This window comes from Psammomys obesus, unplaced genomic scaffold, assembly GCF_907164565.1.
Source record: "Psammomys obesus unplaced genomic scaffold, mPsaObe1.curated_primary_1811, whole genome shotgun sequence".
Taxonomy (NCBI): Eukaryota; Metazoa; Chordata; class Mammalia; order Rodentia; family Muridae; genus Psammomys; species Psammomys obesus.
Genome location: NW_026596091.1, coordinates 5,889,997 through 5,949,003, shown reverse-complemented (window position 1 = coordinate 5,949,003; position 59,007 = coordinate 5,889,997). Strand labels below are relative to the sequence as shown.

At 40.5% G+C, this 59,007-nt stretch overlaps 1 protein-coding gene across 1 annotated transcript; it reads right to left on the bottom strand.

The window, feature by feature from the left end:
• Nucleotides 1–6,897: 6,897 nt before the first annotated feature.
• Nucleotides 6,898–53,504, bottom strand: Slc5a8 (solute carrier family 5 member 8). The gene is made up of 15 exons (XM_055627936.1): nucleotides 53,154–53,504; nucleotides 47,903–47,968; nucleotides 45,702–45,753; nucleotides 34,476–34,543; nucleotides 33,381–33,535; nucleotides 30,747–30,887; nucleotides 29,395–29,524; nucleotides 27,782–27,870; nucleotides 25,560–25,672; nucleotides 23,804–23,871; nucleotides 14,481–14,567; nucleotides 13,413–13,618; nucleotides 10,664–10,767; nucleotides 7,425–7,504; nucleotides 6,898–7,023 (listed from the first exon to the last, which is right to left on the bottom strand). The coding sequence occupies exons 1-15, from the start codon at nucleotides 53,502–53,504 to the stop codon at nucleotides 6,898–6,900; spliced, it is 1,836 nt and encodes a 611-aa protein (XP_055483911.1).
• Nucleotides 53,505–59,007: the final 5,503 nt, after the last annotated feature.

Genomic DNA, 59,007 nt, shown 5'->3' with positions numbered 1-59,007 from the left:
GGAGGGAGGGAGGGAGGGAGGAAGGAAGGAAGGAAGGAAGGAAGGAAGGAAGGAAGGAAGGAAGGAAGGAAGGAAGGGAAAAGCAAATGGATCCAATCAATAAAAAGTGGACTACTTTTTATTGGCAGAGCAAGATGCCAGCTCAGATCCACTAGTGATTATCTCCCCATGGGAGTGCCTGGTGGACCAGATTCCTTGCATAACAGTTGCCTTCACAGGAGTTCATGGAATCAGGTGTGTGCAACCCTCGAAGGAAAACAGTGAAGATACTAGTACTGAATTCAGAAATAGGCAGTCTGATTTTCAGGGGGTTAACAATGTAGCTGAATGAGGCCCAGTGTTCACCTGCTTCTCTTCAACCAAAGCAACAAGTCCAATTGCATACCGAAATGTATGACCATAGGATAACACTGGAATTCAGCAGTAGGATAATGAAAATGTCCCTTTAAAAAAAGGCACAGAATCCTGAGATAGCACAGAAAACAAAAAAGAAAGAAAAAGCTGGTATCAGTACAGATACAGGCAATGCTGGGTGTTAGAAAGCACAGAAAGATTTCCAGTTTTATGATCTAAGTAGAGAAGAAGCATGGGACCCAGTGAATCAAAGAGTGGGAAATGCTTGCCCAGTCTGGGATCTGATGGACATTCTTCTTCCCTGGCTCGGCAGGTTGCTGCAAATCAAGCTAGAGTAGAGTGGTAGAGTGACTGGTAGAGTGACTCTGCCACAAACCCACAGAGAACACCGCAGTGTGGCCAATGAGTGCTGTGCCTGAGGGAGAGCAGAGGCAAGGTCTAAGGAGCCTGGGAAGGCACATGAATCACACGTGGCTTTGCATGGGTGACAGGACTGCAGTAGTTTGCCTCATGACATCTGTCCCAGAACAGTGGGTCCTATTAGGCAATATGCTCTTGAAGAGAATTGTTGGAAATCAGCTCACGCTCAAACACACACACACACACACACACACACACACACACACATTTCTCTCACCATGAAATGGACAGCTTGCTTGACCATGGACTTCCTTCTATATCTTGCTTTGACATGGGCTTAAAACTTGGATTAAAAACCATACACCAACGTATACCTCTTATTTAACTAGAGTATTTGTCATAGAAACAGGAAGCTGACTAATACAGTAACTAAAGAGAGCTAACGTGGGGAAGTGGCTAGGAAGTGTTGGAAAGGAACTTGTGATTTTACATAGACACCAGAGAATACCCGGAGAGTGACATTTGAACAAAAACCTCTATTAATTCAGAGGACTGAGCTAAGTGACTATTACAGAGTCTCCCAAACAGTTCAATAACCCTGAGGCAGGGTGTGCTATTCCAGTTTTGGTGGATAAGGGCCATTGAGGCTACAGTGAAGTAACTGAGGTCAGAAAGGTAATGAGTACAAGGTGGTAGGATCTACATCTTTCAAGCAGCTATTCCCGAATGGAGACAGTCTGTGCCTGTCCCCAGTCCTATCTAATCCTCTCCTCAAACTGACTGATCTCTAAAGTACTTCTTTGTCATGAGAAGTTAAGGAGTCAAGGGTCAGAGAGAAGTCAGGAAGGTAAGTGGAGTGGATGGGCCCTTCATAGAAAGAAAACATCAGAAATGGAGAGTGTGTATCACTGAAGAGGTAGCTGAGTGTATTCTACATGTGGGAAGCATATTGCGATTGCTAAGGTGGCAGAAAGTACAAGACAAAACGATCAGAGAAACAGAAGAGAAGGAAATGAGACACAGGCTGCGAGCTTTAACAGCTGAGCAGGTATTTGTTTCAAAGATCTGAGATAGTGCAAAGGCACTCCTTAAGAGAAGAGCATTAAAGTAACAAGAAATAAGAGTGGGCTGTGTGTGTAGCACATCATGGGATGCTCAGTGTATCAGGAAGGTGATGGCACTCTAATCTGACGGGCAGTGTGGATTTTATTAGGCAATGCAGCCATAGAAACTCCTGAATCAAGAGAGACAGCAGTCTGAGTTTTCAAAGCGGCCACTGTGAATTAGAGCCATAATTGTCAGTATGTTCTTCACAGACCAGAAGCATCACCATCCACAGGAAATCAAGAGACCTAAAACTCCCAGCTCTAGGCCAGTGCCCCCTAGTCAGAAACTGGGAGTACAGCCCAGCTCCAGCTCCCCACCCCTAACCCCAGGTGATTCTGACAACAGGCCAAGACTCCAGGGCAGAATGTCACTGTGGGTTATCCAGAGAACTAAAAGGAAGCAGAGGAAAGCAAAAGAGAATTCTAAATCTACTGAAGCAGAGGTGGATGGGAACATCGCGAGTAAATGCTAGCAACTGATACTCTGTCCCTTTGTGGATGAGTTCACCTAAACAAAGATAAAAGTTAAAATGGGTCAATTTTAAGATGAGGAAATAAATGCTTGCAAAATAGGAATAAATGATAAAACTGTCACTTTTCAAAATGCTATATTGCAAAGATCTGATCGAACCTTCATAGTAAGAGGTCACGTGGAATTCTCCTCTCTGGAAACTGGAATTTTGTTCAACCAGTAATTGAACAGGGAGTAAACGGGTACTTCAGTTAAATGACCAGAAGTGGCCAAAGAAGATGGAAGTTCTTGCCAAACCAGAAACTTGGCATCTGCTTTCAGGACACTTTTCCACATTAGGCAGGTGGTTATAACCACAGATATCTTTTGTACCTAAATCTTTCTTCAGCTTGACTGACCACTTCATTTTATACCCCACAAATTATAGCTTTGAGGTAAGTTTTTTAACTTTAAAACTTTGAGTGGTAATTTTTTTCCAAGAAGATGAAAATGTTCAGATTTGGTGTTTCTGAGTCTAGTCTGAAGTCCTTCTATTACTAACAATTATTTGCCCTGGTTTTTAAATTTTTGTATCAACTAAAAATTTGATGTTGATACATAAAAGTTGGTCCTGTTTTGTACTCTATGTTTTTTGTATGTAGGAACAAACTTTTGTGTGCTAGACAAGCGTTCTTCCATTGCACTGTACCCCTGGTCCTACTTTGTTTTATAGCCTTTTGTATTAGAGAGCTTCACATTACTACAATGAAATGCCTGAGTCAATTAAATCTTTAAAAGGAAAAGGTTGGTTGGGCTCACAGTTCTCAAAGTTCAAGGCATAGCTGAAACGACCATGTGCTTCAGCCTCTGTTGAAGGTAGCACATCATGACGGGACACGAGGAAAAGCAAGTGGTCAGAGCTTGACTGCATCAGAGACTGAAGAAAGAGGATGAGGGGCATTCAACAATCACTTTTGAGGCCATCGGTGCTTATGAACTAAAGACCCCACTTCCCATGGACACCCCCCAGGGACGCAATCCTAGACCAAGCTTTCAGTCATGGCTGTTTGAGGTACAATCAGTCAACATGTGAGCCATGGCACTTCTGCCCCCAAGTACAATGCTAACTAATTAAAACAGAAAATGGTCCTCAATGACAAAACCATGCAAGTTTATTTGCTTTCTGTTTCATGATGTATATACAACATTTAGTTCTAGAGAGTCCTTTGTGGAGTAAATAGGGTAGAAATATCTTTGCATAAAGGCAGGTAACAGTCACTATATTCAGTCAGACACTTACTCCAGGAACAGACAGCTACAAGATTTTTTTATGGAAATTTTAATCAGTAAATTGAAAACGTATACTTGTAGACATATTTTATATGGAAATATCCAACTTTGCCAAAATTTTCACAAGCAATGGTACACAAGTTAACTCCAAATGCATTAGAGACATTTTGAAGAACTAAGTGGTCATGTTGACTCGGTTTTCAGTGGTGCTGGGAAGGAAGCCTAGGGTCCCACACACAGTCAGTAAGAGCTTTTCTACTGAACCACAAACCCTACTCCTCAGCCAGTTTCTTATCAACAGTCTTTATGGGCAGACTGGGAATGTCCTATAAGAATCAATTCAAAGGACTGCTCACTCTGCCTCAAGCTCAACCCTGCCCTGTGTACCTACATCGTACGCTCAGCTATTTCATGAAACAAACTTCATGTCCTGTGCTTGTCATAAATAAAATGAAATTAAGAGATCTTAGCAGTCACGTATGTCCTTTCATCCTAATATGTGGCCATATTTGAAACCATGTAGAGATGCTGAGCTGGCCGAAGACTGGTCTAAATAGTTCCCCACTAGTTCTGAAAATGTCTTAACATTTTCAGACTCCTCTGAAAATATGTGGTCACTACCCCGTGCTAACGGTATTCAGATGGAAACAGCGGGTCTTGGCCTCTAACAAGGCACCAGCATTGGTCTCCACGGTTTCCCAAGCTACCAACACAATTGATTAATTCTATCCAGTGGGACTCTAAGCAGTTTTCCCAAACTTTACTCCCTACATGGCACTGGCGCCCTATTGTGGCCACTTAAATGTCCCAGAGGAGCACAACAGCCCACACTGGTAACTACTAGTCTCAAAAGGAAAAAAAAAGAAAAACAAAACATGCAAGCAATCCATCTGTTGATAAACATGACTCTGTGCTGTTCCACATCTTGCCTATAAAGTTTTCACCTCTCTACAGAATGAACAGGACTGAGCTAAGTCTTTCTTTAAGGTTTACACGATTTCTGTTGGAATGATCCCACGCATCATCAGATGTGTTTTATTCCTGTGGCACACATTTTTAGAGAGGGTTTTCTCTCTACATTATGATAATACAGATTTTTCTTAGTTCAAAAAAACAACTAGCAAATTACTTTTGCCCCAAATTATTTGAGTTAATAAAGTCATAGTCCGTCAAGGCTCTTGCCTTCAGCACTCACACTATTTCTGTAAGGTAGGCAGTCTAACTCTTACACCATCATTAAATGGAATTTATGGGTAAATTCAAAGATGTCCTTGTTAGCAGCAAAAGATACTGACAGACGACTTGTAGCATTTTTTTCTTCCACTAAAGATTATACGATTCAATAAAACTAAGAAAATATTATTTGATTAATATTATAATATGCTGATATATCACCCATCTTTATATTAGCCCTAAATTTTAAAAGTTAAAACAAATACTTTTAAAGTAATAACAAAATCTTTTTATACTTCTGCGTGTCTAGAAATAAAACACAGATAGTTCCAAATGTCACAAAGATATGCTTTGTCTAACAGAAAATCCATGAAATTAACATTTAAAGGATCATTTCTCATGAAGAACATATTCTATGACCTCTGTGTAACCAGATCAAAGAAAAAGTTATTCAAGTAACCTGATTCTCATTGCCAGAACTGAAGCACTCCACCTATTCATTCAGAATCATTTAATAAATAGCAATACTTCAAATCATAGTTACATAAGACTACATATAAGAGTATTTGACATTGCTCATTAGAGTACTTCAAGGAAGGGTCACAAAACTTGATTTTTGTTTACAAATACAGTAATCAATAAATAGATCTATATACATAAGAAATACATGAATATATGATCGATTTAAATGGCACAGAAATCTCTTTGCTTCAGATAAATGCTAATATTTTTGGTATTTAAGTTTTTAATGTCAGTTAACAGCCTTTAAAAAGCAAAAAGTATAGCCTTCCAAATATGACAGACCAAAAATATATATAAAATTATAAATTATTTTTAAAATATCAATATTTCTCTTTTAAAAATATTGAAAACTTTTAAATCTTTTAAACAATATCTAATGTGGGTATTATAGAAAAATAAGTTATTGATGAAATCCTGTAATACAAGTTGTAGCTATGAGCATAGCCAGATAAATGGCTAAGAACTTCAAAACTACTGCTTGAAATCTTAGATGATAGAACAAAGCCTGTACTTAGTAACCTGAACAGGTGGGAAAGTAAAGTAGTATTTCCCAATTGAAACTTAGCTCTTTAAATATGTCAATTAGTAGTTCAACTTAACAACACTAAAGCAATTGTGTGACTCCATGGGATTTTACCATTTTCAAATATAGAATGTTCTTGGGTTACCAAATATAGATGAAGCATGCATTAATCAATACCAGGTGCATTAGCATCTGTAATGTATAGGCTGAAACATGGTGAAGGAAGGACAGAGGTGGCATGATGCATACTGAGTGTCTTGAGACATATCCCAACACAAGGCAACAAAAAGGAAGCTGGAACATTTCAGCCCAGGCAACAAAAGCAAGTGAGATGGGACAGAAACTGGGAATGAAGGTAAGAACTATGGTGTGTAGTCTGTGGTCTACAGTTCATAGGCAAAACTCTATAGTCTATACTCTATAATCTATAGTCAATAGTCTATAGTCAATAGTCTACAGTCAATGACCAGCAATAAACCTAGCCAAAAGCCGAAAATCTCAGGGAAGAAAAAAAAATGTATTAAAAATAGTTTTGATCCTTGGGTCCCTATTGTCCCTAGGAAGGATGCTTTTGTTGACTGCATTCCAGAAGCAGGGTTAATGGCAAGGTTACACTGTGGCCTAATCCAGGAGAACTAATGGAGCTATGCTCCATTCCTCCTCCGATTTCACTGCTACCTAGAAATATAATATGTAGAGGGAGGAAAGAAATTTCTTTCTAAGATTTATGATTCTAGTAAATATCCCAGAACATAGATACTAGCACCAAAGGCATGAAAAATATTTTCAGTAATGCCCAAATGTAAGAATATGCCTTTGATCATCAATTATCATGTGGGTATGTCTGTATCTGCCTTTCAGACGTGTGTGTGGCCATCATTACATTCACAACTGTAGCTCCGCTGAAACATACTGATGTTGAAACTCCTCACTCTGCGGTAGCATCAGTAAATCAGTGTAGAAAGCAAACCAGGTCAAAACTTAGCTTTAGCAAAATACATCTTCCAAACAGTCATGGCACAAGAAAACTGATCTGATCCAATTATCCTAAAACTTTATACTTTTACATATATATATGTAAAAGATGTCTAACAATAGCATCTCTCCCTGGAGATGCTTCACAAGCGAGTCCCATTGGTCTTGCTGCTGTGATCTGTGAAGTTCAGCTCCACGTGGTTGAAGGCAGGGTTATCAGTTCCACCATCTTCCACAGGATGCAATTTATAGCTTAAAACCTGATTCTTCTGAGGAAAAAAAAAGAGAGAGAGAGAAAGAAAGGTAACATGGAAATTTTTTTCAAAAAAGAAACTTTACTTTTGTTCAGTGACAGGTAATTTTTATTTCTCAAAAACAGCTTGGAAATCTACTGAGGGAGAGTAATATCCAAGCAATATAAGCCAGCAGACGATAGGACGGTGTACAAGAGACACTTGAGCTGTAAATGTTTATGTATGTGAAGAACTTATGAACTATCTATAGATACTCATAAGTAGTTTGTATCTATTAATTGTATATTTGTAGATACAGATATAGAAATAACCCTTCTGTGTCTGTTAAAGAAAAACGCTGGGGACTAATTGGTATTCTATTCAGATGATTAAATAAAAAGAAATCTCTAATTTAAGATAAACAAAACCCAACTTACTTTCTTAAAAGCATCAAAATTTGATAAAAAGTCCTGCTTGGTTAATAAGAATTGGGGGTCTAAGTTCTGTTTTCTTCCCCCTGAAAAACAAATACATTATTTACATTGCCATACAGACACCTATAATGACAAATTGATCTCCATCACACAGGCATTCAGCTTATGAACACTCAGAAAATGCAAAGAGACCCTTTAAGGTAGTGCTGAGAATCTAGCCACCTCCCCCTTTCCTAGATCTCAGATTCTACAAGCTGCTAACTGATGAATGTGAAGCTTGTGATAATTACACAGATAAATAGGTACGGGAAGATAACAGCTCTCAGTCCTAACCCAACTGCCTCAGCTGGTGCCACCTGGATAAAAGAGCTGTCTGTGCCAGTGATGACAGGAAGAGAGTTACCTACACGAGCTGACTTCAATTAGCAAACTCCTGCCTCTGTCTCTGCACTTTGGCCACCGTGAATAGTAACAGTAATGGAGAAATTAGGAACTGCTGACTTAGTTAAGCAAGAGGAATGCCACTTGCTCAGAGGTGTTTTGTACAAATCCTCTAAGATTTTGTTTTAAAAACAAAAATTCTTTACCTTTTTTTTTTCTTGGTGGACCTACTAAGACAGTTTTGAGAAGCAAGTGTATGGGCTTGAAACCACCACTATCTACATCTTTGAGGAGATGTGCTTAAAACTCAGATCCCTGCACTGAAGCTGTGACTGACCAGCTGGGAACTGAGGCCACTGAACTCTTGATTTTGCCATATATATATATAATTAGGGTTTCTCTGTCTGACAGAGCCCTGGCTGTCCTGGAGCTCAGTTTGTAGATCAGGCTGGCCTCGAGCTCATGGAGATCCACCTGCCTCTGCCTCCTAAGTCCTGGGATTAAAGGCATGCACCACCACACCCAGCTTCCAAGATGATTTTGATACCCACTAAAGTTTGAGAATTGCCACAGCACCTGCTCCTGTTTCACTAACATAGGAACAAGCACTCAGTGCAAAGAGTCAATGGAGCTGAAATGCCAGTGTCCAACTGGATTCTTATAGGTTTCTAGCACCCTACAGTTCATTGTAAGGAACATCAGAAGTGTATGTTTCTAGATCTTTTTCAAGGTTCTCACAGTTGCTGTGGTGGAAAAATGGCTTGTTGGTATAATTAATGAAGTGTTTTTATGACTAGATGTCTGCTCTCCTGGACATAACTTCATGCAGTTAACAAAATCAAGGAAGTTAAGGAAAAGAAAAGGCAATGCCAACAAGATACTCTGATATCCCAGTTTCTTTAAAAGACAGAAAGAGTGGAGAGGAGTCAAAAGAGCCAAAGATAAAAATACAAGGATAGGTGTATTTCAGATATGAACAACTGGGTAATTTGTGAAAATAAATTTATCTCTCAAAATAGATTAAGCAACAAGGCTACTACATTAATTCTTTATGACAAAAAACAATCGCTTTGGAAAGTGAATGCAAACGTTATTGTTACTGATACAAAGGCAACAAGATAGGAAGCAGTGTCACCTGCCTCCAACAGCTGTAGGAAAAATCAGCAGTTGTAACCAGATTGCACAAAGAAGCTGCTGCTAGCTTTACGTAACTTGAAAAGTGGCAACACCATGTGTTTGGACAAAGTGTGGCTAGCTGACAACAGTTAAAGAAGGCAAGGCAGTGCTCCCTGATCTGGCTGCTATGGCTATATATGTGAGAGGGAGTTTGGGGGGATTCAGAGCCCAGCACATCCACCAAACCCCAATCCCAGGCACTATGCTCTCTCACCTGGATATTGCAAGAGTTTCCCTGCCCTCCTTCCCTACAGTCCATTCTCAAACTGGATCAAATGCTCCTTTAAGAATTACTGGGAAATTAACTGGGAAAGATATTCATGGATTAGACCTAAGAGACAGTAGGAAAGAAAAAACGGCAAGAAAATGAAAGGAAACTTTCTAGACACAACATTTGACTAATAGAAGTTTTCAGAAAGGTAAAACAGAAAACTGCAAGAAATCATGAAAGGATAGCCTAAAAAAAAAAAATGCCTGGAATAGAGAGACATGAGACTCCAGAGTTAAAGAGCCATAGGGCAAGCTAGTCGTTGAAAGATGTGCCATCGCGATGGTTAGCAGGCAGCTTGGCATCAATGCTCAATAGCAGCACTGGGCGAGGAGAAAAGTAGGGATAAGATAGTTTAGCATAGCACTTATGCTCAAACAAATTTAGCAGTTAAGCTTAAGTAATATTTTTAGACATGGAAAATTTTCAAAACCTCTTCTGCTCTCTGTCCTTTTCAAGAAGATACATATAGTATTCAAAGGAATAAATGTAGGGGGAGGTGGAATGGCTCAGCAGTTAAGAGCACTTACTGCTGTTCCAAAGGACCTGACTTTGTTTCCCACTACCCACATGGTGCCTCTGAATTGCAGGTAAGGAGGGATTTGGCACCTCTTCTGGTCTGCAGACAAACTCTGCAGACTCCAGGCAAACATGCAGTGCAATTACACAACATACAACTAAAACACTCATATGTATGAAAATATTAACCAATTTAAAAAAATAAACTAGAAGTATCAACATAAATGAGAAATTACAGAACAGAGCCAGTGGGAACCCCAGCGCAGGAAGGGGTCCAAGAGAGCGCCCACAGTAAGAACAAAATAAAATCCCAGGATGAAACCTTCTTTCCCAGGTAACAAGTTACAGCTATGCATTATCAACTGATGACTAAAACTGTATTTACTCTTTATGAACATCTTCAAAGGCTTTCTGCTGTGTTCACACATAAATATTATAGTTATTATTCTTTACATGTGTGTACATTTTTGAAATTTACAGAGTTCATATTGGACAATGGAAAGATCCTTGCATAAAAGTGTTGTCAAGATACTTCTACCTTTGTAACAAGTGACTGTGTAAGTAAGTGTTCTCATACATCGGAGCTTTATCTCATAGCAACCTGCCTATGTCGTCCTCACTACACACGTAACAACGCTAGCACTTTGAGTAGAGTAGTTGCCTTGCCTGTGGTACCTTGCCTGAATCCAGGTAGCTACCAAGTGGCAGAATCAAGATTACCATGGTGATGGGTCTTCTGACTTATGTTTAGGTTCTCAAATAACTCCCTGAGTAAATTCTAAAAATTAATTTAAATCATCAATGGGATCAAGGTAAAGTACCATAGATAGCTATAAATCATACATAGGAAGCTCTTATATTTCTAGAAGGGAAGAGAAAAAAATATTAGGATATTTACCTGTTGATAAACTAATAAGTATCCCCACAAACAATGTTGCCACTGTTCCAACAGTACTGAAGTACAGATATGATAATGAATACAAATTGTCCATCAATGCAGTCCTGAAAGATATCAAAAATATAACTACAATAATTTACCATATTCCTAGCAAACAAAAAGTATGTGTCAATGATCCTGAAACTTACAATGCAATATTTAAGCATTTTTAATGTCATAATTGATGGTTCTGATCTCTAACTATTGAATCAAGAAATTAAAGTATGGGGCTGGAGAGATGGCTCTGTGGTTAAGAGCAATGGCTGTTCTTCCAGAGGACCCAGGTTCAATTCCCAGCACCCACATGTCAGCTCACAACTGTCTATAACCCCTGTTCCAGAGTATTTGACATCCTCACACAAACATACATACAGCAAAAACACCCATGTATATTAAAAATAAACAAATAGATAGATAAATAAATGACTAAATAAATAAAAAGAATTTAAAATATGATCGTAGAAATGAGAAAGGACTTTAAATATCAAAAGAATAAGGTGTCATAATTCTGTGGCTCAGGAGAAACAAGGCATGAGGCCACAGTCGCACAGGGCTCTGCAGCCTAGCGTAGGCAGGTTACTATGGACTCCCTGACAACACAAAAATAATACATAATCCCAGTAAAACCCTTTTTAATTTTTTTTATAATTCTTAGCTAGAATGCATAAATAACTAGTGTGTAATCAAATCAATATCCTAAGCTATCCTTGTCCCTGTGCAACAATTTTCAATTCACATCTTTTTTCTTTTTGTACTCTATTAAATTCCAGATCCCCCAAATGCCATTTTATGAGGACATATTCTAAATGAGTAGGTTTGTTACTTTTCTGAGGGGTTATCTTCACTTTGTCACAAATAAACTGTTCTTATACATGCCTCTTAAGATGGCAAACTGATGTCATTTGAATAACTTAGCTCATGTGTTGAGATCTTGGTCTTCATCCTACACTATTGGATATGGCAAACTTTTAGGAGATAAAGCCTAGTAGAAAGAAGGTAGGTCATTACAGGCATCCCTCAAAGGAGATGCTTGGGTACCCAGCCCCTCCTCCTTCTCTCTACCTTTCAGCTCCTTGAGCTGAAACCATCTCCTCCAGCACAGGCTGTCACCATTGTCTACTGTGCCACCAAAACTCAAAAGTATCAATGACAAGCCATCATGGCCTGAAATTCCTAAAGCCATGAGCCAGAATATCATTTTTTTATCAAGGGTATTTCATAACACAAAACTGAATATACATATTCATAATAAACTAGTAAGTGTCTGTAACTCTCCAATATTGTTCTTATCATTGAAGTCAGCCATAAGAAAGGTAGATAAAATTGCTGTCCACATAAAGCTTATATCCAGCAAAACAGAAAATACAATAAGCAATAAATAAGTGACAGGAAGTCCTATAAGAAAAAAATGGAGCAATGCTATATGACATGAACAGAGCAGAGAGGGGAGTCTACACTGCAATGAGTGATTAGAGAAGACCCTTGGGAAGATGAGACATCACTCACGGATGTCATCTTCAGCTTCAGCAGCTTCGTTGCTGGGCATAGTGGTGCACTGCTGCAATCCCAGAACTCTGGGAGGTAGAGGCAGGCAGATCTCTGTAAGTTCAAGGTCAGCCTGGTCTATAACTTGAGTCCAGAACAGACAAGGCTACACAGAGAAACCCTGTCTTGAAAAAATAAAAACCAAAAATAGATAGATAGATAGATAGATAGATAGATAGATAGATAGAGAAAATAAATCACCTTAGTTAAGATCTACCTCCGTGCTAAGAACAATGTGTAAAAACATGATTTTAAGGCACCAGCCAGATCAAAGTAATGAGAATTTCAGAAGCCAAAATCCCAGGAATAAGAGAAACATGCTGAGATGAATTAATGAAGTTGAGATGGTGTGGTATTGAGCAAAGAAAGAAAAGAAAAAAATAGCATAGAATAGTGAATTAAGAAGCAAATCCCCAGGAAACTCATTTGATTTACATTAGTTTGGTCAACAGCAAATCTTGACAATGGGGGAATCTTTTCAATAAGAGGAGCTTGGTTTACTGAAATTTCATGGCCTGCCTAGTCTACATACTAAGTTCCAGGACAGCCAGAGCTACACAAAGAAATCCTGTCATGATAAACCAAAAACAAACAAACAAATAAATAAATAAATAAGAGGAATAGCTTCATGACATTTTGAGCAAAAACAAAACCCACCAATTGAGAAAAAAAATCTTTAAAATGTATTTTGAGTAAAGAAATATCACAAATTCCTAAATAAACAAGAAAGAAAGAGATAGAAAGTCTGTTAAAAGTTGGGACAGTGTTTTTAGAAGGCAGGTAACAAAAGTAGATATCTGAATATCCAATAAGCAGATCAAAGGGTAGCCAACTTAATTAATCATAAAAGAATTAAAATTGAAATTACCAAGATTTCACTCATCAACTACTAAGAAGTTAAAAGAATCCAAACTCAATCTGGACAGCTCGAAACTCTGTCCAGTCAGCTACAGGATGTCTTGTTCCATCTCAGCTGCTCACTTGCTGTTTTGTACTGTAGGACTACTATAAAATAGTCCATCAGAAAGCCATAGAGGGTCTATCCATTTCAGGGTTAAGAAAAAGCAGCTTCAAAAACAAGACAAAACAAACAAACAAAAACAAAACAACTAGGATCCCCTACTAGTCACACACGTTTTAATGATGTAACATGAAATTGAATTACCTTTCCACATTGTGTATTTGGAAAGCACTGGTAGAAAACGGCATTTCTGTGGTTGACATCCAGTCTGACCCATTGTGTGTGCTGTTACAGCCATGGGTATCAAGGGACAATGGTAAGGTTCTCTCAGGAAGTGGAGGATAAAGCTGAGCTCCAATTCCTACCCATAAAGAAAAGACAAATCCAGCCAAAAGACCAGCGAATGCTCCCTGAAAAAAACAAGAGTGCTTTTAAAAGAAACATAATAGCATTCTCTTTGAAATAGATCTAATGTGATGAGAAAGTCGAGTTCAAAATGATCCAAACTGGCCAGCACTCTATCTGACTCTCCTCCCTACAGTGTGTCTGCCTCTTGTTAAGGTTACTATAGATCCCTGATGTCTCTGACTCATGAACTTCATTTCCACGTTACCTAATGGTTATGCTAGAAATGTCTGACATCATTACATATATTCTAGGTCTTTCCAGAACTTCATCCTATAATGGAAATGGACTTCTTGTTGATTTTCAAAAAGATCATTTGGATTTCATTTACTGCACACAATTAGTATTTCAAGACACACACATGTTTAGGCATAATACCAGACATATCAGCTCTTTCCAAATACTATTACAAATTATATTCACCTCCTTGGAGCTAGAATGATGTACAGGAACTACAGCTTGAAGCACTACAAGAACAAACTTTGTTGTCACAGTGAGTGGTAAAGATCCAATTACCTCTCTTTGCTGTGCTATGACTGAATACAGTTTTTAAATCTGTCTGAGCTTATTGATCTCCTTCCTTAAAGCTTAGAGACTCAAATTTAAGAGGATCAAGAATTTAAATGTACAAAAGATGTTGGTCTATTACATCATGATTATTTAAATTAGATTGCATTCTCCTAACAGTTTCCATTTACCTTCCTACACGCATAGTTCTTCACTGTACACTCTATCAAAGTTAAAATAAATAATTTTAGCCAAGACAAGTAACTAGTGACTGATCTCAAAGCAACCATGTCTTTATGGCTGAGAAGAAAAATGTAGTTGGAAAGGTAACCTTTAGCCATACCCATTAGCTATACTTACAACAGAGTTGGCAAAGGGTACCAAGATGCCCAAAGAAAACAAGCCCAGAAGTGGTCCACCAACCATGCCAAATATGCTGAGTGCTGCCTAAAAAAATAACACAAAGTCAACAGTTAGAAATCTCAAACACAGCATAATGTTTCAAGAAATTTCAGCAGGGTATTCAGTCTTCTTTAGAAAAAAAAATCATAATTTTATTCATGGCAGTCTTGTCATTAGCAGAGATCATTAACACCTGGAAACTTCCACTTCTTGATTTCAAGTGGCTTCCGTTCGGTTGGTTGGTTGGTTCTGAGACAGTATTATTACCTGGCTTTCGAAGACCCCTGTTGAAGTTTATTAATAAAGATACACACACATAGTTTAAGGCTATTGGCCTTTTGCTGAAGCAGTCTCTCAGCTAGCTCCTAACTTAACCCAAATTCTCAGGCATTCCATCTCTCCACTGGTTCTCACTGGCTACCTCTCTACTCTGTCTCCCCCTTCTGTCTTCTCTGAGTCTGTCCTTGTTTGCCTACTGGCAAGCCAGCTCTTTATTATGCAAAAAGCCACCTTTTTTTTTTACTCAGCTACTGGCTGGGGGAAAGCACCCTCCCCACAGCAGCTTGCCTTCCTTTTAAAGGCAGGTGAGGAAGCTATATCTACATATCCTGCTAGCTGGACATTGCTGGCTTTAAATAACAAGACTACACTTTTTCATAGTTAGAAGACACAATATGTGTGGGTCACCCCAACACGGGGTCATCTCACTATGTGGAACTGGCTGTCCTGGAACTCACTAGACAAGGCTGACTTTAATTTCATAGGGAAATAATGTGATTCTTGGGTTTACAGATGTAAAAGATGTCCTGGAAGGCTGAAGGACCTGTATCTGCTGTCTCTGTGAGCTACATTTACACCACCCCAGAAATTTTGGTACTGGCATGGTAACATGGGAGTACAGAGGCCAAATTCAAAGGGGTGAGCCACAGTTACCCAAAAGGGTCAGCTTGCAGAAAGGTCAGAATCGGAAAGGCTACTGGGACAGTAACTCAACAGTGTATTTATTCTCTATGAAGTAATCACACATGGGTTGAATTTCTAAGAACAGATGATAAGATCGACCTTGGGTCAAATCCTTGCACCTTAGAACTTAGAGGCAGAGCTGGCCTCATATGGCGCTGTCTCCACAGGCTGGTGGGACTGTCGCCAGAAGCCATGTTCTCTGGAAAAGCAACTTCCTCTTGTTGACTGTAAAGTACAGTTAGATAAAGAAAGCCCATATATATTTAAAAATTAATTTTATTGCAGAAGTTTGGAGGTCATAAATATAACTTTTAATTTAAGTTTGAATTGGTGTTGAACAAATAAGCTCTCTGCTTTTCAAATGATTTGAAAGTCACATTCATTTGCCTCTTTGTTGTGATGGTGGTTTGATTCTTTTTTCTTTTTTAAGTAAAATTACTGAACTTGTGCAATAGCATCAAGGAAATTACCTGAGGTGTCTTATATGAGTGTGCTCTAGCCAGGGTGGACACAGCTTAAATTATGAAAACTAAAGATTAAAATACAAAGAAGTAAAAGTTCCTGCTGCCTCCTCCTAAGAGAACTTTTGTTCTTCTAACCATGGAGCATAATGCCACTGAATGATGGACTTTAAATGAATCCTGTGGGGTGAAGCACCAGGGTTACTAACGTCCATTTCATCCAAGATCCTTATTCGCTAACCTTCTCAGTCCTATTGAAACATTTCAGTATCTGAAAATACTGCAATGTTCCTACCCAAGAGAAAAGCTGTTATGTGTATGCTGGTCACGATGATTGCGGTGTGGTACCGTTTCATTTTCCTGATGTTGTTTTCATTTTTTAAATAAACTATCATGCCCTTCAGGGGGGATTTCATAGGGAACCCCTTACCTTTACCTCCCACATGCCAAGATTGCCAAGATTAAAGGTGTGCGTCTATCCCTCAGGACCCTCAAAGAGGCTGCCAAGGGCTGGAGAGATGGCACAGTGGTTAAGAGCACACCCACCGCTCACTTGTTTACAAGGTTAAAACTTGGTCATTATGCTCTATCTTCATTCTCAAAAAGGTTAAAAATCACTGTCTTGGAAATATGTTTAGTCTTGTTTTCTAAATTTGGTAATGTTATTAATCCATTAATATAGCTTATAAAAGTCTAATGTGTTAGACTATTTATAAACTAAATCATACAAAAAAACCGTTATGCTCTCTCTTTATGGACTATGTTTGTTTTTAAGGCCCCAACTTAACAGGTATAAAACCTGAAGTCTTAGTCTTTAATTATTAAGATAAACTATAGGCCTTTTATTGACTGCAAGATTTTTATTTAGTATTTAGATCTACTTAAGATAGACATGGTCCTCAAACACGTAACCTATAGAATACGATAAATCACAGATCATAGCATTCTGTTTTCTCTTTACAACGTGTAGTTTAGAGCAGATAGCTAAATACTGATGCAGATAGTTTAACTCAAATATGCTAGCCTTCAAACCTGTCAGAGACCTACTGAATATGACATTTTAACACGTTTAAGCTTATTATCACAGGCAGAGACTACCAAATCCTAGCTGTAGCTCCACAAGGTCTCCAAGAAGATTTGAGCATGATAGATGACTTCAACCCTGGATTGTGGCATAACCAGTGGGCAAGACCGCCCCAAATGGCCCACCGCTGAGGTCCAGACTGAACTGTGGACAAGCTGGACACCCAGAGAGCTATTGTCTCATGCTGAAGAAAATGAGGTGAGGTCAATCTCTCACACGTTGTCCTTCCACAGAAAATCACAGGTCTCCTACTGTTGATGTCCAGACTGTCCATGTTGCAATAGAGACCTGAGACAGCTGTCTAGGCAATGGATTATGACAGACTCGTCATCTTTGTCATTTTAGTAGATACATACACTCATGTAGACTATACTTTACCCTTTTCAGGTCTCTAGTCATATTGACAGCTAAGCTGATGGTAGCTTGATAGCTAGAGAACAGGCAATTAGCTGCTTTACTCCAAGGTAATCCACTGTGTTAGTCTATTAGTCGATTCATTAGCTACTTAAAACTACTACATACTAGATCTCTTACTTGAAAAGGCAAACAGGTTCACCTTACCCACAGACCTCATGTTAAAGACAAACAGGCTTCAGAAGTCTTCTCAGTCCTCTTCATATGTGGGGGACCGGGCCTTAAGCCTCACTCCAGAGCTGCTACTGCCAGGTCTAGGACAGTCTACCTTGTTACCAGACTCAAAAAGCAGGTCTCAGCTGTAACCTTTTTTCATTCCTTTAGCTAAAAGACAGTGATTCTCCCAGCAGTCTCTTCTGTGTCTCATAGTAACTAGAAAAAAAGGCCTAAGAACACAAAAGGTATGAGGACCTAAGAAAGTAATTTTAGGGAAAGGTGACTTAAGGTAACAAAAAATTAAAAAATGCTTCAGATTTCTTCCTGTTGCCATGCTATTGTTGTATTAACTGTTTAGAGCTTTGATATTAATCACTAGAGCTCTAGTTTATTAATCTGACTCTGATAAAACATCCTACCATATGATGCACTATCATGGGTCCAAGCTCAGGATTATAAATTTCCGTTGATCTGTCTTTTAAGTGTAGACTTAAGAGTTGTTTCTCATTGTGCTAGACTTAGATACAGCCAGTCTTCTGGCTAGAGAGAAGAAGCCCTTCTTTTGCGGTATGTAATCATACTGAAAATCAAGTTCAAGTGAGCTTTTGCCCCTTCTATTTCATGGAAGGCTTCTGCCTTTCCAGAGCTCACCTTAAAGAGTGTTTATGCTGTTAACACAGAGCAGACTGTCTACTGCCTTTTCTACAATGTATATTCACTGTTGGCACAGGTGTGTGCCAGATGTGCTTCAGCTGTGCACCAGATACAAAGAACCAAACAGTCACTGCACACTCTCTCTGTCTTGGTTTCTCTCCTCTTGACTGTGCCTTGGGTGCCCCCCTTTCCACCTCTCCATCTCTCTGTCTGTCTATCTCTCTGTCTCTCCTCACCTTTGTACAATAAACCTCTTCATAATAGACCTGTTGTGTGTGGAATTTTTAAATATATTATTACAATGATATTATGCCCCATAAGTATGAACACTTTTATAGGTCAAATAAAATGTAAAAAGAATATTTAAAGAGCAGGGACATGGTGATTCGTTCACCAAGAGGCCAAACAAAACAGAATGAGTGAGTCAGACAGTATATCAAGGAAATGTTAGAAGATGTGTACTGAATCCTTGATTCAAATTAATTCCTTCAAAAGTCTGCACTGTGAAGTGGAGAATGTGTGGACTCTGTAAAAGAGAGCCAGAGCGTGAGAAGGATGTGTACTAAGGGGTGTGATACGAAGTCTGTGCTCAGCAGAGTCATGGGATGTGAGATAGACTTCACTTGGGGGAAAACCTATCAGATCGCCATGAAGCCAGTTACAACCGCATGATCTGAGAGCCAGGGCTATAGACATAAGGAAGACCCCTCAAAAAGTCTGTGTTAGGAAAGAAGACCTTACTTAGTGGTACAGGAAGGAATGGAGGGAGGTAGGCTTGAAGTCAGGATGGTTTCACCAAACAGCTCAGAACTGACAAAGAAAGAGAAGCCAATCACAATAGGAATCGGCAGCCATACTGCAAATGATGGAGAAAAGCACATTCCCACACCCATGCCAGCGAAGGTCAATGAAGAGTTGACACTGTATACTGGCGCCTGAACCAAGGCTCCTCCCTGCTGAGCAGTGTCATAGGAGTCCTTAGGGAACAAGCCGTCAGCAAAGTGCAGAAATAAGGAAGCTCCATCAGTGGAAATCACTTCGGGGGTGTTGGGGGTTGAAATTACCCAGCTCCCTTAAAAGAAAACCACTTCTCCCCTAGTTTATTGATCATAAAGGACGTAGCTTACATATCTCAGGCAGGTCATTCCCTCGGGCTGCCTTCTTCCAGCACAGATGTCAGTGTCACTGGACAGTTGGTCAGTAAGAATCTCTATCATTGGGACATCCTCAAACTTTGGGCAATTCTATGTTCTCCATACCTGTGTTCAGTCCAGGTTAGTTGCTAACTTCTTACTTCAGAGTTTATTTGGTAAGAGTAAATTTGGTTAAGGTTTCTAAAAGTTGCACTGTGCTAAGATAGCCTGGTTCCTGGAAATCCCTGAAAGAAGGTTGGAATTTCCCAGGATTGTTTTCTCATGGTACTAAGTGGCTCACAGTCACTTGGATAGGCCTATGGCTATCATTTATCTTGCAGCCATGGTAACGCTCACACTTGACCACTTGACTCTGAAGTGGATCAGTCATTAACAACTTATGTGAACTGTGAAAGTCTGTCAAATCTCAAACAAATTTCCACTGATGGGTAAAGAGTGGGTTTTAGCATTCACAGACCAACCTGGTGGGAACTTAACTGATTCATCATCAGAGAGTCTAGGAGAGTCAATATCCACCTGAACAACTGGGGAAGATAAAACAGAATGGACTTCAGCTATGGATTGAGGGCAGACTAACCAGCACTGTGGAAAGTGTAGTTCAACAGTCCTGGACCTGACTATAGTGACAGACAGATCGTGGGAAATCTATGGAGGCACACTCAGCATGTTGGCTGCTCAGTGGGGACCAAAATGATCCGTAGTAGAAAGTATCAGTGACCTCAATTCCAAGAAATCTGAGAAATCACAATTAGATAAGAACACCAAGTCCCCCGAGCTATACTATATGGGAACAGCACAGGGGTACAAAGAGGACTCAAAATCAAGCAGCAAATTCTGGTGGCATCCTGTGTGCAGGCAGCGATACTGAAGATGCAAAACTTAAACTTAGATGTGATCTGATACAGCAAAGTTTGGATCCTGCCTGTCTCATACGGTACCTTCAGGCAGCACAGAATGTAGAGACAGAAGCTGAAGTGACTCAGAAGGCCACCAGGCAATACACCAATAAAAATCTTGGCAGAATGATCAAGGTTAGTGAGCTACTCTGTGAGGCTATCCTGGTGTAGGACAGGAATGCTATCAGTGGACTCATTTCCCTGTAGTGGAAACGTTGGTGTTTGGCTGTCTAAGTTGGCCAGTGGCTGGGCATGTCTGCCTCAACGTTTGCTGGAGACAAGCCGGCTTAGGAGTGACCTTCAGCATAGCTTCCAATGGAGATACACTGTTCTTACAGTAGACAGCCTGAATGTGCACCACTTTATAGACGGGGGAGTTCAGAGGCCTGGGGAGTGGACTCCGGTGTAGGAACTCGAGCGACGAGGCGTTCCCATGGCATCACTAACATTCTCCTCTTTGAAGTTTGTCCAGCATCCTTTACTGGGAGATGTTTTGGCATTGACAATTTCAGTATGTTTTTCTTGGTAACAATTTCATCATCAGAAACTCAAAGTACCACGGGAAGTAGAAACAGACTTTAAAACAGACCCACCATGAAATGTTCGCCAGGCTCTACACACCTTGTGATCAGAGTGAGTTCTAGACCAGTGCTTCCCCCGGTTTCCCACAGAAGTGGATGCCAATGGGCCCATCACCAGTCCCAGATCAGAGACATGGTTATGGCCCAACCCTCCCAGATGAAGTACTGGCTCCTGATGGGTTCTGAAGGAGGGGCACATCAGATGTCTTCAGATGTGTACCCACAGAGGAGCTCACCAGGCTCCAGCACATAGTTCCAAATCCATGGTCACACAGAGATGCCTCTAGTTAACTTAGTCTCAAAAATAGAACAACAACAACCAAATAAATAATAGATGATAGATAGATAGATAGATAGATAGATAGATAGATAGATAGATAGTGAATGTGGGAGGGGAGACTTGTAAGGAAGAGAAAACAGTAATAAAGATTCAAGGTTACAATAATCAGAATACACATTATAGTAAATGAAACTGTCGAAGAACAAACTGTAAATGTTTTTCTGTTGAATAAAATTTAAAAAAAAATATACTTGGTTAAAAAAATCAACCAGGAAATCATTTCACTCTGTTTACTCTTTATTAACAAACTGAAGTCTTTCTGTAAAAGTAAAAAAGAGATGAAATGCATGTCAAAATTATCTTGCCCACTTACTTCAGCCTTCTAATTTTCGTTGCCGTATTTGAGGATTTGGGGTGGTCTTAGTGACTAACCTCCCCAGGACAACCTCTCACCTTCTGTTTAATTTGCGCCGAAGATGAACCTTCGCAGTGCCTTGAGCAGCTGATCCTGGCAGTGCTGTACACCATTGCTAGGGGAGCTAACCAGGGTCATGAACCAGATACCATCAGGGACAGATGGCCAACGAACTAGAAGAGTCTCCAACCTCGGAATCTGAGGTAGTCTTCCCCTTTTTCTATACCTACATGCAGACTGGGTCACTTACTGGCCATTTCTCCCATGAAGGAAGTTGGAGGTATCCTGGGAAGGGCGAATTCTGTTATAAGGTTTAAAAGGTTTACATGTGGTCTAAAATGGCTTTGTCTCTTGGAAGCCTTGAGGGCCATGATTAGAAATTTCTAGGGTCAAGCTGCATTACAGACCCAACTGACACATGGTCTCAACCTTGTAAGGCATGTGAATGAGTCTACAGCTGCCATTTATCTCTGTGATTATATGTCTCATTGCATACAACATATCTACACCAATACCACAATGGGCTACTCAACGGGTGGCAAGAAAAAAAAAAAGTGAAGGGTCTTTTGACACTGTGTCAGAGAAAGCTGCTAAAATAGAAAGTGTGGGGCTGGAGAGATGGCTCAGCAGTTAAGAGCCCTGGCTGTTCTTCCAGAGGTTCTGAGTTTAATTCCCAGCACCCACATGATGGCTCACAACCATCTATATTGAGATCTGGTGCCCTCTTCTGGTGTGCAGGTGTACATGCAGGCAGAACATCAGACACATAATAAATAAATAAATAAAAATAAATAAATAAATAAATCTTTACAAAAAGAAAAGAATGTGTGAGATCCAAAATTTCACCTCATGATAGAAAAAGGTCAAGTTTCAGTCAAAATTCATTCCTAAAGCAAGAACCAAGAAGACCTAAAACGGTTCTTACTGGTGGATCTCATTTATGAAACATTCTTTCGTGTGCATGGGCGTGCATGCGTATGAGTGTGTGTGTGTGTGTGTGTGTGTGTATGGGCATGTGTGTGTGTGTGTGTGTGTGTGTACATATGCACATACCATGTGCGTTTGTACAGGAACACGTACTTTTGTGTGAGGGTGTCTGTGTTCTCCACCTTATTTTTGAGACAGGGTCTCTCATTGAACTTGAAGCTTACCAGTCCAGCTAGATTAGGTGGTCGGTGGCCTCCTGGTCCACCTCTGCAGGTCTGGGTTACAGACACCCCTAGCTTTTTTATGTGGGTGCCAAGGACTTAAACTCAAGCCCTCATACTTTCACAGCAAGCATGTTGCCTCCGCACCTTTATATAACAACACTTTAAAAAAAATAGTACATTTTTATTTATTTTGTGTGTATAAAAGTATGTGTGTGTGAGTGAGTATGTGCATGTGTGCATGTATGTCAAAGTGTCTGCACGGAAATCTGAGAAACCTTCCAGGTTTTAGTCCTTCTACCATGTTGGGGAACAAACAGCCTTCAGACTTGGCATTTGAACCATCATACTGACCCCCTTTATATAACATTTTTCCCATGAAAAAAATTATAAGAATGGAAAGTAGATTCGAGGTTTTCAGAGGCCAGCAGGGGAAGGGGGGTGGGTGAAGACAGACAGCTGTAGGTGAAGCTGTGAAAGGCAGCAAGAGGAAACCTAGTGATGATTTCATCACTCTGTGTCTTCTTCATTGTTTCAACCCCAATATCCCAGCTGTAACAGTGTCCCATCAAGATGTTACCATTGCAAGACATTTCTGCAAGCTGTTGCTATTAAGTAAAGGGTATACATAAACTCTATAGTATCTTAACTTTGTATAAATTTGTAATTATCTCAAACTACAGTTTTGAAATGTTGAAAATAAGGATCTGGAGAGATGGCTCAGCAGCTAAGAGTTACTACCCTTACAGAGGACCTAGTTTTAGTAGCCAGCACCTACATCAGACAGCTAACAAAACTGCTTCCTACACCAGCTCCACAGCTTTTGATGCCCTTTGGCCCCTGTGGGCACCTGCCTGCACGTGTCACACATACAGACAAGCAGGCATACGCACACTCACACATACACAGGTAAAAGAAGAAGCCATGTTAAAAAAAAAATTAAAACTAATTCAATCATCTTTGTCCCTCGATACATCCAAGTGTAGATAGAGAGCTGAGAAAGTGAAGGTGGCCACGTGAACATTTAGGGTAATGATTTAGTGGTTGTGACGCGAGTCTTGAGACTCGTTCTTACCTGTAACAAGGCTCCCATCAGGGATGCCAAGGCAGCCATTCCAATGCACAGAGCTCCGTACAGCACACCTACATGACAACACAAAAGGCGGAGTGCAAGTGTGGACGCAGAGGAGTACAGTCCTCAATAAAATGAGCACCACACCTTTGAGTCCACCCTTGAGTGGATAATGTCGTTGAGGTGAGAACACCACCACAACAAAGTCAGCAGGACGAGGAAAGGACCATTTTCCACTAGATCAACAGGATGCAAGGAAGACAAAGGAAACCCTTATCCTGTGCCTCAGATTAGTCACAACAGTAGGTTACATAAAGAAAGGAATCCCTGGAATTAACGACAGAGGTTTTAAGACTTAGCAGCATTGTGCTGTTCATTTAATCCTCCACAAACATTTGCTTAAGGGGAGGTGCTGGCCTCTGCTGAGGACAATGTGGGGGAGGAAGGAGACAATAAACAGCAGAATCGGAGCCCTCTGACTTTCAGTAGTTCATTCGTTCTGGGAGGTGGTAATCCACACCAGCCCATGGTTTGGGTTCTTTGGTCCCCTCATAATCTCCACCAGCTTCCCCAGCCTTTCCTGTTAAACTAGCAAAGAGAGGACATTTAATCCGTATCGCATTCCGCCTTCAGCCATGGTCTTTTCTCTGAACTGCTTTACAGAAGGTTCTCAACACACCACTGGTTGGTAAGTGGTTGGATTGTTTCCTTTCCAACTTCACAGCAGTTTCTTAAATACAAGTGTTGCTTTTAAAATTAAGAGATACTACCCCCACTAAAGCATTTTATTCTTAAAATATCTATTTAGAGAAAATTAACTGTTATCACAATATAATTTCCCATGCTCAATTTTTTTTAAAAAAAAAAAGAAAGGAAAACTACAGAAGAGCAATTTCTTATCACAAAATTAGTGCATTCCTTCTGTTGTTGGTAATGCCTTCTTTGTCCCAGCATTCACATACTTTTGTTAAGAATATTAGGTAAATTATCTGATCCTGACAACAAAAAAAATAAAAGCACCATTTTTCCCCCTCAAAGTGCTCTTGTTGTAATGACATTTATAGGGCCCGATCTATAGAGACATAGTATTTAGATTTAACTAAATTCTGCTCTGTTTAAGACATCATGAATGGTGACCATCAAGGGTGACCATAATTAATCCAAAGTTAAGTAGTTGACTGTCATGTTGTTGTCTGTGATGCCCTTGACTACAAAAGCCTCTATGCAATGATTGCATAGAACCCTTCAAAATACAGAAAATTCAGGCTAGATGTGAAGTGCTGAAGATGTAATCTCAGCACTCAGGAGGATGAGGCATAAGACTCATGAGCTCAAGGCCAGGCTGGGCTGCATAGAACAACCCTTCTTTAAAACTGAGCGACAATATTACCACTATTAGTAATTATCATCAAGGACAACAAAACAGGATCCTTGGACATTGTCCTGTGTGGTTCTTTAATAATTAGATTATATCTCTCTCTCTCTCGACTAACCCCAGCTGCCCATAAACTCATGATCCTTCTACCTCACACTCCCAAGGGTCAGGGCTACAAATGCGCGCCACTGCTGTCATCATGTTTGAATTAGTGCCCATGTCTTCTTCGCAGGTATGATCAGCTCTACAGCATTGTAAGCACATGTGACCCGGAGACGTATTGGTCCTAGGAGGTGCTTAACGATTCTTCGGAGGACAACTTCTAGAGTCTCCAACACAGAAGCAAAGATTCTCTCAAGCAGAATCGGGAGGAAGGGAACTTACTCATTCCTTGGGAAATCCAAGACAGGGACTTCTCCGAGAGTGACCTGAAGCGAGGTTTAATGAGATCTTCCACAGTCACCGCTGCCAGGGCATTGATGCTGGAGGACACAGTGCTATGAGGAGGACCAAGCCTTGATTTAATGATGCTTTTAGTGGGAAGGAAGAAGAAGAAAACACACTACCACTTCTAAAATGGGAGCAGACGGGGCTGGAGAGATGACTGGAGTTCACTAGCCACTCCTCCAGAGGACCTGCGTTGTGAGGTGCAGCACCTGAAGTAACTCGCAACCATTTGTAACTTGAGTCTGAGGGGATCTGATACCCTCTCCTGAACTCTGAGGGCACTGCAAGCATGTGGTGCACAGACCTACATGTAGACAAAACACCCGTGCCCACAAAATAGTAAAATGAATTAAATAGAATTATGTTCTTTTATTTTTAATAATCACAGTACCCTCTTTCTCAGAATTATTATCTTTTATGAACGAGTCAGGCAACATAGATAGATTTAACAGAAAAGGACAAAGGATGTGTTAGAATTGCTTGTATTTCCCAGGTGGCCTTCTGTATCTATAAAATGAATTTGAATATACTACTCAGATTATCACGTAACAACTTTAAGATATAGTTTCTGTGTACATAGAAATAACTACTGTTGAAAGGGTTAGACTAACTTTGTAACCTGTATGTCTTCTAAAGCCTATAGTTTTGAGTTTTAGGTTCAGGTTAAGCTAAAGCCTCTTAGTACCTTTCCAGAGAATGGAAAAATGTGACCCTATCTATGAGGACAGATAAAAAAAAAAGGCAAGCAAGCAATGACCTTCACTCAGCAAAAAGAAAAACTCCTGTCTTTGAGATAGCATTTCTTAGCAACAAACCTAGACTTCTTCTGAGTAGCTTTTGACCTCCAGCCAAAAGTCTGTAGCCCCTAATCTTCAAGGATGAGCTAACCACCCCCACCTTCAATTGCAGCTGCATCCACACTTGGCAGGACTGGCCAAGCTTGAGCACCTACGACTAACCAATTATCTTACTCTATAGCTTCCTCATCCAATCCTAAATTGCCAAGACTGCAACTTTAAATCTCCCGCAATTTTTCTTTTAAAAACCTAAAGGCCTTTGTCTCCCCCCAGTGCCACTCTTTGCTGACCAGCAGAGGTGACCCCATTGTGCAATGGTTAATAAACCTCTTGCTTTTGCAATGAGTCTTGGTCTGGGGGAGTTTCTGGGAAGGGCGAGATCTTGAACTCCTGAGCTGTGAGACCCCAGGTCTTACACTGTAAGTCCTCAGCAACACATACCATAAATACCGTACTATTAACACCCTAGATCCTCATTAGTATATACTGTATATCTGCTGATAGTAATTCCCTAGATCAAACATAAGAAGAACCTGCAACAAAGAAGTTCAATGGCGAGACACAGATTCTTTACAAGATGTACAGCATTCAACATGCAATCAGATTTGAGTCTATTTGAGTCATGATTTAGCCTCACACACTTTCTAAACCAAGACAGAAGCCACTCGTTTTTAATACTCAGCAAATGTTAAAGCTACCATCAAGTGGTCATTGGCATAATGACCATATTGGTAATGCAATGGTGTGTTAGAAAGCAGAGACCTAGTCAAGTGTAGAGCCTGATGACAACAGAATGACCCCATAGGTGGCTGACCAACAGAAGGATATGTGGGATAGTTTGCCTACTTTCGGTCATTTGTGACCATGTCCAGCATTCATCTTTACCTCTCAGAGTAATCAACAAGAAAAGAAAGATACTATGATGATTAATTTTAATGGTCAACTTGATCAGATAGGGAAATGCATAGGGTATTAGTAAAACACATCTCTGCATTTGTCTTGAGGGCATTTCCAGGTCACAATGAATGGATTAATACCTTGATGGAGTGGGCAATGATAGCGTTATTGAGGAGTGGTGGAGACACAGGAGGTAGAGCCTGCTTTGATGAAGTGGGTCGCTGGGGGTATTTCCCTGGGTGCTCTATCCTCTTCTGGCCTCTTCCACGAAAAAGATCTTCCACCATTGCTCCCACCACCAGAATGTTTTGTTGAAATGCCTAGACCCAGGTAAATTTGAGTTGAACCCTCTAAAACCATGATCTAAAATAAGAAATTCCTTCCTGCAAGTTGTTTTCTCATGCATAGGCCAAAATAACAGTAAGTCCTTACAAAAAAGACACCCTCATAGAATCAGTTTTATACCTTAATGTCCCACTGTAAGCACAGGCCACAAACAGTCCGGGAACTCCAGGGTAATTTCTCAAAATGTCCAGTACCATATAAGGCATAAGCTGAAAAATTCCAAAATTTATACCCAAGTGTTAGTTGTTATTACACAAAATTAATACACAGTGAATCTCCCCTAAAGAAAGCGGGAGACTCTACATAACTCCAAAGATATAAAATGAAGTCAACATTCATTGTATGAATTCTCAAAGATAATCCTCTCATTTTTTAATCCCACAATTATATTAGGGCAGTTCATTTGCGCTGAGGTGAATTGACCTATCTTCATTCTGAGGCCCCAGGTACTTGGTCATCGAGCAGGTTTTAGGAAGTAGCTTTGGCAGGAGCTTGGGCTCCTGGAGTCAGGATGTGCTAACCTGGAGCTGTACTGTAAGTTTACAGGAAAGTGCATGTTATAGAGAGAGGCCCAGGAAGTCTTATGGCACAGCGCGTGGGTCTGAAGCTTGGTCCCAACTGCCCAGCTGTTTACCTAACTCCTCACTGCACCTTGTTTTCCTTATCGTTGAAAGAAAACTAATAATACACTGCCTCAGTGTATTACTACTGCCTCAGTAATAATTCACTGCCTTTTAACTGTGAAAGGTAAAAAATGGACTTTAAATTAAGCATATTCCAAAGTATCTATCTGGCTTATTGTAAGAACCTGATGAACTCTCACTATGATTCTATTTATTAGCAACATGACCTTGGGCCAATCAAAAACCCTCACTGAACCTGGTCTAGTGGCACACTGCTTTAATCTCAACACTTTGGAGGCAGAGGCAGGTGGATCACTGTGAGTTCGAGGCCAGTGTGGTCTATACAGGGAGTTCCAAGATAGCCAGAGCTACACAGTGAGATCCCGTCTCTGTGGAACCGAAATCAAGCATGTTAAGACGCCTGACACAGAGTCACAGCGCCTAGTCAGAATGCAAACTGACTAGTCTGTTCCTACATTTAAATGTAGTCTGTTCCTACATTTAAAACTGGAAGGTAGAAGCTTAAGCGATCACTGAGCTGTAAGAGCCCTGGATGCTTTTGCAGATGACCCAGATTCTGTTCCCAGCACCCACAAGGAAGTTCATAGCCATCACTAACTCCAGTTCTAGGTCATCTGTCTCCCTCCTGACTTCTGGAGGCACTGGGCACGCAAGTGGCACACAGACATACCTGCAGGCGAAACACTCACACACAAAACATAAAATAGGAAAAATGTAAAATTTTAAGGTAAATGAGAAAGGGAAGATTGCTTATAAGTGAATGCTTTTACAATATCTACAAATGTCTGTGATAACATGTTTTATATATTGTTCCTATTAACCAAGCTTACTATTTTTACTTCCAACCCTGAGTTTTTCTATCCAAAATCCGGCTTGAAACTTTTCCAGGTATTGTAACAGTTTAGTTTTTTATACAGAAATCTTCATACTTGCTCTATCTGCTATGTTTTACTGCGTGACTTCCAGAAGTAAAAGGCAGCTACTTGCATTGTATGGGCATTTGTCTCCTCAAAATCGAAAACTTTTCCTCCTAGCACCACACATGCTTTGTAATATCAGTGTACATGTGAGAAAGATGTGACTCCAAACCTGGTCAACTTCTGACACTTTCTTGGATGTCCAAGGGTCACAGTCATGGTATCTGGAGTACAGGGCGAGGCCACAGAACACAGAGCAGGTGAGGATGATCCAGAGGCCCACAAGGTTGATGTAGAGCGACCTAAAGGAGAGAAGGCAGCCAGTAACAGCCGTCATCTCTATCCCAACCACTAAGAAAACTGTGACTAGAACACGAGACAATGCTATAATTATACTTACTAAATACACATAATATTTTGATTCTCAGAAATGATTTCACTCGACCAAATCGCCTCTTTGATGTCAATCAACACTGCACCTAGAAATCCTAGCAGATGCTTTTTCTCGGTGAGTGTGTGCTCCTACATGGAATTCACCGGCCGCCCTGGCTTTATAACAGCATCTAACCATGACACACGAGGCCTCTTACCATAAAATAAGGATCTTAATAGGCACTAGCGCAGTAACTTACTTATTTTACTTTAAAAAGTAGTTAAATTATAAGCTGCTAAACAATAGTCAGCATCTATTATCAATTCACTAAAGTTCTTCCATCACAGTTTGTAAGACCACCCATGAAGGATGAGAAACACACCTGTATTCCTGGGCAGGTTTCTCCTCAAATCATGTTCTCTCTCACCCATTCTCTATCTTCACATGCCATTCATTAAAGCAGAAAAGGGAATGAACGATTACATTTGTACGTCTAACTCAGCATTCTACTAAACTTCCCCTGTGGCATAGTATTTCTTGTGCTTATTTACAAGCTTAGATCTGAAGCTCAGTGAAATAAATAATTTGTACAATGTCATCTAAATAGCAAGTTAAAGGGCATTATAACTGTGATTAAGGCTGATAATACAATTCATACTGCTACTGCCAAATGAACACTCTGTCATATTGTTTTGAAGAACTTACATTTCTCTACAGTGTCATTTCAGTGTTCCCAGGCTGCATATACTTTTCTAATTTGATGTTGTTTCCTTGTGATAAAAGCCATATACAGAGCCTTTCCGTGGGGCTCAAAGCAAGCTAGACAATTATTCCTCCATCGAGCTTTCATTTATAATTTTTTAACTTTTGTAGGTTCTTGAGTAAATACTTGATGAGGGTGTTGAAGGTGTCTTACTTAATAAGTCATAGAAATATTTTCAAATATTTGATTGAAAACATCTGGTGCACCTGGGGCTCTACTACTGAACAACTCACCAGCCAAATTTGGTTCTTTTGTTGATCATTTATTTTTGGAGTTTCATGATGCAAAGATTTAAAGATTGAACTAAAGTTGACCTCTGGAAGCATTCCTATAATAATATAGTTATTACCATAGTTTTTAAAGGTTCATACACCCTAGTTTGGCTTACAGTTTGGCCTGGAGTCTGCTTTTACAGGAAATGTATCTCTGCACTTGGGACTGATTGACACCATAGATGCTGGTCCATGTGAAAGTGCCCCCGATGATGATTGTCCAGAATGAGTGTCTTTGCAAAGGGTTAGGATTAAAACTGGATGAAAAGAAAAGGGGAGCAAATACAAATTGTTCACAAAAGACTAAAGAAAGTTCAGAATACTTTCAGATGCAAGCAATCTACACTCACAGACATACAGAAGAATGTCCAAATTTATAATGTCAAAATACAAATGTTTCTAATTTAAATTCAACTAAGTAAACAATGATAATTCCAGATATTATCATATTCCAAATGTACATACATGTCCTTATCACTTTGAGCATTTATATAAATTTTTCTCCCATAGTCTTAGGAAACTATTATTAGGCAAATTGGCCTTGCCTTGTTGGCAGGAGAGGGAGGGGAGATATTCAACATGTACCATGTAAATAGATATCTTACCATTGTGTGAGCGTAATTCCTTCCCTAGCACATGTCCAATCATAGTTAATCTTAAGAGGTCAATGCTCTAAAGGTACATACTTGTTAAAATTATGTCATTATAACTATGCTTTCTTAGAATTCTATGTGCATAAGTTAAATGCAAACAGTTTTAAATCCCTTCATGGTGGGCACAGCTCAAAACACTCTCGGAAAAAGCTCTGCTTCTGTTTGAAGTATCTCTTAACTCTTTTCAGCATGTCATCTTGGTGGGGGAACGTGTTCATCTTCAGTTAAATATGAACTTTAAAACTTTCTACAAAGGGAGCTTTCACTTACAGAAAATTATAAAATAGAGAGACTCGATCCCATGGCCTGGCATCTTATGTATGTCAAATTCCAAGAACCCTGGTGCTCCTACTCTTTCTCCTGTGGAGAGTATTCTACCACATTAGCCAAGAAGTCAAGAGCCAAAAAGATTCAGTGAGCTAGCTGAAGGAGCTAAGACAGGATAGAAAAACACCTTGCTAGGCCACAGAGGAGGACATTGCAGCCAGGCCTGAAGAGACCTGATAAGCTAGGGTCAGATGGAAGGGGAGGAGGACCTCCCCTATCAGTGGACTCAGAGAGGGGCATGGGAGGAGATGAGGGAGGGAGGGTGGGATTGGAAGGGAATGAGGGAGGGAGCTACATCTGGGATACAAAGTAAATAAACTGTAATTAATATAAAAAAATAAAAATTTAATTAAAAAAGAAAAACATGATTCAGAGATTTTAGTTCTTTTCTTCATTTTCTTCAATCAGAAAACATATTTTGCCAATTATACTCTCAACACATTTCAGAATAATAAAAAACATTCTTGAAAAGTTTAAAACACAATAAGTTTTTTTCCTGGTGGTTAGGAGTCTTTAGAGATATGGTTATTAAAGTGTGTAATTTTATCTTAAAGGATCTCTTATTGACATATGAAGCTATGTGTATATTCCTGCATAAGTGACAGTTATCCTGAAGAAAAATGATTGGCTTTTTTTTTTTTTTTTTTTGAGACAGGCTATCCTCGAACTCACAGAGATCTCCCTGCCTCTGTCTCCCAGAGTGCTGGGATTACAAGCACAGGTCACTGTATCCAGCTAAATTATTGGCTTGGCTTTGTACTCTATCCTTTCAGCCTGGCCATCATGAAAAGACTGAATATACTCAATATTTCCCACACAACCATTAATCATTTCCAGTTCCTCTAATCCATTTCCCCTCTCCTGGAAAAAAAATCAATGTGGCTTTATTTGGGGGGAAACTATGCTCTCTTCACAAATTTGTCTGAGTAAATATCAGTGAAAAGTATCTTGTTCTGCCCTAACCGTGGATGAAACCATAGCCAAGGATAGATCAACTGGAGGCTCTCAAAATTTAGTTCTGTATCTTGAAGTTAAAGGAGAAACAAATACTGAAGACATTGAAGGTGATTCCCTGAGTTAATCTAAGTGAATAGGGTGATGCAGTTTGGTTTCCAAAAACGCTTTTCTCAAAAGAAGAGGACTATTTTTAAAAAGACACAAAAGAGCCATCTAAATGAAATTTTCTTTCTTCCAGCTAGTGATCACAGATTTCCAACCTCAATTTAGGGCTATTTAGAGAGAAGAAAATATGGTTGGGGTCAAAATAAGCCTCCTTCCACATTGAACATGGTGCAACGAGTATATTGAACCAAGGGGAAGGTGGTTTCAGAATTCTCTTAAATTGTATGATGTGCTTTGAATGGACTATCTAGGTTTTCTATTGTCTAGACACATTTATCCTGCGCTAGGCTATCCTTTGAAACATCAGCCATTACATTTCTGGTCAGTTTTTAGGAAGTAATATGTAGATATGTATAAATGATGTGATATTTAACAGTAAGCTCTCTTATATGCTACATATTGTGATAACAAGAGTGTTTCTCAGGGTTGGCTAAAATTGAGAATTATGCAAACAAAGTTACTGTCTTTTGGTGTTTGTGCTCTGTGGGACTTCCATTGCTGACCTTTAACCATTTTTTTTTTCTATCCTACTTTCAATCTGATCCAGACTTTAACCTCTGGAAGAAAATATGTTTTGCTCTAAAGTCCTTCTGCAGAAAAATAAATATAATACCATGATCTATTAACCAAAAGTGAATAGCAACTTACTTCCAGAAGTTTAATCTTCCACCATTAGAAGCATCACTTAAAATCACATTGATGCCACCTTGAGTTATCGAAGCCTGGATAATCACTGATGCAAATCCAGCCACCATGATCCCAACTTGAAAAACATCTGTCCAGACAACTGCCTTAAGACCACCCTTTGAGAAGGAAGTTGGTTAGGATTAATAGTTCTATAAACATGATTATCTATTTGTCTGAATGTAAATGCACCATACTAGATAAAAATGATGAAACATGGAGCTTGGTTAAGAAGTTCATTCAAAGGAGATGATCATGTAGAAAGAACCATTATAGAGAAGAAGATACTTAACCCATCCCTCAAGCAGAGGCAGAGACAAAGATGGAAGATCCTCCCAAAATACACAACAGCCAGTGAAAAAGCAGAAGCTAAAACTACACATGGTGTATTGAATGTAGCCACTTTGGACAGGAGGGAAATGAGGTGAAGAAAGACAACTGGAGTGCTGGAAAGACAATTCAGAGTTAAATTACAGAAGTCCTTGTGTGGGCTAATACTCAGTTTGTACCCAGATAACTATATCATTTGTTAAGATACGGATATTGTTTCACACTAGCCACTGCCACAAGCCTCTTCAGCCTCTATGACCTGGGTTTAAACAGGCTCTGTGAAAGGATCTTGCTTCCTAGAAGACCAAGCCAATGAAAGGTTAATGTAGAGACTGTCAAAGACGGCATGAATTTGCACTGCTGCAATGAGCCTGCATCCACAATGAAGCAGCACCGTGCCTCGGTAGCTGCCGCATGCTTTGTCACCCCGTCTATAGTTAACACACCGTTTCACAAGTCTCTATGCAGGGGCATTATAGAAGCAGATCTGCAATATCTTTGAAAACCACAATAGCCAATCAAAGGTAAAAACAGGGACCTGTGCAATGGTTCAGATGAAAGGAAAATTTCATTATAACCCATATCTAAGGACCAAATGTTCCTTACAAAAGTGTACTGTGAGAAGCCCAGAGAAAAAGAGTGAGTATGAGCAGTCATGCTGCAGCGTGTGGCTACTTGAAATTCCAGTTTTGCAAAGCAAGTAAAGGGGAAATGACCCTCTTCACATACCAGTGTGCAGTAGAATGTGCAGACCACCCCAGTTGCCACCACTGCGCCCCACAGATCAAATCCTGTAACTGTACAAGAAAAGAGAACATGTATTCAACTGTGAAATGTGCGTCAACAAAATCCCTTCTCGAGCATTACCAGGGTGGCACCTAGCTTTGTACCCACTTGCTTAAAACTAGAACCATGTCTCATCAATGCCCCTCAGGCAAGTGGAGTAGAAGGACATGCTGCTTGTTGGTATTCACAAACACCATACAAAGAAACAACACTGGCTAAATGGGATATGGAGTAAAGCATGTATGTTGTAATTAAGCTGAGAAACTGCTGGATTCTTAAAGCAGTTGACCAGACTGAATGGGATCAAAGGGGATTTCCCACTGCTTCCCATTGGTTCATATAAATACGCTATTTCACCAGACCCTGAAATGTGTGTTTTAAAGATAAGACTTGAGGTAGAAAAGTCTATTATATGCTACCAGTTTTCTAGGACGTGGAGAAATATGTTTTTAATGGAAGGATAAATAAAAGCCAGCAGAAAAAAAAATAGTTGCCTATAAAACATAAAGGATAAACAGGCCAAAAAGCAATGAAGCTGTGTTCAAACATATTTCTATTTATAGGTTTGACTTTGGAACCATTATATAGTCTGCATAATTGGAAAGGGGAAAGTTAAGGCCTCATGAAATTAAAAATTAAAAACTAAGCAATATACATAGACATGCAATTCATTCTTCCAAAAGATAGTAAGGGGGAAAGAAGACAGTTGTCCCGAAGTTCCTATACAAATTACTTTTCAGAGTAACCAAATAGTCAACCAAAGAAAGTTTCTTTTTAGGTACGTTCTATATAATCAATAAAGAGGGAATTACAAAATTAGATCATAATGTGCAATAAGGTCTAATAACCAATAAGCCTCAAACTTTTACTATTACCCAAAAAAAGTTCCAAATTTTGACCTGCATTTTAAAGATTATAAGCTCTTCAAGTGATGTTTATAAGAAACATTGAGGGCTCAGGAAATACTCAATGATTCAATATGGGTACAATCAGTAAAATGAAGACCCTAAGAATACTGGCAGGACAAGTAGTGCAGTTTCTTTAATAAATAAGCAGAAATTTAAGTTGGAAAACAGATGAAAGTTAAAAACTAAAGGAGACCTTTAAAAGAACTTCAAACTACATCTAGTAAAAACAAAATGGCAGAAATAAGCAACTCAACAGTTGGTGTGTAAATCTGAAGCCTTAGTGATCAGTAGAGCACACTTCACTTCAAAACCACAGTAGAGGGCAGTCAGTGAGGATGGGACACTAGAAGCTGTCTCCACAAGACCCAGTGAAAGAGAGGGGAAAAAACTAGCTTATTTCAAAGAGAGAAAGAGGAAAATCTGTTGGAAATTGACAAAAAGAATGAGCAAAGAGGTGAAATTGTAGAGAAACAGGACATAACATCCAAAAGAAAAACAGTAAAGCTGAGTGCAGCTCCAAGCAGGCGACTCTTAAGAGGGAAAAGGGAGACAAAGGCTGCAGCTAAAAACCAAGGCATTTGGCCCTGGTGGAAAGAGACTGGTAGGCCTACCCTCAGCGTAAGCCCACAGTTCTGGAAAGCCACAAACATAGTTCTAGAGGCTGCTGAGGAACCACCTTTTGTGATAGAAAGCAGAGAAAAAGGGACAGCGCAGAGGGGCCACCATCGTAGGAGGAAAGCTACTGTTTAAAACTTAGCTGCTCAGGACAGCTTTGGACCTCTGTGTTCCTGTGATTTTATAGAGCATTTGCATCTGTATTGGACAAGTATCCAACGTCTGCCCGAACTACCTTAATTTCAGTAGCTCCTCCCTCAAAAACCTAAGAACAGGTAATGAGCACCTGTCAGGAAGCCCGACTCCAATCTGCCACAGCCTCAGAATGAGAGTTCTAGGAGGCAGTTGTGGAGGGCAGGAGGCCAGAATTAAAAACCAGAAAAGTGCAAGCAAGAGAAGGTTCATCCCAGGCAGTGAAGTATGCAAAGAAGTAGTTCTTCCCTTAGAGCCTGGTAACAGACCTCATGATCTGAAAACAACTAGTTAACAGCCCTGATCCTGACTTTTGTCAGCAAGTAGAACCGCCTATCGGCCATCAGGTTCTCAGCTACAGAGTCCAAGGACTCTGCAGCTCCAGCAGAATCCCAGACGCCTACAGGGCAGGGTGCTGAGTGTTGACTATGTTTTGAAAGTATGAGAACAGATCCGTCTGTTCAGATCTCATGGTTGCGGTGTCGTCTTGCGTTCCCAACACGTTTTGAAGACGCACCTCAGAACATTAGCCGCCTCAGAGGACTCAGACTGCGGAGTGGCCAGCAGAGGCCTCTGGTGTGAGGAAAAAGTGGCAGAGGAGCTACTGAAATGAAGGTGGTTCGGCAGACATTGGATACTTGTCCAATACAGATGTAACTGCTATAAACGATCACAGGAATACAGAGGTCCAGAATTTGAATACCTGCACATTTGGAAGTCTCCAAGATCCAGAAAAAGTCATTCCAATTATTTGTTTTCTAATTTGGCTCCTTGTGCCTCCCCCTGACCTTTTCTCCTTTTTTTTTTCTTTATTTTTACTAATATTTTTACTTTCTTGTGCTTTTTATACTTAGTGTTTATTTTTTATTACCTTTCATGGATTTATATAATTATGTTTACACAGGTTTTAAACATTGGGAAATATTTTGCTTTTTCTTTTGTTAGGAGAAGTGCTGATCTCCAAGTACACTACAGAGCCATGGAAACTAAAGCAATGTGATACTAGCAGGACACCAGACACAAAGAACAATGGGATAGAACCCGGAAAGAAGCCCACACAGCTACGGCCACATGCTATTTAACAAAGGCATCAGAAACATGTTAGAAAACGCAGCCTCTTCAACAAATGGTGCTTGAAAACTGGATAGTGACATATAATACAAGAATCAAAGTAGGGGGCAAGAGAGAGATCTCAATGGTTAAGATCACCGTTCTGCATTCACATTGTGGCTCACAACTGTCCATAACTGCAGTTCCCTGGCATCCAATGTCCTTTTCTGACCTCCACGGGCACCAGGCATACAATGGTACACAGAAGGGAACTAGGAAAGCAAGAGAAAAATCCCAGCACTCAGGGAGACAGAGGATAGCTGTGCATTCAAGCCAGCCTGGTCTACAAAGGGAGTCCAGGACAGCAAGGGCTACATGGAGATAGGGTTTCTATCTTGAAAAACGAAGCTAAAAAGAGAGGACAACGTGTTTATCAAGTGTGGACAAGGCAGGGTAAAGAAGCATATACTTCAGGAAGGACTATTGGGTGAAGCAAGAGGAACCAGCAAGAAGTGGAGCTGGGAAAGAGGAAAGCAAGGGAAAGAGAGATAAATAAGATTATTGTGTGTGTTTACTATATAGACAAAACTCAAGCCATCAAACCTTCATGCAAGTGCTTCTGCTTACTCAGCCATCTCGCTTAGCCCAGGAGTTGGTTCTTTGAAAAGACAAATGGATTGAGAAACCTTAGCCAAGCCAAAAGAAAAAAGAGAAAACCCAAGTTGATAACATAGAGCTAAAAAGGAAGACGTTACAAAAGGAACCAATGAAATTCAGAAAGTTATAGGCATACTTTAAAATCTTGCATTCTACTAAGCTGAAAAATAAAACAAATGAATGAATATTTATAACTTTGGCCTACCAAAGTTTAACCAATGTGAGGTTAATAGTGTAAACAGATCTATAGCAACTATAAACAGTCTACGCCCAGACAGATGCAGGCCAGATTTCTAGAAGGACTTTAAAGAAGAACTAACACCAATCCTCATATCACTCCATAAAACAGTAAATGAAATAAAACTTTCAAACTTACTTTGAAGCCATTGTCACCCTGACACCAAGACAAAATAAAGATATAAAAAGAAAATCACAAACAACCTCCTTCACAAACAAAATTGTAAAATATTAACAATAAAATATTTAAAAGCCAGTTTCAAGAACATAGCAAAAAGATCATTCATCGTGATAAACTTAGCTTCATTCCAGAGATACAAAGATGCTTCAACATACACAAATCAATAAATGGACTCAAGGATTGAAATCAAATGATCACTTGAAGAGATGCAAAAATTGTCTTTGATAAATCCATTACCTTTACATGACTAAAAGCCCTGAGGAGACTAACATGGAAGAAATATATCATTTTTTTTTCCAGGGCTGAAGATGGAACCCAGGGCCTTGCGCTTGCTAGGCAAGCACTCTACCACTGAGCTAAATCCCCAACCCCAAAGAAATATATCTTAACATAACAGAGTCCATATTTGACAAAGCTACAGCCTAGATGGCATATTAAATGGAGCAAAATTCAAATAATTTCTACTAAAATCAGGAAAAAGACAAGGGTTTCCACTCACCACATTCCTAATCATCATAATGTTTAGTGTTACCAAGAACAATAAGACAAGAGAAAGACAACATTAAAATAGCCAATAAATATTTTTTAAAGTTTAACAACCTTAGCCATGAAACAAATGCAAGGAGGTGGATGTCTGAGTTTGAGTCCAGCCTGATCTAAAGCGTGAATTCCAAGACAACCAGGGCTACTCAGAGAAGCCCTGTCTCAGAAAAGAGAGAGAGAATATTGGAGCTCAGTGGGTAAAGAGACTTGCCACCAAGCAAGAAGACCTGAGTTCAATCCTAACAGTAGAAGGAATGAACTGATTCACACAAGTTGCCCCCTGACCTCCACATGGCACCTCTCTCCAACACACATGATGAATAAAACATTAAAAAAAAATAAGAGTTCAAAACTTGTCTCAGTTACATAGCAGAATTTTGGGCTCCATGAGACCCTGTCTCAAAATAACATGAACAACAAAAGGGAAATCCCAAGTAATTCCAAACACTAAGTTGTACTGAACAGCAAGTTTGTTTTGATCATTTCATGAGCTTGGAAACTCAACATCAGTGGTTACCAGAAAAACAAACCACAGTGCAATAATGTATAACACACACTGATTGCTAAAAATGAAAAAAAAAAAAAATAGAAAAGAATGCTAAGTGTTGGAGAGAATGTAGGATGACCTGATTCTCAGATATTGTGGGTTGGACACATGAAATGGGACAAATGCTTAGAAAAGCTATTTAACAATTTCTCTGAATTTTGATGCATACACCAGTCCTGGCCTGACTCAGAATACATGTATGTTTAAATTTATACTGCCTTCACATACTTAATTTGCAATGAAAATAGATAAGAAAGCAAAACACATTATAAATCTGTATGAGGATACTGTTAGTGTCTTTAATTCATAGTAGCCTAAAAGTAGAAGCACCCCATATCAAAAAGAAAGTAGATAAACAGATTTTGGTGGGTGTATACAGTGAAATTTCACTAGTCATGAAAAGTAATGAACTAGAGAGATGGCCCCATTATTTTTTTGTCATGCAATTATTTTTTGCCCAATATGTTTGCCATGCAAGCATGGTGACACGGTCTTAGAACCCCCAAACCCAGGAAATGCTAGTTTGTGCATGGTTGCTTGCCTGCAAGCCCAGCATTAAGAAGAGGGAGACAGGGACTCGTCATATTATTATTATTTAGATGAGTTCAACCGCAAGACTTACTTTAAGATGGTAAGCTACAGGAGCTGACTGCCTAAGCCAGCATGGATCTCCTCACATGCACATGTGTGGTTACACATACGCACACACAACAGAAGAGGCAAAAGGAAACGAATGAAGTACTTATTCATGTGGCAACATAAATGAATCTCAGAAGCAGTTGGCTAACCAAAGAAACCAGAGACTCAAAGGCTGTCTAGACTTTCACTTACACAATCTAAGAACAGTAAAAACTAACTTACAGTGATGAAAGTGAAAAGGCAGTCGCTTAAAACAGGAGGAGAATTTATGAGAAAGAAATAAACTTTCTTGAAATAGATTCTGAAGAAGAGGCTTCCTTGAAGTAGATCCTGGAAACAGTCTAAGTCTTGAGTTGGATTGTGGTTACATGAGAATATACAGTTCTTGAGGTTCGTCCAGCTGAATACCGAAGCCATGTGCATTTTGTTATGTACAAACTATGCCTCAGTAAAAACTGGCTTCAACTCTCGTAAACACCAACAAAAAACAAACTTAATAAACACATACTTGGGCTTAAACAGACTTACTTGGATTCTGAGTCTAAGGAACTAAAGAACAGATCAGAGAAACCCAGCATTAATTTGATAGGCGATTAGAGAATTGATACTAATATTGTAGAGATGATGGTGGAATTATTATTGTTATTTTATATTTATTTTTATTCATTTTATATCCTGGTTGTAGCCCCATCCCTCCTCCACTCCCAGTTCCACCCTCCCCCTCCCTTTTCCCCTTGCCTCAGAAAAGGGGAGCGCCCTTTCCCATCCACCCCAGCTCATTAAGTTGCAACAGGACTGAGCATGTCCTCTTTTCCTGCGGCCTGGTAAGGCAGTCCCTCCAGGGAGAAGTGACAAAAAAGCTGGCAAGTGAGTCTGTGTCCTATGCAGTGTCCATTTCCCTTACTAGAGGACCCACATGAAACCCAAGATCTCCATCTGTTACATCTTTGTAGGGTGCCTAGATCCAAATTCATGCATGGTCCTTGGTTGATGCTTCAGTCTCAACAAACCCCTCTGGGCCCTGATTAGTTGACCCTACTGTTCTTCTTGTGGAGCTCCTGTCACCTCCCTTTTCTTTTTCCTCCCACATTTCCACAAAGCTCCCTAAGCATCATCCAATGCTTGGCTGTGAGTCTCGGCATCTGTTTTGAGGCGCTGCTGGGTAGAGGCTCTCAGAGGACAACTCTGCCAGTTTTTTTTTTAAGAACTCACTGACATACAGATAAAATGGTGCAACATGAGCTACTGGGGGGAGTAGGCATGGGTTAAATCTGACTGTGAGCAGACAATCACTAAAATATAGTGCTGGGTACATTAAGGTTCAATGCACTATTCTCCCTATGTTAATATTTGTTTGAAGATTTTTCTTTTTTTAACTTTTATTAATTACACTTTACTCACTTTGTATGAAGATTTTTCTATAGCAAAAGAAAACAAACTCTATAAATACAGCTCTGTGGACATTAAGTCTCAATTCTGAAGTTTTATAAGAGCATCAGCTGTTTCGAAGGTACTGTGTCTACTCTCCTGGGTATAGCATCATCCAAATGCAATCACTCTGGCTGTGATTGCCTAGGAAGTGGCCCCAGACTTCTCCAGACAGAGAAGACAAACATACTTGATTTCATCAAAGATTAAAGTTCATGCTTAGATTATTCCCAGAACTGTGTTTCAAAACCCTGATGCCTTTCATTACACCTAAAGCCAATGGATGATGTATCAAGTTTATGAGTTATTTCTTAACATATGAAATAAGCCATTTCTGCTGGTGGTGATGTTGAAATGGAGGGCAAGAGTACATGGCAGTACATTCTTTATAGTGCGACTATCATATCTTACAGATTTGGGTAATAGTTACTATCACACCTGCCATAAACTCAGGAAAATGAACTATGGAGTTGGTAGGTTTTCCCCAAATACTTACTTCGGGAATTGCACATATTCTTAACCATCAAAAACGTCACTTGTCTGTTTTACAAGGAAGTTTTAGAGATAAACTTAATTCTAACTGATAAAAAGTCAAAGGGCATAGTCTTTTTGAAACCGTGACTAGCCAAAACTGCTTCAGTAGGCTGTTTTAGTTTCACAGCATTTATCTGCACAAATCTAAAAATAACAGTTAGTTTATTGATTGGTATCTCCATGGGATATGATGAAGACAGTAGTCACTAGAAGCAACCTCATCTGTCAAGTCACACAGCTACTGTCCATTTCACTATGGACCCTACTAGAAGTCTGAAAAGAAAGGCCAGATTTCAGTGCAGATATGAGCCGAAAACAGAAACCTCTTGGTTTCTGTTAGCTGTGCTGACTAGATTTTTGTAATCTTGACAGCTGGTAGGCTAGAACCATCTGGGAAGTGGGAACCTCAGCTTGGAAAATGTCTCTATCAGATTATCAGTAGGGTACTGAATTCATGGTTGATGTACGAGGGCACAGCCCACAGTTGGTGGCCTTGGGCTGTAGAAAAATCAGATCAACAAGATGAAACTGAGAAGTGTCTACATGGCAAAAGACACTGTCATTCAGATGAAATGGCAACCTACAAAACAGAAAAAAATATTTCTACCAATTACACATCTGATGGAGGGCTAATGTCCAAAATATATAAAAGAACTAAAAAAAAAAAAAACAAAAAAAATAGATGTCAAGAAAACAATCCAACTTAAAGATGGAATACAGATCTAAACAAATAATTCTTAATAGGGGAAACTCAGATGGCTGAAAAACACTTTAAAAAATGTTCAGCATCCTTAGCCATCAGAGAAATGTAAATCAAAGCTACTTTGAGATTTCATCTTACACCTGTCAAAAGGCTAAGATCAATCAAACAAGTGACAGCTCATGCTGGCAAAGATGTGGAGTAAAGGGACTATTCCTCCATTGCAGGTGGGAATATAAACAGGTGGGAATATAAACTTGTACAGCCACTATTGAAATAAGTGTGGAAATCCCTCAGGAAGATGAGAATGGATCCACCTCAAGATCCAGCTAAACCACTCTTGAGCATATATTCAAAGGGTGCTTCATCCTACCACAGAGACACTTGTTTAACCATGCTCATCGCTGTTCTATTTATAATAACAGAAAGAGGAAAAGCCTAGATGTCACTCAACAGAATAATGGATAAAGAAAATGTGGTACCTATACACAGTTGAGTCTTACTCAGGAGTATTTTAAATAATGACAATGAAATTTCCAGGCAAATGGATGGAACTAGAAAAAAAATCATCTTGAGTTAGGTAGTCCAGCTCCAGAAAGACAAATATGGTATGTATTTGTTATATGTGGCTATTACCTGTTAAGTCAATACTAACAGTCACATGAGTTGACATATGTCCATATAACCAAGCTACAATTTGTAAAACCACAGAGGAAGGGTATAGAGTAAGGGACTAGAGGGTACAGATAGATTTTGTTAGGTAAGTGGAATAGAATAAACCGCTATGAATGGGGGAATGGAATGAGAGGATCAAGTGGAGAGGGAGAGAGGGGTGAGGGAGGCAATACAGGGAGAGAGAGAGAGCTAAAATTAAGGTGAATTTGAAGGTAGTATGGAAACCTAATACACATAAAAGCTTCATAATATAAATGAAATCACCAAATTATAAGGGAGAAAGACAGAGCCCCAACTGGACATCTCTTGTCACCAAATGAAGCTTCCAGTACCAGGATCAGGTTCCATTTAATTGTGTTGTTAACCATAGTGGTTCCGTGGGAATCCCCAGATAACCCAGGATTTAGCCAAGGCAATAGATTGCTCTCCACAAACTGACAGCAAGCCCCCATTGCTAAGACCACACCCATACAACTCACTGAACATGGAGGGGGCAAGCGGGCGCCTACATTTACCCCTACATGGTGTCTTTGGTACAGGAACATGATTTGCATATTACCAAAAGAGAAACTTAAACATCCAGCCAGCCAAATCTACAACAGTGTCCTGCCTATAAGATATGCTAGGGAAATGGTGGCACAGAATTTGTGGGACTAGCCAACCAATATCTGATTTGACTTAAGGACCACTCCACAAGATGGAAATGAACCCTGACACTGCATGGGTGACCAGGAACCAGAGACTGGATAGCCCAGGCACCTGAGGTAAAATCACATACTACTAGTCTTAAAAAAAAAAAAAAAAGTAGTGATAAAGTGACTTTATACTCATAGATCAGTTCCCTGCTTGGCCATCATCGGAGAAGCTTCCTCCTGCAGCAGATGGGAACAAAGACAGAGACCCACAGAGACCCTGATATTATGCAGAGAGCAAGAGACCTTGGAACACTCAGCTCTAGACAGGATAGCTCTACCAAATCTTTCCCTCAACCCCAGACTCAAGGAACCCCATGGAAGAAGAGGTAGAAAAGTGTAAGAGGCAGAGGGATAGAAGACACCAAGAAAACAATGCCCTCTAAACCAGCATAAGCAAAGCTCAAATGAACTCACAGAGACGAGACAGGATGTATAGAGCCTGCATCAGGTCCTGTGTTGTGGCTACCAGGTTAGTATTTTTATGGCGTTCCTGAGTGTGTAAATGAGTACCTGCTCTTGGGCTCTTTTCCTTCTATTGGTTTGTCTTGCACAACTTCTGTGTGATAGTTTTTGTTTTATCTTATTTTGTTTTATTTTTGTTATTATCTCTTATAAGCCTGTTTTATTTTTTAGTGAGAGACAGAAAGAGTGGACCAAAAAAGGAGGGGAAGCAGGGAAGAACTGGGCAGAGTAAATGGAGGGGAAGCCATAATCAGGCTATACTATGTGAGAAGGAATCTATCTTCAACAAAAGGGGAGAAAACTGACACATCAGTGGTTGCCTAAAGCCAGGAAAGAATTAATTCTACAGAGGCATTAGACAAAACATTGGTGTGATATCTTAATTGTGGTAACAGTCACATGAGTTGACATATGTCCATTTTCATTGAAGCTCGTAATGGAGTTGGCACATTTGATTGTATGAAAATTAAGCCCCCAATAAGGAATAGTTAAAATAAAAAAAATAATAAAGTAGGTTATCATAAGAAAAGAAAAATTGAACAAGGCATGGACAGAAAGCCTTACTAGGAGCATCCACCATGGCCTCGGCTTCACTCCCTGCCTCCAGATTCCTGCCTGAGCTCTGCCTCGACCTCCCTTCCTAATGTGCTGTAAACTATAAGCTAAAACAAATCCCTTTCTCCCCAAGTTACTTTTGGCCATGGTGTTTATGGAAGCAATGGAAAGCAAATTAATAAAGGTATGGATTCAGGTAATAGTAAAAAAGGAGAGAATACAGTGACTGAGGTGACAGTTTTGGGGTGCGGGGAGAGCACGGGTTGGCAAGAAATGAAGACTGGCTGGTGGACATTCCACATAGAAGCACCTACTCTACCCCAAGCCACCCCCGTTAAGGTCTAGATCTGTCCTATTAGCCTACAGATACTTTGGAACTATCCAAGCAAAGCCTGAAGAAGCTAGGATAGACACTAAGCCCAGCCCTCCCCTCAGAAAGTCCATAAGGACTACGGGAAGTTTCTACCTGTCTAGCTCCCCAAGGAGAGAGAATAAAGCTTAGCAAAAATGAACCCGCTGTGTCAAATGCATGATTGCTACTTTAAATGTACCTTGATTCAAAGCCAGAGCAGGGGCATAGATAACAATTCCAGTATACAGAATCTAGCAGGGAGAGAAGAAAAACAATAAATAATATGAAGTATTAAATTAGTGAATTACATATCTGAGTTATAAAATTAATTATGAATTGATTTAGTTCAATATATTGTGTTATTATAACTTGAAAATATTTAAATTTTTTATTTAATTTAAATATTTGATTATTTTTCCTTTTCTGTCTACAGTGTGGCTAAGCATCACAAAAATCTTTTACAAAGACCTTTTATAAAAGTGTGGTGATAAAGATGAAAAATGTTCATTGATCCACCAACTCGAGCTTACACTCAATTTTTGTAGATTTAAAATACTTAAGTACAAAGAATAATATGTCAGTCCCTTAATTATATGCCTTAATATCACTGGTCACCATTTTCTTTTTCAGTGCTAGGAATGAAATCCAGAGCCTTATAAAAACATGATAAGCACTCTATACTTAAGCTACAGACCAACCATTCAAATGATTTCTTTCAAAGTAAATACTTTTTGAAAATTGCTTTTAAACTCATTAGACAAACATGTAAATTTGCACTAAAAATTATGAAACCTTTCAGATACTATAATCCATCATTTTATATAGTTACTTTCCACTAATATACTCAACAAATATTTATTGGTCTTGACTACAATGGTTAAGGAAAAATTACCTGTTTCTAAAAATATCATTTTCACTGCGATTCACCCTTCAAATACATTCTATAGCAGCTAATTACAAGTAACATTATAAAAACATTTTATATGCTCATTGAATGCTTTATTATTCTACATGAAAGCAAGTCCTTCAAATAGGATGTGTTAATTCTTCCCTCGTTTGAAAAAATAAAAAAGCTAGTTTCCCTAGCCATTATTCTGTCTGTGTTGAAAATTTGATGTGTGATACATTGATTCATAACAACTGCCCCCACTTCTTGCTCACGAAGGCATTTTTAACACGAACCTACAGAGTCTAGACAGTTGACTCAGACAAGCAACTAGTCTTGGAGTATCAGAATCTCCCCCAGACCCCAGAGCCCCCTGCCTTTCACACTGCAGGTGCTAGGACCTGACGAAATGTACAAAGATATAAAATAAAACCAAGTTAAGCCATGGTCAGGGGCACGCTGTCTCACATCTCTCTGGAGCAGATCCTTAAGTGGCTTTTGACTGGAGAAGTGCAAATTGTCCACCTCCCTTACCAAATCCAGACCTAAAATGCTCCGCAGTGGGGAGAGAAAGAGAAAGAGAGGATGATGATGATGAGATAATAATAATGAAAACCCTCCAGCAGCCTCCTGAGGAACAAGAAGCTTCAGTGCAGTGGTGCGTACCTGTACTAGCCACTTGGCAAACCTTTCCTTTGCATTCCTGTTCATCAATAATATTTGCATATTCTTGAATGGCTGGGTTGTGTGTTTGTCTTTAAAATCTTTTCTTAAGCTCAGGAGGCTCCTTTAAGCTCCAACTGGGTCTAAAGAGCTCAAGTTTTTAAAGTATGTTGACTTGTTTGTTTGTTTGTTGTTTTGTTTTGTTTTTGACACAGGTTTTTTTCTGTGTAGCCTTGGCTGTCCTGGTTCTTTGTACACCAGGCTGGCCTTGAACTCACAGAAATCTGCCTGCCTTTGCTTCCCCAAGTGCTGGGATCAGGTGTATAATGTGACATTGTTGATTCATTTTTAAAGTATGCTTTCACACAAAATTTTTCCCTAAAATCCTTCTGCCAGGTTTTTTTTTTTAATTGATTAATCAATCAATTGCAAAAAGACTGAAAAATCTACATCTCTTTTTTTTTTCTTTTTATGGGAATTTCTCCTGTCAGTCAACATAGTTCCCTCAAATATTTCTGTCATTTAAATAATGCACTCACTGTCAGCTTGGTTACAAAGAATATTTAAGCTGCATATCCATTGCTTGACCAATACAGTATTTAAGTAAACTTAAATCATTGCTTTTCCAGGAAGTAACTCTTTGATGAAATACGGTTTAAGGATCTTGAGGTTTCTTTCTTTGTGATAGCAAGTGTAGTTTGTTTTGTCTTGTTTTTTCTTTTTCATTTCCTCATATTGTCATCATCTCCTTTTTTAATCTTCCATGTATTTCACAAGCAAGGTTCACCCAATGCCACTGATAAAAATATTTTGATGACAAAAAGAAAGTAAAATAATGGAGAGGTACTTACTGTTTGAACAATGAAGAGGACTGTGCCACAGAGACGAATGAACCGATTAAAACGGAGTTCCAAATACTGTTGCCAAAAAACAAAAAAACAGTGGTGTGAATCTTCTAAACACATTCTAAATCGGCTCAAGAAATAGAACGAGACTTTTAAAGCACTTTCGCATTTTTATTTTACTAAAATGATTTTTATATACACATGGCAAAACTGATGCTTTAGATTGCCTCTTAATGACTTTTAATATACATTAGGATTTACGTAATCCTCTTACACAGGCAGTACATGAAAACTAATTTGTTCTTCATCCCGTTTGGACTGGAAAAGTTGGAAATTTTATCATAAAAATGGAACTATATAGTCTCTCTCTTTGTTTAAAGAATATACAATCTATTGTTTCTTCTTTCCTTTTTGTAACCACTCAAATCAACCTTTTCTTCTATTTCAGAGTAGAGCTCTGCATCCGTTGCCCTGCCTCATCTGCGGAAAAGGAAGTCAGGTGCCCCCAGTACAGCCAATCACCTTCTCCTCCCCACCGCTAAACTGGGGAGGGACTGGATTGGCACGGACTGACCCTGACAGGAAAATCTGAAGAAGCGGCTGAAGCTTTGTCATTTCTAGAAGCCGTTTACTCTGCCTTCCACGCTGTTCTGTGAGCTAGCCACCTTCAAGTTCCTTCCTTTGCAATCCTGGGCGTGCACATCCACTTGTGTGTGTGTACACATTTGCGTATGTGCGCATGTGTGCGTAAGTACGGGTATGTGTGTGTGTATAGTGAAAAGTGTGTAAGTGTATTGTGTGAGTGTATGTTTGAGTGTGTGTGCACATACATTTGTGTATGTGTGGATTTGTGCAACTGTAAGTGAGTGTATGTGTGTATGTGTGCATGTGTGTGTGTGTATCAGGAGAGTGTGTATGTGAGAAAATGTGTGCGTGAGTGTGTATGTATGTTTAACCTAAATCACAGAAATCAAGATTTCAGTTGTTTTATTCTGTCTCTGAGACAAAGTCTTGTTATATAAACAGGCTGGTCTTGCTCTTTTGAGCCTCCTGCCCTTTCTTTCCAAGTAAATGACATGTATATGCCACCATTTCTGGCTGCCCGGATCCGTTTGTTGGTTTGGGTTTTGCTTTTGCTTTTGAAATGAGCTTTTGCTTTTGAAACTATGTACCCAAGGTTGCCTCAAATTTCCCATCCTTCTGCCTCAGTCTCTTGAAAGTCTTCTTCTGTCTAAAGTCAAGACCCTGTCAATTTTTCCAACTCTCCTTGAAATCTACTATAGCTTATAATACAGTCTATTTCCTGTGTTGTATAATATATAGTAATATATTTCGGTTAAAAGCAGAATTTCTGAGCTGAAGCCCAAGATATTATTTAACTTGAGTATTATTAGTTCATGTGGAAATAAGTCAAAGGCTGGCATAGCAGTCTCGCTGTATAAAGGAGGCAGAGAAGCAGCAGCAGCAGGAGGAGGAGGAACTGGCATTAGCTAATCATCACAGGGAAAGACGTATGGGTATCTTTGCTCCATACACAGCTAACACACCAGGTACACTAGGTCACTCTGCAACGCAGGCACTATGTTAGAGATGAGGACGGTGCTACTCAGACAAGAGCAAGGGTATAACCTAACTGTTCTCAGAGGTGTGATGCGCAAATTTAGAAACCTTGGCACACAGAACCTGCGTATATAACTACAAAAATAAATAAATAATCTGACGGTGCTTTTAAGACTCGATAAGTATGTGGTGCCACAGACAACTAAGACCTTCAAAAGCAACTGAAGTGTGACAAATGCCCAACAGTGCAAGGCCTTTGCAGCAGAGTTTCAGCCCCTGACCGGTCCCGTGCCCGACTCATGAGCTTATCACTCCCTCAGCCTCAGGGTTTCTTGTGTTTAAAATGAGGATCATAGGAGCAATTCTTTCTCTTTGATGTTTCAAGAGAAAGTATCCAGTGATGTGAGTCGATAAAGAAGATGTAAAGTGTCCAAAAGTTAGATGCTAAGATCAGTTCAGTGGGGTCAAAAATCCATGGACCTTGTGAGTCACACATATCAAAATCATGTAAGGGTATTTTGGCAAGTGGAGACATTTCTGAAAACTGGAAACAGAGTGGCGTTAAATCTGCATTACATATGAGCGGACATGAATAGATAGAGAAGTCTTCTGTTACTCTGGCTGTCCTGGATTTCAGTATGTAGATCAGCCTGGGCTCAGACTCAGCTGAGATCCTCCTGCCTTTGCCTTGTAAGTGCTGGGATTAAAGTGCTCCACTGTGTCCTGCTTGACTTTTGCCTTTTCTAGGTCCATGTATCCAATTGTTGGAGACCACACAAAGCTTAAAGAGACTGTGGCAAAAAAAAAAAAAAAGTAACAAGTTGGACCAAATAACTTGAAATTTTTTACAGATATAATTGTCTCAAAGATCAACTGACCAGTACATTTACACTCACACAAAGACAACTGACGACAGAACCAGGAAGCCATGGGTCCTTTACTAAACTTCAAAGGAAATATGTAAGGACCTAAGCAGAAACCCTGGTCCCATTACAGGAGGCTTAGGGAACAGCTCCAGAGTTTACAAGCAAAAACTACAGAATAATAGATACCTACAACAAACAGAGATCTGTCATCGTTCTTGGAACTCAGAATAACTTAGAGATGTGACAGCTTCAGTTGATATACATAAATAAAGTAACTAAAACCTAAGAGTGGAGCCTGAGAGATCCTGAAGAAATTATTAATTGCACTGAATTACTACAATAGGCTCCCTGCCAATCTGTGTGTCTGGAGGTTGATAAAACCCATCTGATCTATATTTTGACAGCAGTGTAGAGTGAAAATGTTGTGGCCAACCAAACTGAACTCTAGAAAGAGAAACGTAGAAATAGTTCACATTTGAGCAAGACTGTGATGGTGACTCTTACTCAGTGTTGGGCAGCACATCTGTATAGGTGTTCTCAATGCAGAGCCACAAAGCATTCCCCCAGGAAATCCTCTGCTCTGACTAATTAATTTAACAGAGGCAGAGCAAGCTGCTTAACTCCCTTCTCCCTGCCTACCTGACACTCCTTGCTAGACTCGTACAGTGTGCTCATAAATTCAAGGGTCCTGTATGACGACTTGATTCTCTCTGAGCTGCTTAGAGTTATAAGCAACTCACCAGAGCCTTCAGAGGCAGTCAGAAAAGTTGCTTGGCATGGATCCTTACTCTTTCCCCCTCTCCTACTGACTTAACTTATCCTGAACCTTCTCATCAGGAAACCAGGGCTCTATGTATACCCTTACAAAAATATTGTTGAGTGTTGAGTCAGATAATATGTGTAAAACATGCAGCTTGGTGCCCAGACATGAAATAAGCATTCAATAAACACTGGCTTTTTTTGTCATTTTTTTTTTTTTTTTTTTTTTTAGCCAGAGTCCTTGCTAACTTAGCTTCTGTCACTAGAAACACAGGAGGAGTCCTTTTCTGGTTGAGTTAATGTTACCACTCTGAAGAGGTATGGGTCAGTGGTTCTGAGAGCAGCGTTCTCCTGTAGGGCTGGCGTCCTCCTGCCCGGTTATCCAAACACTTTTCAAAGTTTTGGTTAGCTACAGGTCAGAGCTCACAGGCTTCAGTGGCAGCATAACCCACCTGGTAACACACAGGAGTGACAGGAGCCAGCTGCTCATGTCTTAAGGTGCTGGAACAGTACCTTAAGTATTTCTCACACCCACTGAGAAATAAGTTCTGCTACACGACCCACTCATCAAGGGCTCCTTCAGTGCTACCTCGGGAAAGCAGATGTGCAGGCGCGAAACAGCCTCAGTTTAGGCACAAATAGAGCAAGAGCAGTGGAGGTCCAGTGGCCACAGGAAATGGGAGCACAATGTCACTAGCCTTATGGGTTTCCAAAAGACATTTGAAATGTCATTTGCTGTTCCTCATTGTTAAATTCTTAAATCAATGATTTTTTTTTATTAAACAAAATAACCGGGGCATATTATAAATGTTTAAAAAAAAAAAAAAAAAACAACATCAAACACTCGTGAGAGCTGAATTTGGCCTCAGACAGCCAGTTTGAGAAATTCCCTTCTTTTCACACCTAAGGTGAAGAGTAAGTTTCTGTAAACACAGTGACCACCGTTAGAGGACAGAGCAGCCTCTGGCATGCCTAGACCAGGGTGGCATCACTAGAAGCCAGGCAAAAGCTGTCACCAATTGAGGTAGGGGCCCAGCACAGGCTGACCCGGCCTCACTGTGAAATAGGTGACCCTGAGCTTCAGGGAAATGGGTCACAAACTCCAGGACTGAGAAGCCTGGAGCTGAGGCACCTAGCTCCCTGGTTGCTGGCCTAGTGCAGTGGAATCTTGTCTGTGAAGCTGGTCAGGGCCCGGGGGAAGGACGCCCCCAAGGAGGCTGAGCTTTTTATAGGGGTGCAAGCACACACACCTGTGACATCTCTTTAAGTGAAACCAAACCAAACATCCTTCATCCTCGAAAAAGCCTTTTCCTGAGAACAACTTCTAAAACGGACATCCAGAGGAACGCGGCAGCAGATGAGAAGTGGGTCTCCCTCCTGCCCTTTCCGTAGCGAGGCAGCTGCCGTTTAAGACCTTCGCTGCTGCATTTTTCTAAGCATCTCAGCACAGTCTGTCACAATAACTGTTTTCAGCCCTGGTGCAGCAGCTCCTCTGTGCTGGGCTCTCTTCTAAACGTAGCGCCTTGCATCAGTGCATTTAATTCTCTCCCCGTTTCGACGAAGTTGGCGGTACTGTTTTCTTGAGATGAAAGTACCAGTATGAAAGGTTAATTAAGTAAGTGCCCCAAGGTCGTTTACAAGTAAACGGCATTTGGTCTCAAGGCAAGCTCTGAGACAAGAGCTACATCTTAACCATTTGGGTGGACAAACTCTTTCCTGATCTTCCAGAGGATGATGAGACTGGAATGATTTAGATTCCTCTCCCCTTTCCCGCCGCGCGCGCGCGCGCGCACACACACACACACACACACTTTAAAGCTTGCTAAAGTCAGGAAAGACCTCAGCGAGTCCATTGCACTTGGTTTGCTTTGGATCTGAGCTCAGAAAACCCAATCCCCAAACTTTATTCCGCTGAGAAGACTTATGTCTCAATGGGGCACATGGGGGGCGGGTAATCCGAGATGCGCTGACAAGGAGACATTTCCATATGGCAGAAACTGCTTGCCCCCAGAAAGTTCCTTCCGGAGCCCGAGGATGCCAGCAAGCCTCTCCCCTCTCCCGCCACCTCTTACCTCGTAGGTGCTGGTGATCCCCAACCTGTAGAACACCGGAAGGAAGACCTCCGCGCTGACAAACACCACAAGAAAGTAGGTGATGCCAAAGATACTGAACATCGCCCCGAAACGGTAGACCTCGGCGGGGGTGCCCAGAACAGTGACGGCGGACATGAAGCTGGCGGTGAGGGACAGGGCCACCGGCACAGCGGTCAAGCTGCGGCCGCCCATCAGAAAGTCCTTGGAGGTCTGCTGGCCGCCCCCGGCGAAGGCGTAATAGATGCCGATGGCAGCCGAGATGAGCAGCATGCCTGCGAACACCACGTAGTCCCACACCACAAAGCTGCCGATGTCCCGCGACCCGTCCATGGTGCCCTGCGGGGATCCGCGCCCGCAGCGCGCGCAGCGTGGCCGGCGGCGCTCCTGTCGCCCGGGCCGGCGCTCGCTCCTCTCTCCCCGGCGCGGCGGGCGTGGCGTCCCGCGGAGCTCAGGTCCTCCTGCTGGGGTGGATCCTCCGCGACACCCGCTGCCAGTCGCCGGGTCTGGGAGACCCCTGTCCCCGGCCGCGCCCCCGACAGTCCCGGCCCGGCGAAGGCCGCGCCGCTGCCGCGCTGAGAGCTCACCAGGTTCGGACCCGGGTGGCCCCGACTGCGGCCGCCTAGGCGCCGGCGGCTCCGGGGCGGGTTAGATCTGGAGCCTCCCGCCGCGTCCAGCGAATCCACAGCGCAAGGTTTATTAAGTGACAGCGGCGGGGACGCACCATTTAAACAGGCAGGTAGGTGATGGGTGTGTGCGGCAGGGGTGGGGGTGGACCGAAGGGCAGTTGTCACGCTTTCCAGTTCACAGTCCAGCTCCTTGCTTGGAGGTACACATAGAGTTGGAGGCTCATCATCACTTGACAGATTAATGGATGATGGGACTGACAGCTGCGGTAACTGAAATCATCGTGGTTAGACAGGTGAGCAATTACAAAGGAGACAGAAGGCTGTGCTGTGGGTTACTCACGTTTTCGGTCAACAAACATTTCTGATCCAATACAGTCTGTCTGATCCCCTATTGCAGCCTGTAGTAGCAATGATAGCAGCTATCCTTTATCTAACGAGACTTAGGTTTAGAAAACAAACGACAACAAAACCAGATTTGTCTAATGCCTTCAACTCTTACAACTACCCTTAAGATAGGAATTATCTCCATTTTTCTAAGGAGGAAAACCGCTCCGGGAAGGTGGAGTCAACGGTCCTGGAGGCACATTCCTGTAGTTCTAGCACTTGGGAGGTGGAAGCAGGAAGGTGGGAAGTTCAAGTTCATCCTCCACTGTGCACCAAGTTCAGGGCCAGCAAGAACCATGTGGGACGGTGATGAGAGAGGGAGGAAGGAGGGAGGAAGGAAAGAGGGAAGAGGAGGTGGAGGAGGAAAGAGAAAGAGAGGCAGAGAGAGGGTAGGAGAGATGAGATACTTGTCTAAGGAAATGGTGGCGGGAAGGCTCTTTTTTTTTAATATGTACATTTTTAATTTTCTTTTTTCACTTATTCATTTATTACAATTTATTCACTTTGTATCCCAGCTGTGGCCCCCTCCCTCGTCCTCTCCCAATCCCGCCCTCCCTCTCTCTTCTACGTTCATGCTCCTTTCCCAGTCCACTGATCAGAGAGGTCCTCCTCCCCTTCCATCTGACCCTAGCCTATGAGGTCTCATCAGGACTGGCTGCACTGTCTTCCTCTATGCTCTTAACTCAGGTCATGTGTTAAAGGAACATACTAATGTGTTACACTTAACTGGAGCACTTAAGTGCAAAAGCTCTTTAATGCTTTTTTTCTAGATTTATTTATTTTTATTTTCTGTATATGGGTGTATTGCCTGAATGTATGTCTTTGCATGGTGAACATGCAGTGCCAGTGGAGGACCAGAAGGGGGCGTCATAGTCCCTGGAATTACAGTTTTAAGTCATCTATTGGGTGCTGCTGGGAAGTCATCGCAGGTGCTCTGGGAGAGCAGCCAGTGCTCTTAACGAATGAGCCATCTCTCTAGACCTTGAAAAGATTATTTCGAATATCACTCAGGACATGTTCTAAGTATCTTACTTTGGAATATTACTGCCAGCATATGTGACACATGATGATATGATTCTCTGGGTCTCCTAAAATACCCCCTTCAGCAAACTGTACCCAGCCTTCTATCAATTTTAAACTGTCCTGGTCCATTTTCATACATCTTTATGACTTAACAGTTGATCTGAAGGAAGCAATCATCAAATCCCTTCAGCCCAGCACAGCGTGAAGAAAGCACTGTCATTTTTTTTTATCAGCTTGTATCATGTATATGTCATTTCTGGAAGAAACAGAAGCTAAATCCAAGTGGCCCAGTCATTTGAACAAGATGTGGAGTGGAATTGTGTCCCATTTGTGTTAAATGTACATCTACATACCAGGTGTATATCTCAAACTGTAAGAGAGCGGTCCTTAATGTGAGTCTGTTTATGAAAATGCTTGTAAAGCCAACAAACCTAAGTATAATAAAAGGTATTTAAGCAAAACTCTTCTTTTTGACACCTGGAGTTAAGCACAGAACTTTAGGCTACCTGTGAGCAAGGCATCACTGTAGTCACTGAGAGGCAGACTCAGAAATTTTGCATCCTGACTATTACTCATCAGTCATGGCTGGGGCAAGACCCTACTTATTTGTCTTAGGTTTCTTCATTTAAACTAAGTAGCAATATTTTCATTTTTATGTCTACTGTGTGTGTGTGTGTGTGTGGTCCTGTTTAGTTTTCTCCTTCCACTGGTTACAGGAATTGAACTCAGGTAGTTAGGCTTGGTAGCAAAAGCCTTTACCTGCTGACCCGTCTTCTTAGCCTCCAAGTGACGCTGATTCTTATCTCACAATTGTACAGGCTTAAATGAGATGACACACATAGCCCTTGACATTGCTGGGTGCTGGCAACCGAGTAAATGTTTACTTTTTCCAGTTTAGTAACAATGGAATGGTAAAAAGTTATACTTTAGAAGTTCTACTGTTAAATATACAAATTTCTCTCATTATTTCTCCTTGATTATAACATTTATGTACTGCTGTAAGCTGTGTATAAGCCACACTCTGTCCTTTCATGTCCCGTGGGTGTCCTGATGCAAGTCCTCAAACAGTATCTTCAAGAAGAATGAGTGAGAGGTCTAGGGTTTTGTGCCTTGCGACACATAGGTCATCATTTGTTATTTTCACACAACCTGTTTCTTCAAAAAAAAAAAAATTTGGAAGAATCATCTATTTTCTTCTGACATTTCTTAAAGGAGAGCTGGGGTCAACCAGATGTCCCTTTCCCTCATAAACAGCTGGTCTTATGGCTGTATGGTCAACACTTGTATTTTCAAACTTTAGCAGTCTTCAGAACTGCACATTTTCCGTTACTACCAAACTGATCCCTTCGATATAAATAACTATGACATTTTAAGTTGGAACATCAAAGGCTGGAGATAAAGCTTTGTGACTAAGAGTACTTGTTATTCCTGCAGAGGACCTGAGTTTGGTACCCAGCACTCATGACAGGCAACTGCCAACCACTTGTAACTCCAGACCCAGAGACTCCAGGGCCCTCTTCTTGCCTCCCATGGAGCCAACACACATATGTACAAACACACACATACTCGCATGCACACACAAATTAAAATTAAATATAAAAATAAGATTGTAAAATTGAAACTTTACTTACTGCTACTGTTCTAACTATTACAGACTCTTTCTCAGAAAGCTATAACCTTTAATAATAACCTGACCAGTGATTTATAGTTTTCATCTGAATCACTTTTCCCACTTTAACCTGTGGGTCCTTCCTGGGTTTGTCTTTATGGAGTTAATTTTGATGTCTCAAATGGTGTGCTCTACTTTACTGCCCATAGTGTGGATTCTATCTCTGCTTTCACATTTAATATAAGTCTAAAATATCTAAAAACTATTCTAAAGTCTTTTTGGCTTTAGAAAGCTAATTTTTACATTTTTTTTATTTAATCCCAGGAGTGATAACTTTACCATTCTTAATTTTACTTGAATCTTTGAAGGTATTCTTATTCCTTTGGATTTTAGGTGCCCCCCCCCCACACACACAGAACAGTGTTCTCACTAGGGTTATTATTGTTATAACAAAGTATAATAACCAAAACAACTTGAGGAAGAAAGGTTTTATTGACTTTATTTAGCTTACACTTCCACATTGCTGTTCATAGTTAAAGGAAGTCAAGACAGTGACTCACACAGGGCGGAAACCTAGAGGCAGGAGCTGATGCAGAGGCCATGGAGGGGTGCTGCTTACTGGCTTTCTCCTAATGGCTTGCTCAGCCTGCCAGGACCACCAGTCCAGAAATGACACCACTCACAATAGGATGCCCCCCCAACAACCATTAATTAGGAAAATGTCCTACAGGTTTGCTACAACCTGATCTTATAGAGACACTTTTAAAATAATTTTTCTTTTTATTTATTTTTTACTTTTTTACAATTTATTTATTATATATCCTGATTAAAGCCCCCTCCCTCAACACCTCCCTCTTCCTGTCCTATCCAGTTCCCCTAGTCCACTGAAAGGGGGAGTTCTCCTCCTCTGCCATCTGCCATATCGTATCAAGTCTCCTCAGGACTGCCTGGATCCTCTTCTGCTGTGGCCTGGCAAGACCACATTGCCAGGGCCAAGTGATCAAAGAGCAGACAGAGTTCATGACAGAGGCAGCCCTGGCTCCCCTTACATGGGAACCCACATGGAGACTGAGCTGCCAATTGGCTACATCTGAGCAGGGGGTCTAGGTATTTTCTTAATTGAAGTTCCCTCCTCTCAGATGACTTTAACTTGTGTCAAGTTGACAAAACTATCCAGCACAGCCAGATCTTATTTTTCTAATAATCATCTCATATAAAAGGCAATTTTTATATTTCTGATCTGCCAAAAGATGAATGATGTTTTTTTGTCTTACTGTTCTCTTCTAAGAGTTTGTGGCTTTACGGATGGATGTTGTTGCAGAACTAAATTCTGACCTCAACACCAAGATAGTTAGATGGCCATTTGTTTTTAGTCTCCTGGTCAGACACAGTGCTGTTCCCTCTTTCCCTACCACACTCTCACCTTTAAATACAGCTGGAGAAGCTACGGATCCCAACGTCCACTGGGGTCCTTCTATCTCCACCTGACCTGCTGTGCTTTGCTTGGAAGAATGACATCTCCCAAAACTCACTGTCCACTGCCAGTTCCTTCTCTTCATCAGTACCTTGCCAGAAGATTGAGACAATATGGTCACTGGAGGTGTTAGGGTTTCTATCACTGTCATAAAACTCCACAACCAACTTGGGGAGAGATGGTTTATTTCAGCTTATAGTTACAGTCTGTCATGGAGGGAAGTAAAGGCAGGACTCAAGGTAGGCTCCTGGAGGCAGGAAATGAAGCAGAGGGCATGGAGGAGAGCTGCTTACTGGCTTGCTCTCCATGGCTTGTTCAGCCTGCTTTCTTATATAACCCAGGACCACCTGCCCAGGGGTGGTGTCACCCACAGTGACCTGTGCCCTTCCACATCAATCATGTATCTAGAAAACATCCTACAAGCAATCTGGATGGAGGCATCTTCTCAACTGAGGTTCTTCTTCTCTAATAACTCTAGCTTGTGTCAAGTTGAAGAAAAGACTAGACAGACACAGCTTCTGACTGTTCATGTGGGCATGTTGGTGGACATCACACAGAAAACAGAATGCATTACTCTGCAGAGGGTACATGTAACGATTCAAAACCCAACTCAGAGAAGAAGGATTTCTTTTCATGAGGTAATTCCTTTCCGGTATGAACAAGAAAGTGTGTGTGTGTGTGTGTGTGTGTGTGTGTGTGTGTGTGTGTGTGTGTGTG

What these genes read in the sequence shown, in the direction of transcription:
- Slc5a8 (XM_055627936.1), bottom strand. Translation starts at nt 53,504, where the DNA reads ATGGACGGGTCGCGGGACATCGGCAGCTTTGTGGTGTGGGACTACGTG. An exon ending in TCCTCTTCATTGTTCAAACA is followed by an intron (nt 45,754 to 47,902) that starts GTAAGTACCTCT and finishes TCTCCCTGCTAG; the next exon opens with ATTCTGTATACTGGAATTGT. An exon ending in TGATGGGAGCCTTGTTACAG is followed by an intron (nt 14,568 to 23,803) that starts GTAAGAACGAGT and finishes TTATTTTTTTAG; the next exon opens with GCAGCACTCAGCATATTTGG.